This window comes from Zootermopsis nevadensis, unplaced genomic scaffold (assembly GCF_977971745.1).
Source record: "Zootermopsis nevadensis isolate Lab colony 2312 unplaced genomic scaffold, Znev_1.0 Znev_ptg000061l, whole genome shotgun sequence".
In the NCBI taxonomy this organism is placed as follows: Eukaryota; Metazoa; Arthropoda; class Insecta; order Blattodea; family Termopsidae; genus Zootermopsis; species Zootermopsis nevadensis.
Window position 1 is genome coordinate 6,142,301 of NW_028259192.1, and position 72,089 is coordinate 6,214,389.

Here is a 72,089-nt window from a genome sequence, read left to right on the forward strand (position 1 = left end):
CGCTCTGCGTCCAACTGTGCTTCTAACGACAGTGCAGTCTCCGAAAACACTTTTTAGACGTTTATGAATATTACCCACTGATTTTTCCTCAGCTCGAACTCCATGACAGCTCCCTGTAACGCTCTTCAATATCAGACGCCATTTTGAAAACTTGTTACACCCATGCCATCTGGCGAAACTTGTTAGAACTTCATTTTCAAAGGCGAGAAAGATCAAAATTTATGTATACCGAATTTAAGCTCTTTTAGATAATTTTTGGCCAAGATAAAAAATGTGGGGCAAAACATTTTTGAGTGACCCTCGTGGAATCACCTTAAGTTCAGGCGAGGGATATATATATATACATATATATATATATACATATATATATATATATATATAATGATTATCTCCTAAAGAACATTCTCCGAGCATACGATATCCTTCAACTGTATTTAATAATCTCAAACAAGTGTTCTTCGCCATCTCGTCTACTTTCAGAAAGTGTTACCTCACTTTTGCAGAGTCTGCATTACCAGTGCTCTAGATTCAAGAGGCTAAACAACTTTCATTACGCCTTGTGACAGTGGAACAAGATCCTAATACCAGCTCCCATACTTTGTAGTTACTGAAGGGGAGATGATTAAAATTTTAAAGCCTAGTGGTAACTTTAAGTACCAACCAGTAACTCATAATTGTGTACTTATGACTTTGCATCATTCGAAATGTAAACAGGGATTACTTTCCGAAAGAACATTTAGCATTAGATCTTACAACGGTGACGCGCTGTGTTTTCTTCGCGGTACGGTCTGAATTCTTAAATGTTGTTTAGAAAAACTTCTGCTTCAGAAGCGTTCGATTGAAGCAGTGATATTCACCGTGGACGAAAAGTCACAATCAAAATAAAACAAATTTAATTTTCAAGCTTGGATTTGAACTGTTGTCACATATGTGCGTGTACAGTTGTGACAACTTTATAAGCAATACTCGATCGAAATTATAAACATTTATTGTTATCCCCTCTGGAATTTTACCATATTGATTGATTTAACTCCATTACTCTGTTTCCAAGCCCTCATATGTGACAGCGAGTTTCGTCACGTAGAGCCTGACATTAAACTCTCTTTATTCTAACAGTTTGTTGTTATTTTTATTTAAAGTTATTGACAAAAGCTGAGATCGAACCCGGGTCCTCTTGCATACTGAAGTAGTACGGTAATCAGCATAAACGTTCAAGTTCAACCTCGGCACTAATGTTAAATATAATAAATATGTCTGTCAGTACGTTCTAATGCAACCAATCACCTGAAGTAGGAAGTACAGTCAACTTTCGAAACGTCGTATATAACATAGTTTGCATCAGAGAATGGACAGCGATAAAAATACCTATAAGCAAACCTTTGGAGACTCACGGTGTATCATTTTATTTAACACAGTTACGCACACTGCGGACAGGAACGGGAAACCTGATTTTGTTTTGTTTCTACAGCCAAATCAGGCAGCAGCAGTGGCAGAGCTACCAAAGCGCCGCTCATTGTGTTTATTGGGAACTAGTTAATATTGTGTTCTGTTTCCATGTTGTTCAACGAACAATCAGATCTGCAATAGATGACGACGAAAAGCTTGTCAATTTATCTGAGCTTTATGGTACTTGAAACATAAGAACTGCAAAAAATGATGGATAGAAAGAACTTCAGAAGAGGAACGCACAAGTTCGTAATGTTATCGCGTTTGTTGAAGAAACTGCTCAATTTTTAATCGCTTCGTCGCTTATAATGTGACCACCTACGCCACACGACCCACTTCGGTCGCTGTCTACTTCGTCAGTACACGGATCCAGTCAGACCGAAACCCTAGAAAGTGAGATCCCAACGACACAGAATTGTAGCCCGTTGGCACTTGTCCGAACACACTGAAAACGAAAAGGAGAAAAGTGCAATAGGCCTACGCTCCTTTATAGTGTTGGTATGCAAGTGAAAGGGTCGTTTGAATGTGAACTCGGCTGACGGAAGACTTCAGAGAACAAATAAAATAGAACGAAAGTATTGCAAGTTTCATCCGCTTATTCACGTAGCACTTCAGACGTAACGACTTGACTGCCCTGGTTATTTCTGCCAACACCAAAATTTTAATCGATAGTTGTCGATGGTTTACTAAATAGTACTTTCGCTGGTCTCTAGATGTCACCGTCATACAATTTACGGAATCTTTGATACGAACAGATGTCGCGCAAAGCGATCCACTTCATTCTGTTAAAAAGTAAAATTAACTGCAGTGATCGTGACCTGGAAAGATGAGAGTGTTTGAGCATGTTTACGGACGTGAATCGGTTAAGAAAATAAACAGCTTTGCCGGATGTTAGTAGCGAGCTGCAACTATACGTACAGATTCTTCTCACGAAATTTCATATTGGAGAGTTTTACTGAAATCTGTTGACATTTCAATTTTGGTTATGATCAGACAACAATAATGAACAGTTTACATGCGTTTCTGCGCGTGTCTCGATATTTATCGAAGCGAAACCTGTTTTCAACAGAAGACAAAGATCGAACGCAAACACTTTCTGTTCAATGCATTGTTTTCATAAGAAGTGTACAGCGGTTTTAGAGATGACCAAAGGGATTTTATGCTGTGTCATATCGTAAATCGAAAACCGTTTTGCTGTTTAACGCTAAAAAGAGTATAACAATCATCTTCCATGAGTTGCAAATCTATACTCAAAAGGTAAGAGCGAATAAGCTTTCGCTATGCACATTTTCCATAACATTTCTTTTTATAATTCTAGGAATTAACCGCTTTTGGAGTCGACCTTACAGAAGACAATCAAGCGACGAACGAATACCTAATCCCTCTAGTGGCAGAGGCGACATCATACACAGTAGCGCCGCTCATTGTCTTTATTTTGAACTAGTTATTATTGTGTTTTGTTTTTGTCTTGTTCATAGAATAACCGGATCTACAACTGTTGATTAGTGACAACTATATATAGAAAACATCTATTTTAACGATCATATCTCGGAATGTTGCTGACAGTCTATATATACGTTCCAGTATAGATCTCAGAATAAACAGCGAGTATTTTCCTACATATAATTAATACACTAACATTTGTATCGCTTATTTGGTATGTATCTTGGAGGTTAGAACAGTGGTTTTAAATTTTCCCCTTTAAAGAGATAGATCTCCGATGATGTTACACTAAATCATACGTTTGTTAAAGTAGCCGTGTTTTGGGTTTTAGCAGCCAGGCCTATTACTTTTATTTTGTTTAGTATCATTTTTATCATAATTTATATATCGTTATTTTATAGTCATTATTTTTATTTTATTTGTTATTTGTTTTTTGCTGTGTCTGTAATTTACCACTTGGTTGTTAATTCAGCACACTAAAATAACGAATTAAATTATTATTAAATTTAATTGTGTGTGCAATACAATAGCATTCTCTCCTGTAAAAGGTCGCACAGTTAATTAGCACATAACAACGTACTTTGTTTCATTTTATCTCATTTTTTGGTTCACAGTCAATTAATACGCTGGCAGTATCCTACATTTCCAACTATTTTCTCTCGACATTAAAGAAACCAACCAACCAGATAAATAAAACTTAAAAGACTTTATTAAGTAGGATTTGAAGATCTCACGGCGGTGAGCATGACGATGGCCGCTTTCTGAGTTGCAGAAACGTGTATCCCGGTAGAATTTAATAGACGTCTCAGTACTCATCGCTCTGACAAAGGCAACAAGTACTTCTGAAACGTCGGTAAACGTCTACCAGACTACACGCAGCAACAACCCAGAAGCTGCCTTATAGATTGTTTAAAAGGTCCTTTAAGTTCGTACGCAGAAGATTGGTCTACATCGATTAAACTATTTAAACCATAGTGGTATCACATATGTACCACCTGATACAAAATTAAACATCTCTGTATTTTGATCACAGAGTGTATTTATGTTATTCGTATAATTCTCAGAATCAATAGCGATCATTTCTCTATAACATTAAATGTTTGATCTTTGTAAAGGAGACTTCATCTGTTTTATTTTTGTTTAAGGTAGGAACTTTATTTTAAAATTTTCCTTAGAAGATCTACTTGCTTCAAAGGGTTAGAAAAGTAATGCAATGCATTGTTATTAATTCTTTTTATGTGGAATGCTACATTCAAAGACAAAGTTTAAATATATATTCATATTCCTCATTTCTGAGAGGTAAATGTTACAGGTGATAATAATAAATTTAAATGTTTGACAACAGCAGACAAGTCGTTTACAGGAAAGCACTGACAAGACGACACGATAAATTACGAATACAGTACGGTGCAAAAAACATGTATAATAGTTGGACAAAGGAAGATTATAAACAGTCACTGGAAACAGACTGAGGGACTGTTCTTGAATTAATGGTACATATTAAACCTTTAAAGCCTGATGACAGCTATATGTCCCACCTGATTTAACGATCAATGAGTCTTAATTTTTTTATTTATGTTTTACGTATGATTCTCACTGTAAACAGGGATTATTTTTAACCGAATTTTCAAATCGACCTTTTAAATTGTAAGTGTTGTGTTTTCATTGCGGTACGGACTAATTTCTTAAATATTACTTAAACGAGCTTCGACTTTAAATGGTTAAAATAAAGTAATATCTGTTTATGTACGTAGGTATCGATAGAGTAACACGATTCAGAACGAAAAGTGGTAGGTTTTTTAAACGCCTTAATGAAGAACACAGCTTCCAGCTACAGCCGCCTTGAATTAAATGTAAATGAAGTTCTGAAAAGACATCTTTAACACACTGAGAACATATAATAAGATTATTACATAACTTATAATTAAAGTTAATGTTGGTCGTTTTAAGATAAAGTAATGTAATCGTAATTTTAACAATTAATTTTCATGCCATTATTTAAACACCAGTTTCGCATGGAATAAATATCAGACTGAATAAGTTTAGTCATCAGTATTTCTAACACTGCAAATTTATCTTCTAGTCATCAGATAATAGATAGTCTACTTAGAAATTATAAACAGACTTGTATATATTACAGGGCTGTAACGAATCAAGGGTACTAACGCGTTATCATAATGGAACATCAACTTCAAAATGTACGAAAAATGAGAGAGATTCAGAAATACAATAGATAGAATTTGAGTTTCTCACGTTGGCGAGTATGAAGATTACTGTCTTCTGGGTTATGAACCGTGTAGTCTGGTAGAAGTTTACCAGCGTTTCAGGTGCGTGCCTTGATAATTAGAGGCAGAAAATACCTCTGAAACGTCGGTAAACGTATACCATACTACACGGAACACAACCCAGAAGACAGTAATCTTCGAACAGAAGATTTTCTGTTTGTCAAATAGCTACGGAACTTTTTGAAATAACCCAAAGAAAATAAAGACTTTCTGAGGTTATGAAGAGGTAAACTGTGGGAAACAAAGTCGAGATCATTATTTAAATAAAATTATATACAATTAATTTGCCCCTGAGCAGTCACTAAAAATAATTTTGAAATGTTGTGAAGTTGAAATGAGTTGCCAGTTTCGTAACTACGATTTGGCATATTTTTTTTAAAAAAATAAACACACATACAGCATTGAAGAAACATCAGACTGAGGCATTTAGCATTTAGTTCGGTTTCCTATTTTCTCAAGATTTAAGATTCTTTCACCCGTTATTGATATACAGACAAACACAAAGTTGAATAAACATGTTAACTTCATTCCATAAATAACTTACTGCACGGATTTTGATAATTCAAATAAGAATTTTGAGGTTAGCGCTCCAATTCGTCTCCAGAATTTCATACCACAAAAATATGCCTGCGTCCTGACATTCATTGAGACAGTGATACCAACTATGGACGGCGGAGCCTATGGGATACGTAGCTGTGAGCCGACCCTCCCCGCGAAGAAATATAAATAATTGCAAGACAAAATCTGTGGTCTGAAAAATTAAATAATTTTCACTCACAGATTAACCTCAAAAATCTGACTTCTTTGGCTACAAATACGATGCCAGATCTGTAGGCTGCAGACACAATTATGAAAATGAGAATAATTCAAACAACCCTCAACGTTTTGTAATCATGCAAGAAGATTCACAATGTCCACTAATTTCACTTTTACACTGGAGACATCCGGAGATTCGAATGCCGGAGAAGGAAGCATTAGAAAACACTTTATCATAACTAAAGTAGTATTTCTGTTTGTTACAAGATAAAGTTCTTACCGGTCGTGGAGATAAAAGGAAAAGCTGCTATAGCAACCTGAAAGCCAATGTTTTCACTTTGATGATTCGTGAAAGACTGAAGCGTTGATGAAGTTGGCATGCCTTTTTATACACAATACGCTGCACTAAATATCAGGGGAGGGGGCATGGAAAAAGCAGGTTACCCCCAGCAGTTGCCGACAAACAGGTGAGCATATCTGATTCCCTTCCCTCCTCCTTTCATGTTTCTTTTGTTTCCAAGTGGAAAGCGTTCGTATGCGTTCCCTGGTTCTATCCTACTGTCCGTCATTTGCTGGCAAAACTGCCTGCTAGTCTTCAAGATCACTCGCGGGTTGGAGCCACTGTGCATGACGAGCGACAGACAATCTTTACCGTGACGGGATTTTCTTCATTCGCGTGCTGACACACGACTCTACTACAACCAGCAACGTCTTCAAACAACATTTCATTACAAACATCTTCGTGCTGGAGGTCCCCAGGCTCGAATTTCTTCCGAGAGGCCAACTTTAAACGAAGTTCATTTTGATAGTTAACTCGCTTTGTAACCAGAAAATTCCAGGTTTGAATCAATTACGGCTGATGTTTTACGTCGTTTCGTCAGTCCTTACACCCAAATTCTACGTTAGTGTCTTAAAATAGGTCACGACATCTTTCTTCAAAATCATTTTTTATCATTAATTATTATAATCGTCGTATTTTACATTATAAAACTGTGCAAGAGAGAAAACGCCATTATATATACTAAGAAACACGCTAGAGAAAGTCCGGTTGTCCTAAGCGAAGAACATGAGTTATAACGCCCATAAATCTCGACTGCATGGCATGACAGCGGACTGATATATGTCGAGTTGAATAGGCGAGATGTCACGAGGTTAATTAATATCGATTGGAGACGTTCACAAGTAGCGCATGAGCAAAAGACGACTAGATTTTGAACAATGCGGAACTACCAATTGTATATCTGATTAATGAAAACGTAATTCTGGTTGAAAGTTGAACTTTTCTAGGATTCTAAAAAAAAGTTCTGGACACAGATATTAAACAGTCTATACCTAAATTTTAAGGTCACCTTTTCATTTCAATTACAGATGTTTTGGTCTTTAACTTTTGTGTTAGTTAGTTCAGAATATGTGATTTTGTCGTATTAAAAAAATGTACAAAAATAAGAAAATTTATGTACTAAGTTAATGTTGTACTAGAAACTATTTCATACAACAAAAAAACATATTTTAATGTGATTGTAAGGCGATGTGTTAGGCGCTATATATATATATATATATATATATATATATATATATATAAATTTACAAAACGTAATTTCATTTTTATTACTATTTTTATTTTAAAAAATATATATATACTACAAGTGCTGAAAACATTTTGTAACTATCTGTAGGCTAGCTCCTTTCTCTCATACATTCACAGTTACATTTTACTAATCGTATCTTTCCATTTGCATCTATGAAACTACGTTGGTACAATTCATTATGTTTATGCACTAAATCCTCATTTGTACCAAGTAAATCGTTACACAAAAAATTCTATCTCCACTTTTTCATTTCCATACACTTTAATACATACGCGTCCAACATAGGAAACGTCTTCTTTGTTAAATCTTAATCCAATCTAATTTCTAAATTTCTGCCTTCAGCTTATAAGATTAAATCAGACCATCATTTACTGTTATAATCTCTAACAAGGGAAGGGTGTCCGATAGACTGAGCTCAGAACACAGTTTTACCTTCACACACAGAGAAAGTGGTTTCGTTTGACAACACTTCGGCATGGAGCTTGGTCGTAGAGTGTGTATCCCTCAATGACCAAGACGGCTCTGTACAGAAAACGACGAATGAGTACAATATTCGAGGCAAAAGTCATCAAGAATTTGATTCCTGAGGAAATTAAGAGCAGGTTAAATTCTGGTAATGGTTGTTACCATTCAGTTCAGAACCCTTTGTCTTCTCATCTGTTGCCTAAAAATGTAAAGATTAAAATATACAAAAGCATAATTTTGCCTGTAGTTTTGTATGGATGTGAAACTTGGTCTCTGGCACTAAGGGAGGAACGTAGACTGAGGGTGTTTGAGAACAGGGTGCTAAGGAGAATATTTGGACCTCAGAGGAGTGAATTACTAGGAGGCTGGAAAAATTTGTATATGAGAAGCTTCATTAATTATGCTCTTTGCCAGAAGTAATTAGACTGATTACGTTAAGGAGGATGAGATTGGCAGAGCATGTAGCCTGCATGGGAGGAAGAAGAATGCATACACGGGCAAAACAGAAGGAAAGAGACCTATTCGTAGATGGGAGGATAATATTAAAATGGATCTTAGAGATATAGGATGGGGTGGTATGGACTGGATTCATCTGGCTCAGGACAAGGACCAGCGGCGGGCACTTGTGGACACGGTAATAAACCTTCGAGTTCCATTAAATGTTGGGAATTTCTTGAGTGGTTGAGCGGCTAAGGACTCGTCTTCATCGAGTAAGTAACCGAATATTATGTTTTAACATTCTTTATGAGCTGGTAGTATTGTATAACCAGTCAGTGAGGCAGGTTACGTGTTATGTTCTTTCTGCAGACCATTTCCTTATACAGCGCTGAACGTAGTAATGCAAAAAGAAGATTTGCCCTCCATTGCAAACCGAATATTCAAATCGTAAATAATTTTATTGCAACAGGCATGCGAGGGTTTGCACAATCATAAGGCTGGTACATACTTCGCTACTATGACTCAACAAGATGGCTTCACTTAGCGTATAACATGAGTCATGTCCTATCGTGAATTGAAAAGGGATTTAACCATACGATAATTTATCGGGTATTTTCTGTGATCTGAAAATGAAACAATGCACGCTATTGAATAAATATTTACTGTGAGTGCACAAAGGAAGTTACAACATGATATGCTTACATTACCGAACAACCAATGCAAATGAATCGTCATGTCTGTCACATGATAACTCCTCGCCTTCGTGCGCATGCGTCAAGCCACAATGCCTCTTCTCCTGATCACGGGGCCAAACTGATTTCCAGAAAATAAAAATTGCTCTGTCTGGAGTCTGATACGCGGAGACACTGAGGCCACTGTCTTGCTGAATCCGTCGAGGTGCATTTCCTTCGTCCCACGCTCGCTTTGGTTTATCTGTAGCATCAGCGAACAATGGCAGACCTCCATTCGCTCAGTTCATTTTATTACGACAGTTAGAGTTACTTTGCACTTATTCCTTTATATTTACGAAGGTTGTAACCTCGTCGCTAAGTAAAGGTTTCAACAGTTTTACACACGTTACGTGAAACAAACCAGCCGATCTAGTAACACCCTTGACCCCAAAATGTCATAAAAACTTTGCACAGCAATTACATATGTGAGAAGCTTAAATTGCGTGATTTTTTCTACAATAAAGAAACAATTAAAATATTAACATGGCTGTCTTCTGAGGTGTAGCGCCGTGTAGTCTGGTAGAAGTTTACCAACGATTCAGAGGTCCTTAACTGCCTCCATCATCAGGACGATATATACCGGTATGTTTACGAGTAAACTTAACCCAAATTATACATGACAATAACGCTGTTGGAAAGGTATACCTTTATGGGTATCCAAAAATTATAAATCAGGCTGAGTACATGTGTCAGCGTAGCCAAAATGCACGGTCTGGAATGAACGTCACTACAGCGTTCAGGCGAAGTTGGTATAAGCAGGTTTTATTGATGCTGCTAACGAGTAATTTAAGAATAGCCCCTTGGAAATTAAAGCAGGCTTTCCTCAGAAACTCTTCCTAGATTACCCTGTCCCGAAATCCATCATCTGTTAAGTCGGAGGCGCCTTTAACTACGACAAGATATATCTGCCATCAAACAGCTACAGAAATTTTGCAGTTTTGCCAACCTAAAATTAAAAAGTGCGAGCTTGATGCCACTGCTGTAAGTCACTGTCACAAAAGTATTCTGTTTAAGTCCACATGGTTACCACCACAACCCCACTGAAATCATCCGGGCTTAAATGGTAGGAATAATAACACCTCTGTGATTCTCGATGTCGATAAATTACTCAAGAGGCCATTGAGAACACAAATGTTGCAGTCCGACATGTGATCCTGGGGTCTCGGGTTCGATTCCCGGCGGTGCCCGAATTTATAACTTGTGTTGGGCAAGGCCGTGGTCTAGGCAACACGGAGTTTTCCTCCGAGGGCTTCCCCGGTTTCTCCGTGGCATCCCAACAATTACTCCATTCACACACAGAAGAAGGCAATGGCAAACCACTTCTTGATCATCTGCCAAGAACGTATATGAACAGGTCCCAGTCCGAGAAAAGGATGGAAGGATCCTGTTCATATGGATCTGTCGTCAGACAGAACACTAAATAATAATAAGATGGTTAGAACGCTGGCCTTGTAATCCTGGGGTCTCGGGTTCGATTCCCGGCGGTGCCCGAATTTATAACTTGTGTTGGGCAAGGCCGTGGTCTAGGCAACACGGAGTTTTCCTCCGGGGGCTTCCCCGGTTTCTCCGTGGCATCCCAACAATTACTCCATTCACACACAGAAGAAGGCAATGGCAAACCACTTCTGGATCATCTGCCAAGAACGTATATGAACAGGTCCCAGTCCGAGAAAAGGATGGAAGGATCCTGTTCATATGGACCTGTCGTCAGACAGAACACTGAAAATAAAAAAATAAATAAAATTTGCCGGGCGTGAAGCTAACCACCATTTCCTTTCAATGCCAAGATTACGGGCATAACTCCACACCCACGAGTGGTGCTCGGTTAACCACCATGGACGACTTTGCCTTTACCTCATACCAAGATCTGGAGGCGCGCTTACTGTCTGCGGAAATGAGTATTCTTTGATGTTCCTTTTTTAAACCAACGAAATACAGAGGTTGGCCTGTGACTCATATGCATCCTTACTGAAGGAAGAGAGAAAGTTACCACGAGGCTGTCTGGTGGTGATATAGCACAACCTGCTCCATCGTTCGTCCTCCTTCGGAGAGGCCACTGCTTCTGGTCTTCTTGCAACGAAAGTGAAAATACTGCCTTCACAATCACGAATTTACTCCCCTGTTCCATACTAGAGGCGCAAATGAGGTTCTAGGAACACGATGTGGACAGAAAGCTTGTCCGTGGCATCTCAACAATTACTCCATTCACACACAGAAGAAGGCAATGGCAAACCACTTCTGGATCATCTGCCAAGAACGTATATGAACAGGTCCCAGTCCGAGAAAAGGATGGAAGGATCCTGTTCATATGGACCTGTCGTCAGACAGAACACTAAATAAATAAAATAAATACCTCGGGCGATTTGTGGGCAAACTACAGTGGACGCAAAATAACTCCGAGCTTGGGCTACGTCATAGGAAATGAGGAAGGGAAGATTAAAAGGACAAGGGGCGAGCAAGACAATAAGAGATTATCTGGGTTTGGAAAGTGCAACTGAAAACATTTATTATTCTTTCAGTTTTGACACAATCTGTGGCATTTTGATACACTGGCCTTTACACTATATTCTGTAGCCAAAGGAACTGTGAAACACTAGCATTGCAGGTACAGATGCATACCAATTCTACGCCTAAAGGTTTTAATTTCACATCAGATAGTCTACAACCAAGTACTGGGTTATGTTTCAGTTCAGGCAAACTCTCGGTTTACGAAAGATTACGTTCCAAGACATTGTTCGTTATGTGTATCTTGCATTCTGAGCTTTTATGATACGTATCGTATACGTTAGCAGCCATTTTAAAACATTAAAACCATGTACTAAACATTGAATGGTCTATACAATAAGTTTTATTATAATGTATGTATGACTTATGGTTTATCGAATACGATACGTAACGTACAATACTTTTTACTGGCTAGATTAATTTTATTAACCAAGAACAGTTCAGTATAATTATCATATAATAATTTTCTGATAATTATTATTATACATACATTTTTTAAAAGTTTATTTATTTAAATCTTACAATTATGTTCACTATACGTTTGGCATTTCGTTTTATAAGAAACTCTATCTATTGGCGACTTAAATAAATTTTGAATGAATTATTCGTTATAGCAAATGTTCCTAAATCGAACGTTCGTAAATCGAGAGTTGTCTGTATGTGCTATAGCTTAGTGGTCTTCTACTCCCTCCCGCGTGTTTGTAGCGGTCACAAAAACCTGGACAAAAAAACAACAACGAGAAATATCATAAACAGAATAATAACAATAAACATTGAAGGTATAAGGAGAAAGTAGGAAAAAATAAACGCCTGTTCGCGTTCCCGGCTTTGTAATAAGCCGCTAACAATTCTTAGTATCGTCTTCGCAAATGGCTGACGTGTGTGCAGTGAAGCCAACATTGTGACCTGAATACTGATTGACTCGAAAACCGAATGGGCGCGCTTAGTGGCCACCGTCAGTTGAACGAGCCATCTTGTGCTTTTAGGTTATGTTTCGTTCTTCGCCTTTCTTTGTGCTTATTTCTTTTAGAGGTTAAATTTACAACATTAATTGGCAAGCAATTTATTGTTAGAAAGAAAGTTTTATGTTACAAAGAACTGGAAGGGCTGGCATTGTTTAAAAAATACGTATCTGTAGTTAATTTGTCTAAATTTTAACATCGGACTTTATTATAGATATTAAATGAAAAAATCTACAACATATCCCTGAGTACTAAGCAATGTAATATAATTTTTAAGCTGACGTGACAGTGTAGACGGAAACAAAATATTGAATACAAGCCTGTCCAAGACAAAATTGGACAAAACGTACATTGTTTCCTCAATGTTTCAAGAAAGACTATGTCCAGATAACAAACATCATCTTGTTTCTACAACTGCTAAACTGAAAGAACGTAAAATAAAATTCTAAATTCTAACGTGTATTGAACTTAGTAAATATTTTGTATAAAGCATATATAAGATAGAAATATATAATGTACCGGAGAATTCAAATATCTCTAACGTAACTGACACAAAGCTGAACATTATAATTAAATAAAATAACCTAAATTTACCTTATTTACGTGAAAATTGGGCTTGCTTCGGATTCATAAGAGAATTAATTTTTGATTTCAGTTTTTGAAATGTCATTTCGCATCACATCATGTACGAACATAAGAGACATAAACTTTCCAAAAAATAATATTTCTGTTGTATCAAAAAGCAAACTAAAGTAAATTCAATCGCACCAACAACACAAATTAGAAAATATCATATAATCTACAGCAGGTAAATTTTACCACAGGCGTGCACTCAATTCTAAAATTTAACATTTGTTGATTTGGGCTGACTGATACTTAAAAAACAAATTACAACTCAAATTTCGAAACAATTTATAGCTTGCACACGTGTTTTGGTTGAAGCTATAAAGATTAGTGTCCACACTAAGTACAATAATTTTGTTGGAGAACCGACAAGCGAATTCTTCCTCCCCAAACTAGGTGGCACATTTAGAAAAAATGAATAATGTTTATCGGTTGTTACGAGCAGTCAGAAACTCCTTTCAGGTAAAGTTCCACTGTCTTACTAAAACATTGTGAGGGCACAGTCTTAATTTTGATTGAAACCCACAAAATTAAGAAAATACCGTCATACCGAATTTTGAGTCCTGGGGCCTTCGCCCCGATTTTCCTACTCTACGAACGGCCCTAGTTGTAAATTACTTATACGTTACAGCATTGGTTCCCAACCGGTGGGTCGCGAAGCTTTAAATAGAAGAATTATTATATAAAATTAAATACACAAATTAAAAATCAAATAAGTGTGTAAATCATATTATTTTTCGTCACTGAGTGTTTTCGTAATTAGTTTAAGCACAACAGTCAAAGCAAATTTGAATCTTTAAAGCAGAAACTCGTGACACTGGTGGTAGCCGTCGCTTTTACTGGAGTTACAACAGTGGATGTGAAATTACCTCTCCCCACTTCTTGAAGCAAATTAATTTGTATGGATTTCATTTGTTGACATTGTCAGCCACGAACAGCATGTGTATACATCTGTGTAAGCTGGTTTCAGTGTCGCTCGTTGGTGACAACAATTTCTGTTGGACGAAATAATTATTACAAACAGTGTCCCTAAATATGGATAAATTTGCTACAAGAAAATGTGTCAGTAAGAAAATGCTTAAAATATGTGTACGAGGTGCGATCAGAAAGTTTCCAGACTGCGCCTATAAAAAAAACCGTACACTTATCTCAGGTATTAAATTCATCCATCACCCTCGAAGTAGTTCCCCTGGGAGTGAACACAACGATCCCAGCGCCGCTGCCAAGCCTGGAAGCATCCCTGGAAATCTTTCTTTGTCAGCCTGTCAAGCACCATCTGCGATTCTGCCTGAATCTCTTCTATCGTCTCAAATCTCCTTCCCTTTAGCTGAATTTTCATCTTTGGGAAGAGGAAGAAGTCACACGGAGCTAAATCCGGCGAATAAGGAGGGTGCGGGATGACGGCCATGCTGTTTGAGGCCAAAAACTGCCGAACTTTGAGGGCGGTGTGCGCTGGCGCGTTGTCATGATGCGTCGCATGTGGAGTTATTCCTTTAGAATCAGCTGACAGGTCCCATAGCCTATCCCAACAATGTCGCACAAGTCGTTGATGGTACGACGTCAATCTTCGTGAATGGCCTGCCGAATCTTCGTAACATTTTCGGGCGTTGTGCTCGAAGATGGTCGTCCAGAACGCTCGTCATCATCGACAGAGGTTCGGCCATTTTTAAAACGTGAATGCCACACAAAAGTTTGTGCACGACTCATTGCGGACTCCCGAAATGCTTGCTTTAGCATTTCATAGGTTTCCGTAGCCGTTTTGGCGAGTCTTTGGCAAAATTTGATGCACACGCCATTCCGAAATCGCAGGAGGGTCGGTGTAATGCACTACCAAAACGCCCGTAACTAAGAAACAAATGCTAATTCGATGATGCCGGCTGGCACACTGATTCACTATGAATGTAGGCCGCACCCCGTAGCGGCAGAAGCTCGTACTACATCCGGTTCGCCCTCTATTGACACAGTCTTTAAACTTTCTGATCGCACCTCGTACTATTATTACGAATTTGTTGTCTATTCTAATTCTAGCTTGTCGCAAAAAAATACAAATAAAATCTGTTATCGCAAAACTCTGAGAAATTCTGAATTAAATGGGCCACATCCGACCCGTGGTCCACATATTGATTGTCACTGGTACAAAGTTTAGAACAATGATATTATGCTGGTCCATGTCCGTGTTAACTGGATTTGAAATTACAAATGCAGAATGCTTATTCATACTAATACAAATTTATTAATTTTCGGGAGCTAAAATTTGTGTGGGGTGCCAAGTGCCTTTATGGCGACTCTGGTATAATGACACTCTTTTCCGAATTTCCTGTTAATGAACTTGGTTAAAATTTAGATACTTTTAATTAAGCGGTTAAGTAGCGTCGAGTAGGCTACAAAAATTGACACGAGAATTTTTATGGTAAGTGTGTAACAACTTAACCTTCTTTAAAACTCCTCGTGTTCCTATATCCGTAATTAATTGTTCAACTTCGGACTTTCGTACGTTTGATTATTTCGACTCAAATCGATCCAAGGGAATATTCTCTACAAGTCTGATAGAAACTTGTATGTACACATCATATTTATCATGTCTTTTCAGTGCTTATGAATGTCCCACCAGCGTTGCGTAAATCATGTGTTACAGTATTTTTAAACACGTTTATGTGAAACACGTCTGTTCTCAGTGTGTTCCACTCCGACTGTGACTAAAAGTGATTAGTATATATGTTACCGGTAAACTACGGAATCCGCCAATGTATAGAATGCCTAAAATCAGTAGGCAAAGTATGAAATTCCCAGGCATTTTATAAAATGCCTATAACTTTTAGGCAATGTATGAAACTAACAGTTTATTTTATATTTTGGCTAGGTATTCTATAGAATACCTAGGAATTTTATAAAATACCTCAGATTCTTTAGACAAAATATATAACAAAGAAGTTACTATAACACGATTTATATAATTTTATTTTATCTATTATATTTTCAAAAACTTAATATAAAACAATTTTTTAATTCTCAAAACCTTTGTTATATTCAGATTCAGTAACTTGGTGTTTTCGCGACTATCTTGAATAACCTCCATCTTGACAGCTTACCTAATCGACTTTGATTAATTTTAATTTACACAACGAAACAATATTGGCATTAAGATTTATTTCATTATTTGTCTACTGACTTTAGGCATTCTATACATTGCCGGTAACAAATACGACGTTAAATTGCAAAATTTACATCAGGCAAATGAAAAACAACCAGTGGAACCAGGACCGACTCTCAAATGACATCACGCTACGACCTACAGAAAAATAAGTGAAAGTTCCTGGGAATTCCTGTCCGGTTACACACATGCAATTTCCATAATAATTAAGGAAACGTGTGGATGGACACACTGCTTGGTACTTCCCTGGGTTGATCCAAGTGGACTAAATATTGAAGAAAGGAAACATTTCTAACCCTAGACGCATAGCGGCGTCCATATGAACACCCATAAGCAGTTCTATCATCTGTACCTCGCAGCTTACATGCCCTGAAATGCAGTTTCAAGTAATTTCACTTGTATTCGTGACCTTGAAGTGTGAAAACCGGAACTCTGTTGCGTTTTGAGGTCTATCTGGACCCCATTTAACTTTTTCGTCTGAGTTTAAGCAGTTCTATGTACAATATGCAGTTTAGAAATGTAAGATAATTTTGTGATAAATACCGGAATCCAGGGTATGCGGAACATAACAAATAGCTGTCTCTGAACTTAATTATAAAAAGTTTCGAAGAGTCAAGTGTAGAAAAACATGGTTGTCTTGAACCAAATTTGAAGTCCGAAAAAGTGCTAAACATGGCAAGAAATGTATTTCAATTCTGCCTGAAATAAATTATAACTGTGTCCGTCTTAATCACCATTTTCTCCTTCTCGGGTGTCTTCTTTGAACTTTATTTTTTTCATTTTCATACGTAATCACAACTTTTTAGTTAGGGTACAAATAGACACCACATATGAAATTTATGGTTGACCTTGAAATTAAATGGTCGTGAGCGGTAAGATTTATATTTCGGCCGCTCTACCCTAGAACAAAACCCGGTACCCGTTAAATGGGAGGCTGGGTGGAGAGAAAAATCCTTCCCTGCAACAAACCGAACCACAGCCGAACGGTCTTCGCCGCGTGAAAGTGGTACAGGCTTTAAGACTAGGATCACACCCGTTCTTCTTGTTTGGATGGTGGGTTTATTGTTATCTCAAAGACTGTCAACTTTAATTCAATCTCTGAAATTTGAACATGGTATTTCTTATCGGTATGGCTGAAAATTCGTGATGTACAAGGTGCGATCGGAAAGTTTCAAGACAACGCGCCAGCGCACACCGCCCTCAAAGTTCGGCAGTTTTGGGCCTCAAACACCATGGCCGTCATCCCGCACCCTCCTTATTCGCCGTGTGACTTCTTCCTCTTCCCAAAGATGAAAATTCAGCTAAAGGGAAGGAGATTTGAGACGATAGAAGAGATTCAGGCAGAATCGCAGATGGTGCTTGACAGGCTGACAAAGAAAGATTTCCAGGGATGCTTCCAGGCTTGGCAGCGGCGCTGGGATCGTTGTGTTCACTCCCAGGGGAACTACTTTGAGGGTGATGGATGAATTTAATACCTGAGATAAGTGTACGGGTTTTTATACGCGCAGTCTTGAAACTTTCCGATCGCACCTCGTACATACATGAAGTGCGTAAAATAAACACGTAACGGAAATATAAAATCATGCATACAGACAAAACAGTTTACACTTTAAAGGACACTAATGCCAAACGCTAAGTAGCTAAGTATTCAAATACATCAACTCCTGTACAATAAATGTCCAGTGACGTGTTACGTAAGTATGGTTTTGTAATGTACATAGCTTGTATGCTCTGTGAAAAACCATAGTCTTTTGAATTGTATTATATGAATTAATTTGTTTTGACACTGATGATGACCTCTTGAGGTCGAAACGCGTTTCGCATTAGTGTCCTTCAAGTGCAAACAGTTTTGTTTGTATGCATGATTTTATATTCCAATACACTGCACGGTATGCAAGGTTTTAAGCGTAACGGATAGGCCGTGTTAGTCTGTACAACTGCTTATCTGAACGGATTTATATCAAATTTGGTTCTGCGGTCTTCACTAAAACGTTCTTCCGGATTTAATTTTGGTTTATACAGAGTTAATATAACCCCTACTTCATATAAACTTCGAACATGATGGATATATTTCCTCAGTAATGGCTCATATTACAAAGAATTGGAATATGGTACAACGTAAGTTTTAACTTATTTATATTTTTGTTTAATACATTCTTCGGTGCGAAATACGAAGAGATTATTTACGGTTCGGTCTGAAATGCAGAGTTTTCTTTCTATCTAAAATAAAAATCACATCATGTTATGCAAAGCAGCATTAATGTCGTTATAAAATTTCAAATAGAAATGACTTATTAAATTAATCTGTACCGATAAGGCAGGTGAAAAACTTGGTAATTATTCATTTTATAAACGACCTTGCCAACCGATTTCCCAGTCGTATATTACTTGGACAGTGAGGGGCAAGCCTAATTTTCATGCTCTTACCCCACACCCCCTAATCTTTGTAGATAAAACTATGAAGTTACATTTCTAAAATTCAATTTTACGTACGATTCAGAAAATCATTTTAAGAAGATTCTAGGAATAAATTCTGAGAATACTACTACTACTACTATGGCGTAACAGCCCAAAATCGAGCCCTAGCCTCCTCTATCTTCTTCCTCCAATCCTCTCTATCCAACGCTATCCTTCTCCAAGCTGCTGTTCCAAGGAGATTTCTGGAGTCAGTCGTCACTGCATCCAGCCATCTACCTTTAGGTCTTCCCACTGGCCTTCTCCCATATATTATTCCTTCCAATATTTTTTTGGGTATCCTATACTCTTCCATCCTGTAGACATGTCCAGCCCATTCCAACCTTCTCAGTTTAATGTGAGTTACTATATCCTCACTTTTATATAGTCTATATAGCTCATGATTGTAGCGTATCCTCCACTTCGAACCGAAAAAATATTATTATTGCTTCGTCTGAAAGTCCTGTGTATATAATAAACTCTTTGATTTCCAGTTTTACCAATTTTCAAAGTTTCTGCAACGAAATTGTGTGAAAGATTAGTAAGTATTTGCTGCCTCCTGATGATGGAAGCAGCAAGTACTTCTGAAACGTTGGTAAACTAGTGCCCTCATTTTACCTGACTCCAGACTCACGACTCTCGAAGTATATTCAAGTTTCGAACACAAGGCTCTCTCTACATCAAGACGTTACATCGGCAACATCAAAGAGCAACTTTCTTCTCTTTGCTGTATTAATTCCTGTCCTGGAATTCAATTCCATTTCTTTCGTCTCGATTTCACGTTTCTGTAGCGTGTAATGTGAATCTCTGACGCGTGTGATTTCTACTGTGTGGTAATGCCAGGCTTTTATTGAAATTCAAATCGCAGGGAAGACAGACCGAAGATTATTAAATTATTAATTTCTGTTTTACAGTGCCCGTATTTTTTAATAGTGATTTCCGAACCTGAGTTCCGGAAGAGGACATACAATTCCCTGCATTTACTTCTCGCAACATGGACCTGCCGGTTTTGTCCTAAACAAACATTCGAAGTATCATAATAGCTTACTAACAACACGATAATGCTGTTAATTTGTATAAATTATTTTTTAATGCGATGCTTTTTCTCAACTAGCAACGTAGAAACAATATTACATCGGAATCAAAGTACTGGGCTATTAAATTGATTTAAAAAATGCAATCTCCAAAAATAAAAATGCCTGATATGAGATGAAATTTTAGATTTATGAAAACGAATTTTATTTTTTGCTCTGGATATATATATATATATATATATATATATATATATATATATATATATATATATACTGTAGAATGGCGTTACCAATGCCAATATAAAACAAAAGACATGAAAAAGAAAATCTAAATTCAGCTAATCCCAAATTCTGGTAGTGTCAACTCACTTTCCCATTTCCGAAGGCTATAAATCCAATAAATAACAGAGCCTCCTGTGTGAAAACTGAAAGTTAATTAATACAGAGTCAAATTAAGATTCACATTTGAGTATGAAAACCTTTACGTCGTCAGTGACGTCAATTATTAATACATAATTATTATAAATTACGATGATGACTATGGCAACAATGGTAATACAGATTATTATTATTTATTATTATTTAGTGTTCTGTCTGACGAAGGTTCATATGAACAGGATCCTTCCATCCTTTTCTCGGACTGGGACCTGTTCATATACGTTCTTGGCAGATGATCCAGAAGTGGTTTGCCATTGCCTTCTTCTGTGTGTGAATGGAGTAATTGTTGGGATGCCACGGAGAAACCGGGGAAGCCCCCGGAGGAAAACTCCGTGTTGCCTAGACCACGGCCTTGCCCAACACAAGTTATAAATTCGGGCACCGCCGGGAATCGAACCCGAGACCCCAAGATTACAAGGCCAGCGTTCTAACCGCTAGACCACCGTGGCCATCATTTATTTATTTATTAATTAGTGTTCTGTCTGACGACAGGTCCATATGAACAGGATCCTTCCATCCTTTTCTCGGACTGGGACCTGTTCATATACGTTCTTGGCAGATGATCCAGAAGTGGTTTGCCATTGCCTTCTTCTGTGTGTGAATGGAGTAATTGTTGGGATGCCACGGAGAAACCGGGGAAGCCTCCGGAGGAAAACTCCTTGTTGCCTAGACCACGGCCTTGCCCAACACAAGTTATAAATTCGGGCACCGCCGGGAATCGAACCCGGGACCCCAGGATACAGATGCAGCACCAAAAATTTCAGTATTCCTGTCGTCTACTGGGATTATTCCAAAAGAATCTCCATAGCAACATAAAACAGTCTCTCTACCAAAGAACATCAATATTCTACTTAAAAAATCAGTCATAATAAACACTGCTTGGGTATTTTTAAATAATAAAGTTCTATTACAATAAAGTAACCTTATTCTACATAGAACCAGGTCAACATATTTCATAGACAAATATTCTGCATACTAACTCGTGAAATATTGGGCTCTTTATTATAAGGCGTCTACAATTTTCTGAGTCAAACACGCACACCCATTTATAATACATAATAATAAAGATATTTTGGAAATAGAAAAACGTTGTAATGAAGATGTCAGAATAAAACAGCTGAAGAAATGCAGAATTTTTCAAGTCTGACACGCCAAGACACAGCAGTGAGATCAAAAACCAATTAAACCACGACGACGTTTCGGAGATGGGACTCTATCTCCGGAGATAGGAATTAGCTCTTTTCGATTGGGCCCAACAGAACAGGTTTCACCTGAAGACGGAGATAGAGTCCCATCTCCTAAACGTCGTCGTGGTTTAATTGATTTTATTTGGTATTGGACGATGGATAATGTCCAGAAAACAGTTTGCTTCAGTGGAACAGTAAATTTGACTTTCGTTGCAAAGATTCCTTGTGTTTTAAAATATGCATTGCTCACCTGGTACTTATTTCGGGCGGTGTCAGTAGATTAATTCAGATAGTTATCTAGCACTGAATAACGGTACAGCTGCAAGGCCTTCCAGTTTGCATAAGAGAAACAAAACTGGGTCTGATTAAGAGGCCTTGGATCCGTGACTTCAGTAACAACATGAACATCGAACAAGAGGCCTTCTTGTTCATTTGTTTTCAAAACAGTAAATTCACACAACTCTGTTTTATAAAGTGAAAATTTTCAAGGAAAAACTCTCAAGCCACTGACCACGAGTGATGGATGGACTGAACTTTACCTGGTATTCAGGGCTCTTAACACGAACACGTGGAACTAAAACACAAAATCAAATCCTAAAATAACATATCATAAATTTCAGTAGTGGCATTTCAAAACTCGGTGCAACGTTCATATCATAATGAATCAGTCTCCTTTAAAAACACAATGCAACAAAGAAGTTGATGCTAACGTTGAAGAAGAGGTTTAATGTCCTTAACAAATGGTGGGTCACAGGGAAGAACACGAAATTAATCTTTATTATCAACCATCCAATCGAATACCACAGTTTGATATTTTTCCTCCTGAGCTGACAGCGTTTAATTTTAAAAAACGGGCAAGTAATTTAGGCCGTACAGCTGCCAATTAACCAGCCAGCTTCAGAAGTGTTGCTAATAAATACTAATCGACATAAGCTGTTACTTATCACTTCGTTACTATAGTCTTCATGTTTTAAATGGATAAACGCGTAATATAAGCCTTCTTACCTCACCTTGAGGCCACACGTCCCGTTGCTACAAAGGAGGATTCTGAGTTACGACAATAATTACATCTGGTAAATACTAAGTTAAAATACAGTTTTCAAATTCTGGTTAAGATTTGTTTAGTATGTTGACAATGACGAATATCCAGTTCATTAACTTTGTTCTATTTAATATTTAAGGTTTTCACGGCGGTGAATCTGAAGATTTCTGTCTACTAGTTTTGTTTTAAATCATTAATTAGTGGAATATTAAATTCCTTGATTCGTGGAAGGTTAGGAATATCAAATGTAATGGACTTGGCTTTAAATCAACATTTAATCAAAAAGTAAAATTTAAGGATAGGATTTAGGCTCCGGCTGCATTAACTACGCGGCTTTGGTACTTAGCAAAAGAGTGGTTAGTAAAATTCGTATTCGACAGGAAAATCGTCGAAGGAAAACAAACCAAATACAATGTTAATACAATACAATGTCAAAGAATTATGTCTAAAAAAACAATGCGAGAATTACCAAAATGTGACACAGAGACAGGAAGTGAGCACATGCTGTTCTAAAAATGGCGCCGATAGACTTGTTCGACGCAGGGTTGCCACAAACCTTCAATTCGTAAAAAACGCAATATCTGCGAAACGCAATAAAACGAGATATGCCTATATATTGAAGGATTCGGTGTGACCTACTTTTAAGAAATTATTTCGTAATTTGCGTCGAGGAAATGAACAAACCACCGATTTCTTGGTCGATATCTGAACCCGGAAACTTTCGAGTGTTGTATTACAGGGAACACAAGCGACCAGGAAAAGTGGAGATGTGCAATCGAGATCTGAGTCCCAGAACATTCCATATACACGCAGAAAGCAACCATGTTCGTTGGCTAGATAAACCGGAGACATCGAAGCAAAACACGAAGGAAGGTCTCAGCTAATGCACTGATAACGCTCGGTGCGCGTGACACCTAGCACTGGGGCAGCTTTTAAAACCACTAATATATTCACATGTGACAAAATAGTGAAAACCCCTTTCTAAATAACAGATAAACTAAGCATGACGCCAATGGCTAGGTCCCTACAGCATTGTTTCTGTTGATAAGTATTGTTGGTCAGGAAAAGTTTACAGTAGCAGCATCCTGCTTTGGCCAGTTGTAGCGAAAAATCGAACTTGAAATCAATTCCGTGTTACTGTTCAACTATTCAAAAAAATTAATTTATATTTACATAACCTGTACCTTATCAGATTAGTCTATAAAAGAAACTGATTTAGTAGTAAAAACTTTAATTTATTTTTATTTATTTAGTGTTCTGTCTGACGACAGGTCCATATGAACAGGATCCTTCCCTCCTTTTCTCGGACTGAGACCTGTTCATATACGTTCTTGGCAGATGATCCAGAAGTGGTTTGCCATTGCCTTCTTCTGTGTGTGAGTGGAGTAATTGTTGGGATGCCACGGAGAAACCGGGGAAGCCCCCGGAGGAAAACTCCGTGTTGCCTAGAAAACGGCCTTGCCCAACACAAGTTATAAATTCGGGCACCACCGGGAATCGTACCCGGGACCCCAGGATTACAAGGCCAGCTTTCTAACCGCTAGACCACCGTGGCTTATTATTATTTAGTGTTCTGTCTGACGACAGGTCCATATGAACAGGATCCTTCCATCCTTTTCTCGGACTGGGACCTGTTCATATACGTTCTTGGCAGATGATCCAGAAGTGGTTTGCCATTGCCTTCTTCTGTGTGTGAATGGAGTAATTGTTGGGATGCCACGGAGAAACAGGGGAAGCCCCCGGAGGAAAACTCCGTGTTGCCTAGACCACAGCCTTGCCCAACACAAGTTATAAATCTGAGCACCACCGGGAATCGAACCCGAGACGCGGTTTTCTGGGGACAGATCAGTAGCCACGTTATTAACTACCCGCGTTATATGTGAAATATATAAAACATATGTAATCGTAAGGGGAGACATTATCACAGCCGTGGTTTATCCGTGTCCGTGGTGTAACAAGGCGCGGTATATCGAGGTTCCACTGTATTTGTACAAGGCGGTAACGAATTAAAATGGTATTCACGAATAAATTAACAGAAGTGTAAATTCGAAAAATTATTACTGCCATATTTTTCAGAGTCATTCATCGTCTTAGCTGCTAACCGAAACGAAAATTCTTAGCGTGACAAAAATTATACTATATTTTTAATAAACTGCTTTAATATTAAGACTTTTTGTCAGGAGTATGGATTCGTAATGAAAACATGTTCAGTATTTCGACTGCATGCATGTAATCAGAAATGGAGTTGCATAAAATCCAAAAAGTTCGCGACAGGCCCGCAACAAAACTTAAGTAACAAAGCAGTACTGGACATAGATAACTTTATGTTCTGTAAGAAACCGGATATGGTCGCTTAGAAACAAGACGAAGAGACACTGGGAGTCCATTACAGAAAAGAATTGTATCAAACTTTCATCGTGTTGTGTTACCCCATTGTAACTTCAGTTTTGTGCGTGCTTCAAGTAAACTGTGTAAGCGAACTTTTAAAAAAATAATAAACAACACAGTTCTTCCGCCTGACGTAGCATAATTATTGACGTGAAATAATTTCGATCCCAGATTATAAAGATGCTCTTCTGTCTTTATCGAACAAGTCATCAGAGTTGATGGCGAGCAACACAACTCAGTAACAACTGAAGTTCCCTTGAGAACCAACACGAGTAAAATCTACGTCTACCCCTACATATCAAATTCCTGGGATGCCTGAATACTTAAATTTAATTTTACTAAACTATATGGAATGTTGAATTTTTTGGCTTTGTGCATCGTCTGATGTTATAAAATTACACAATGTTTTAAGGACTAGATCTGTCCTCGTCTTCGGGTGTGATAAAGGCGAAGGACACTTATAAAATGCTATGTAATTTTATAAAATTAGACGATGGACAAAGTCCGAAAACCAAAAAATCAAGATTGTATTACACCACCAACAAAACCCTTCAGAATAGAAACGTAAACTATCGTGGTACCAGCATTTACTCCTCCCTATACAGGGTGATTCAAAATTTCCTTTCATAAATTTGAGTTTTTGTTGTGTATTCATAAAGAAGTCACAAATGCGAATAGTCATTGGTCCGAAAACGTCTCTGTTTCGATTTACATCCCTTTAAAATCGATGATTTTTGCAAATTTCTTGGATCATACTTATACGTAAAATTCCCATCCTTGATGTAACCATCTTCCATACACGGTTGTTACGGGAAGACGTATTTTTCGTACCGATTTTTTGGGGACTACTCATCTACACGAAGAAAGCTACTGTAGAAGCTGAATTACTGTTAAGAAAAGAAGTCATGTACTAATGCAAGTCTCTATTTCGTAACCAGAAGCCTTTGACAGTTTAAGAACATTAAAGACGTGAGGGTCGCCTTTTGGACATCACTAAACTGCAAACAGTGCACATTGCCAATCGTATTTACTTTTTTTATTATCGTTCAACATAACCTCAAAATTATGAAATGCAACGCAACATTTAATCACCCTGTATGTACCAGTAACAGTATACATGACGACCGTCTTCTGGCATGAGACTGGTATTTTCCTTGAAAAAAGGTGAAATGTTTACATTCCGATAACTCGACTTTCACAGCCCGATTTTTAAAACGTTCACCAGATTAAGATAAGGTGAGCATTAAAATAGAAGAGTAAGGAACGAATAATCTCCCTTAACTCCAGCGAGTGTCCTTTGTGAAAGGAAGCTGGCCATTAAAGTGTCTAGAGGTTTACCCTTTCTACTAATTTTTCATTAGCTTCGTAGGTGTGTCACATAAAAGCGTAAGACAGACCTCACTTTCACCTTGTGTTCCTCGTTATCACAAACGATACTCTAACAAACAATCATTGTATCCTGTCTGGATGAAATGTCGCTGTAAATTTTAAGTAATGTCTGAGTTTTACGCTCTTAGTTCAATGCGTTGACTGTCACAAATAACCGCTGTTGAAGGGTTCACTTCAAAAAACGTATTTCTGTTTACTTGTATTTTATAACATGGAGGAACTTTGTCAAATGTAACGCAATCATCGGTTCGAGTTCCGAAGGGCAGAAAGGTGTTTGGCCCGTCTACTGGCTTTCTTTCCGTGATCACATGGCGGAATAGGGGGTTACCGACAAAAGTCATAAAGTGTACTTCCTTCTTCGTTGCCACAGTAACGGTTTCGCCATCGCTTTGTTGTTACCTGGACTTGAAAGCGGAGTAAATGTCACTTCCAAAGAATTAAAGAAAAACTAGCCGAAGTTTCGTAGAATGAAATCGTTTTGTATGACAAAACAGGATGTCCCAAAATCCTTGTAGCGTATATTTGTGTTTACTCAAGCGGACATCGGTTACAAAATCATATTGTCACACTGTCAACAAACAAAGTTTCAAGAGTTCGTGGATTTAAAGCAACCCAGCCACGTGCCGTTTTAGTTATAAGTCTATTATTTATTTTAATCCGTCTGATCACAATATTTAAAATTTGTTATAATTAAGATAATAAAATATCATTCATGTTCCGTATCGATTGATCGATTTACATTTCGGAACATTTACACAACATGTTTCCGTTTTTATAAAACCATCATCAGGTGTAAAATATATCTAAGAACTTAAAACTCAATTATGATTTCTGTAGTTTTTGGTGATGTTTCATTACGTTTGTTTTTCCATTTTTGGGCGAAGATGTTGTTTTTCTTAAATGTTATTAGATGTACATATCGGCCTGTAAGTAAATGATTGAAAGGAACACTAAGGAATTTGAAAGAATTTATAAAAGAATTTAGAGAATAAAATGCAAAATATATAAATTATAGTTAGAAAGTATCAGTAAGAAATTTTAAATATTGTGATCAGACGGATTAAAATAAATAATTGTTATAATATTCACAATATGACGCAATTACACTATCTTATAAGTCTATGTTTACCATTTCCAGCACTGCGTGTTACCTAGCAAGGGATGTCTTGCGCCTGCGCAGGACTCCGCCCTAAGTTAGGTTTTTGGTTGTCTAGGTTGTACCTTTGTGTTGCGTCCTGTAATATGTATGCCCTTGAGAGTGTAAGAACTTTAGCTGTGCTACTGTCCTCAGATCTGATTCTCCTCACCTTTTCACCAGAGGACGGAATCAGACTCGATTTCCGAAAAGCTGGTTCTTTTCAGAATACTATACGATTCATAAAATCCAGAAACCCATTATGACTGATTTAATATCCCATTGTCAGAGCCGTTAAAAACTTATTTCTGACTTCTGAATTTACAGCTGTTTTGCAGATGGGATGAATTTTCTGGGGGTTAAGGATTACAATTCGCAGTAAAGATTCTCTGGCGACCGAGTAATCACTACAAAATTTACAGTGAAGGAACAATATTTGGCCCTGACAACCAATGTGTAGAAAATGACATTTTGTACAAATTCGTTTGTCTGTAAGTTCAACGACTTTTCCATTTTATGAGAGCACACACACACACACTGCCCAGTCATACTAAACCAGTGAACCAATTAATAGGTCAATCAGTCATCCGGGTCCAAGCATGGATTCTGGTCTTCGATTTTCAACTTCATGGCCCTGTAAACTGGGGAAAAGTGGAGAAAAGGGCGGAAGTAGGAGATATCCTGAAGAATTAGCAGCGCCTCACAGTACATCTGAATGTCCCTTGAGATAGTATATACAGCCAGTCATATCAAAAGGCTTATCACTTTTGTCCTTAGATGTCCGCCAAGCCGCAAGGCTGTGTTAGTTAACCTTGCCACCGCACACTCACTATGGTGTAAGATGTGACGTCACTTCAGGGGAACCAATCGGATCCAGTCTTGCTTGCGCTTCGGTACTGGAAGTATCTATTATGTGCGGTTGTATATTGGTGTTTATACCAACTCACTTTTAGTCTAAGGGAAGCTACTTATGTTTGGGAACAGTTCCGTGTTCTTTTAGGTTTGTAATAATCGATGCAGAAGGATAAAAACCGATCAAAAACAAAGTCTGCAGCTTGTCTGTGCAAAATATTTCGTATGGGCGTATCGACTTCCAGTGTTACACACACTGAACCGTCACTCAAGCAAAGTTCATATTACGTACAATAGCTGTGAAAGCCGCGAGAGAAAGCGGTTAGGATTTCGGAACATGACAGATGCTGATTGGTTAACTCTCACCACAGGCCTTCTTATCTAAACCCTACAGTAGACTGGTCACTGACTACCACATCTCTTTGCCACTATAAAATAGCGCGCAGAAGAGGCTTAATATTATCTAACAACAGCTACTATGTGCTCCTATCGCAGTTATCAGCAAACTTACGCCGCCCGGAGTGAGTACACGCCCTATCGGTTTTCTAAAGAGTCATGGCTGTACTGTCCACAGATGACGAGAAAATCCCTGCAAAGGAAAGTCGTTTCTGGTGCGGTGCGGAGGGAATGTTACTTATCAGCTGGACCAGAGGGCTGCTATTGGTGGGAAGTGTGATACGTCAGAGTTTAAGGCTACTACACACAGACTGAAAACATCAAGCAGTTAAGAGTAGCGTGTAGTGAGCGCACCTCTAATGTGTTCTGTGGGTGTTGCGATAATATTCTAGATTAAATCGCTGTGCCGCTGTGAGGTAATCTTAAATCTGTACCCATTAGAACACATGAAAGCCTGTCGTCTGTTGTTCGTTCAGTGGTTGTGGAACGAATGCTTTTAGGATGGGTCGTCACTCACCGCGAAATCTTGCGCATGCGCGTATATCGAATTCCTAGCAGGGCTTTTCTCCTGAACTGTGGACTGTACATACCACAGTGGATTACTCTTCCGGGAAATTGTACCCCTCGTAATTAAAACGCTGAAACCACAGTCCTCAGAAGTCACTGCGGTTATAGCTACACTGAGCTAACCACAATTGCGATGAATGATTCTTTTAAAACCGATCGTAATAAGGATCAGACAAGCCAACGTGCGTGAGAGTACATGCTGACGCTACATTCGTATATCGATCGAGATATCGAACTAAGATCAATCGCAAGTCGACGCACACTCCACCTTACTGGCGTCACTCTCGGTTTGTTTCTCAGACAAACGATATTAGTAAAATACCCAAACGGAAATAAATAAAATTTGACAACTAGCTGTCCATGCAGTAAAATATTCTTCTAACTGAATGTCACGCGACCTGTCTTCTGAGATGACCATCACAGTGATGATGCAGACAGAAACCTAACCTCTTAAACCAGAACATCTGCCAGACTACACGACAACTGCCATCTTCATATTCGTCGCTGTGATAACCTCAAATATCACCGACAGTTTAATACAGATAATTGTTCACGAGCAGCAAACAGCATCTGTGTTTATGATCCAAAGCACAAGTCAGAATTTCGTGTTTCATGTGAACACTGTACATTTTATTTTGTTTTGTGTTCAGTTTTTAATTATTTCTTGCTGTATACTGTAATGAACTTAAGGGTTAAAAAAAATGGCGGATAATTTCAGATAAGCGCCTATTACCTTCTTAATAAGGACTCTGCTCCTTGGGGTTAAGGTTTTCTGTTCCTATTTTTTTAAAAGAATGTACCCTTTCTCCTTCAAATAATCTTACCACCATCCTCACTTTAACGTGGTACATCATGTCGCGAGTTTAATTTCCCGACTCTCTCAAACACATCTGAAAATAACTTTTTTTTAAAAAAAAAAAGAAGCTCAAAGTCTCTGATTCTTCCTTCAGAGGACAAATGGCTGGAAGTCCCAAGAACGCTTGGAGCTGCAGTCCGATGGTGAATTTTTCATAATATAACCATTTCAAACTGTTTGGGTCTTTAACCGAGAATTTTTAATTTACTAATTACCAAGCAACTTACTGAGTGAATAACACATCTGTATCGAACTGTAGAACGCAGAGGCTGTCTAATATCAGTGTGCAATGACCCAGAACTATCCAGCGGACTGGGGCAAAACTGAAAGAAATAAAAACTAAGAATTTTTGTAAATACGTCACAGCGATAAAATATTATGTGTCTGTCATGGATAAAACTCCAATATCAAAATCGATAATAATCTAGTCAGGGTGGTACAACTGTTGCCCCTTGTATGGAGTAAATTCAACTACCAACATTTATATAAATCAGCGTAATCAGTCAAATTGGTCTGATGGCAGTTAAGTAGATTTCTAATTCACTAAAAGTGAGTGTTCTCGACTCTGTTGTCACCCGGGAAGACGGACTAAGTAATCAGAACGTTTGATCCCGACATTTTCGACTGTCAAGAAATGTATATTTGTGGTTTATTTAACGACGCTCTCATCTGCTCAGACTTCATACCGTCAAATGACAGTGACTAATGAATACGGATTTAGAAACGAAACGGAAGGAACAGTTCGCGGTCTAATTTGAATTACTATCCCGGCATTTGCGTGGACAGACTGAGGAAAACTACGAAAAGCCACAGTCAGAATAGCCGGACTTCGGGCCGCTATTTGAACCCAGGACCTCCCGAAAAATATGCAAGAGTGTCATGAAAATAATCCAGACTTATAGCTGATTATGTTTAAAATCTTAACTACGGATGATTATTCACGTTAAATAAACTTAACCTCTACTTAGTAACTAACTTAGGCGAGCTTAACCTACATTTCATGCTGTCCGCAGTTCGACTACGGCGGTGTTAACGTTTAACGGAGTGTGACAAGCGCTTATCAATGCGCATCCTTAATAATGAGGAAACTGCCGTTCCTTTGCTGAGGCCCAAGATCGCCTTGACGACTTCCTTACACATTTAAATCCACGGCCCTGAACCAGCGTTAAGAAACAACCCAGGAAGGCTACGTACCTCGTCCTCCATCCGCTCACACATATCCGAACATCAATCTAAAACTGCTCTTCACCATGAAGTTTAATTCGTCTTATTACGATTCGCATTCATCCTTTCAATTGTTTATTAGTATGACGCGGCACTTTTCATAGTGTAAAGTTCTTAATTAAGACCAAAGATAAAAGTTGCTCACAGCGATAGGAACTCACAAATACTGACAGACAAAACGCGTTTTCAGATATCAGGTTAACTATTACTCAGGTTAATATCTTCTCTTCTTATTCTATGGCTCTCCGGTCCGTATTCGGTCCATTGCCTCTTCAATTCGGTCCTCTGTTAGGTCCGTCTGTCCGAGGCTTTGATTGAGGTTTCAAAACATCTTCCTTATTATGGTGCAAGGTTGTTAGCCCTGCGACCAACCCCCAACCTGGAGGACCAGTGTACCTGTCTTAGTCTGACCTCTCCCCCTCGACCAATCTGGCTAGGAAGGCCATACCAGTAGCTCTTGGGGTCACTGAGGTACTCAAGCCCCACCACCACGACAAGGTACAGGTACATTAAGTGGGGTCTCAGGTTAATATATAAATTATAAAAGTTGTACGCTGGCCACACACAACACATCGGCGGTCCGCAGGTTGCGAAACCCTGAATTAAATATCTATTACCATCTTGTTAAACTTCCTGTCTATTTGTGTACTTTCAATTCAGATGTGCAGTTCTATTAAATGAAACTAATCTTAGAAGATACATGGTGGGGGAGTTCCTTAAAATTATGGTCATTTTCCTCGGAAAATATATTCGGTCCTTTTAAAGTAAACTCAACGTCTCCAGTTATTTGCGACAGTTAAAAAGTAAAGTAATTCTTGCCAAAATATTGGCAGTCATAGTTCTCAAACAACAAATACATGGTCATGATTCGGTATCCGTTTACTCGTTTGTTACATTATGGTCCAGCTCGTATAACTGAGGTTGGCGTTAAAAGCCTCTAAGAGACGCGAACTACGTGTCAGAAATCAGATCGTGTTTGCATATTTGTATGTACGAGGTGCGATCGGAAAGTTTCTAGACTGCGCCTATAAAAACCCGTACACTTATCTCAGGTATTAAATTCATCCATCACCCTCGAAATAGTTCCCCTGGGAGTGAACACAACGATCCCAGCGCCGCTGCCAAGCCTGGAAGCATCCCTGGAAATCTTTCTTTGTCAGCCTGTCAAGCACCATCTGCGATTCTGCCTGAATCTCTTCTATCGTCTCAAATCTCCTTCCCTTTAGCTGAATTTTCATCTTTGGGAAGAGGAAGAAGTCACACGGAGCTTAGAAAGGAAGTTGGGGTCGGTTCTTGCAAGATCTTTGAGCTCCTGACAAACGAGAAGTCGATTCTGCTTCTGGTCCTCAGACAGGATGCGTCGCATGTGGAGTTCTTCCTTTAGAATCAGCTGACAGGTCCCATAGCCTATCCCAACAATGTCGCACAAGTCGTTGATGGTACGACGTCGATCTTCGTGAATGGCCTGCCGAATCTTCGTAACATTTTCGGGCGTTGTGCTCGAAGATGGTCGTCCAGAACGCTCGTCATCATTGACATTTTTAAAACGTGAATGCCACACAAAAGTTTGTGCACGACCCATTGCGGAATCCCCAAATGCCTGCTTTAGCATTTCATAGGTTTCCGTAGCCGTTTCGGCGAGTCTTTGGCAAAATTTGATGCACACGCCATTCCGAAATCGCAGGAGAGTCGGTGTAATGCACTACCCAAACGCCCGTAACTAAGAAACAAATGCTAATTCGATGATGCCGGCTGGCACACTGATTCACTATGAATGTAGGCCGCACCCCCTAAAGTCAGAAGCTCGTACTACATCCGGTTCGCCCGCTATTGACACAGTCTGGAAACTTTCCGATCGCACCTCGTAGGCTATTAGATTCTATATATCATCATCATCATCAGTCAAGGAGTTAGTCATATTGACCTGTACCGGCCACGTAGTCTAGAAGTCTCTTCTGCGGTTATCCAGGATTTTTTCGTCCACATGGTATGTAGTTTTTTAATAATTTCATGGGGTAGTGATGTGCATTTCACAACCTATCCTACCCAACTGCCATCCTCAACTTCCCGTGGTGATCCCTGATTCTACTTGACTGTTTCTGTTGAGTGTTATCTATCAAACCTGCTTCTTGCAGATCTACGTCAAGTTACTAATATATTCTGAACAGAAGTGGATTTTTTCTGAACGAATATCTCATTATAGGATGTTTATATGTTTAAAAACAAAACTTGTACTAACAGAACCTAAATTTTATATTTCGGTTTGCTGCATAATTGATCCATCATGCAGGATTAGGTATTAGAATGTCTTACACAGTAGACTTCGGCACAAATGATCATGCTGTTATGACATGGACGCTAGAACGAAGCTAGCGACATTCTAGAACGCAGCGGTCAGAAAGAGAAGCTACGCTACACAGCAAATGACCATCGCTTCTCATTCTGACAACAAAAACAAAACGCAGTGCGGCCCAGAATGACGTGTTCCCTGAAGCGTCGGAAGCGACCTGATTTCTGTTCCTGATACACTAGCCCTAGTACAGTAAATCATTAACATAATTATATAAGTTTTTCAACTTGTATTAAGTAGCCTGAGTAATTAATTCAGAGCCACCGCTGACACGCAACTGTTTACCCGGCAAGAAACCTAACCTAAAACAAAGACTTCGTGGCTCGTCAGAAATTGTGCAGGGAGATGTGGGTTCTTTTAAACTTTCACAGACTGCTGTCGTGATACTAGCGTGATGTGACGATTGATAGACATATATATGATACTAACAATGGATCTAGCACAGTTTAGACGATCCGCTTAATACGACGCTCCATTCAAAACACAACCTTAACTACATCAGTAAATATAAAGGTTTGTGACACCAGTGTAACAAAAGAAACGAGGTGGTTTGTATTTTAATTCGCAAGGAAATTTAGTTTTGAGTCGGTGTACTGTTGACTTATTCTGTACTTTTCTGTAAAAATTGGCAGCAGACGATTTAGATGCGAAATGATGTCAGAGAATGGACATGCCTCTTCGTGAACACATGATGTTCGCACCTGCAACTGACGTAGCACCAAGGGTGACCTTGACTCTTGTGTCGCGGAGGGGGGGGGGGTTGGAGACCTGCTTAAAATTTACGTGACTGTTTTGGGGTTGCGTTTATGGCACGAAACTTCATCAGATGAGGTCATTGTGGTTTTGTGGTGTGTGAGAATACCGAAACAAGAAGACAACGAAAATGAAATGCTGAGTGCATCCGCACTTAAACAAAAGCTGTGAACTTGGCAGCTTTGTTGTAGCCAGAGAACTAAACCAGGACAGTGAAATATTTAAATAATTCCACAGGATGACACATGAAAGCTTTGAATTGGTAATAAATCTTGTGGGAGACGTCGAGGGGGGGTGAAACCCACTAACTTGAGAAATGCATATCCTCGAGGAATGATTTTTAGGCCTAATTGGGCTATTTATAATGTTTAAAACTTCGCGATGTTCATTCTTGTAAAATTAAAGTGCAAATAAATGTACCGAAATTTCACCAGGTACTCATATTGCGTACAATGTCGAAATACTAAAATTCTGACCAGAATTCGGTTTTGGTCTCTTTCGGCGTCTGAAGTTCTATTCTGTACATTGTATTGATTTGCGCATTAAGCAGATCGTAACGCCATCACATCGACAGAAATGAACGGCGACTGTCTGCCAGTGCCTTAAGTGGTTTATATACATTTCGCTTTCACAAAACGAGTCATTAGTAACCGAGTTACTGAGGTACCAGATAAAATACGACAAGAACCGAGTGGGAAGAAAATTCATTACGAAAATCAAGGTCATATTATTTCATAATTTACATTGCAGATTTACGTCTGATTTGTTGTTCAACGTACTGACTGCTGAGTTGACTTTTAACCTACAAATCCACCAGCGCAGCTGCGCTGATAGGCTGATCTCGGCCGTCAAAATTATGGAGCAGTAGACCGACATGTGAAGATCATATGTGGGTCAAACGATAGTTGCAACGGTGTTGCCGGAGTAACTTTCACTGGGCATTATCACACCTGAAGAATCTCTTCCGGCACAGACTGCACGCCACTCCAGAGATTTCACGTCCACTCTTCGACTTCAAGAAATATATCACTTCATAAACCATCCCCTCGCCGCGCTGTGTTCGTAAAAGCAGGGTTATTTAAACAGGTCCTGACGCCGACTCTTATGACCGTGACTGACTTCTGTGATGCCGTGTAGTGTAATCTCGTAGAAATTGGCAGACGTTTCAGAGTGAAATATAAACGTCTGAAACGTCCGTAAATTTGTACGAGACCGCATGGCGTAACAACCCAGAAGACAGCCTTAATATTTATAATACACTTCTACCGTACTGCGTATAAAACAGTACCTTTTACTGAACGAACGTTACAAATTATTCCCGGGGCCATTTCACGTAACTCGATCTGTAACGGAAACTGTGCATAATCGTTATTATTTTCAGGAAGAGTTTGTCAAGTCCTTACCAGACGTGAAAGAAGGTCGACATACATTAGAAGCAACGCGTAGGTCTAATAAACTGTGCGTGGTTAACGCTGTTATACTGGTAATACCATAAGAGCATTGATAACCACCTAATTACCTTATTGCAACATGAGGTTGACTGTGGACGCAGAGTCTAATGCTATTCTGTTGAAAAGCAGTTCCAGCTCTTCATATTATTCTGAAATATCAACACGTCAGCTGTGCGAAAAATTTGTCTTTAACTTTCAGTTTGACAGAGATTTAGTAAGGGCGTGAAATTTGGTATGGATCACAAACATATTTCGAAACAATTTATAACATACTGATCATGAAATAACAATTTCAAATATGGCAAGCTGTGCGAAACGTCAATTAGGCCCACTGAAAAAATGCAAACAAATAATCTACAGGCCTAACAAACTGATACCAAAAATTAATTTTAATTTTCAGAATAATATTCTCTCGCACATTTACAGTTGCAACAATAATATAACGTGGCCCGATTAGAATTCAGTCTTTTACCATATCCACACAATCCCAGAGTTACACCTCGTGATCTCCATTACATTTCGTAGATGCATTATAAACATCTGTTAAACAAATAATAACACATCTCAAAATCTGTAGGCCTCGAAATATGTAAGTAAAAGTAAGCAAAGATTTCCCCGATACATGCCGTAATGCCGCCTGGATGTACAAACAGCTACTACTCGTTCTTGACCTCCTCACTAGATGGGGTTGAGTTAGCGCGACGCAGTAGATCGAGGACATAAGTCCGAGTGGGCTATGGAGCCGGTTTCGAAAATCGTTTGTTGATACCGGGGATCAAACTTCTTGGTCAACTACTTTACTGACTGAGCTACCGGCACACTCGAAGCAGACTTCAACGAGTTCAAGTCGGAACTCAAGTGTTATCGGTGATGACAACGAACAAAGTGTGGGCAAGGGGTACCAACTGGTAGTTTTAAAAACATTTAAATTTTTAATATTAGAAAAGCAGAACAAGGTCCACCGATGATTCTGAGTAAGAGATAGAAAAGTATAATGATAGTAATAAACTGTGTAGGTGTGAACTCCGTGATTTCTATCAGAGTAGAAAGTTAATAAATTCTACTTTAGAAAGAAGTACCAACGCTGAACTCGATACTAGCAGCCGCAAGCAATAATTCTACCTCATATAAAAAGAGCATTTGTATTAATCTGGAGAATCATTTTGCTAATGAAAAGTGGGTTACAAAGCAATTCACATAAAAAGTGACACGTTCCCCAATGGCATCAGAAATTTGCGGAATGAACGGATGATCGAGGCAGCTGTTTATTTAGGACAAATCTTAAAGAACAAACCTTTTTAACTCTTTACGTGGAACTTCGCATGATTGGGCCAAAGTGTTCTAGTCCCGATGCGTCCCAATTAACCGGAATCCACTGCATTGAAGTTTGTGTTTCTACTAAGGACAACAGCGCAAAAAGAAATGGAAATATAAGCCAATTACAAAGATCAGACGTTCTTTCCTAGCAGAATTTCCCATCCTGAGACCACATTAAACAGCAGCAAGTAGACTGAACACGAACAACGATTTGAGTCGGATACAAAATTCGTGTTTTTATGTCAAAATACTGTCAATGACAAAACGGACGTTAACCGTTACGAAATATCTGTTCCGGAAAAAGTTATTCCAAACCTATCTCTACAACGCGTAACCGTCCACATCCCACGGCACATAAGAATTATAATGGCTGTCCATTTTGATATAACCGGGGGCGTATCTCAGATGGTAGAGCGCTCGCTTAGCATGCGAGAGGTACCGTGATAGCTCAGTCAGTATAGTGACTAGCTACGGGCTGGACGGCCGGGGTTCGATCCCCGACTGGGGCAGAGGATTTTTCCTCTAGCCTCTGCGTCCAGACCGGCTCTGGGGCCCACCCAGCCTCCTCTACAATGGGTACCGGGGTCCTTTCCCGGGGGTAAAGCCGGCCGGGGCGTGATGCTGACCACCCACCCCCATCTAGTGCCGAGGTCAAGGAAGAGAGGAGCTATACCTCCACTCACCCCAAACGCCTACATGGCGTATAGTGGGACAAACTTTACTTTACGTTACTTCCATTTTGATATGTTATTCTTCCCTGTTCATCCAAGTCTTCGAAGAGGTCTCTTCCCTTCATACCTTCAGACAGGAATCTGTTGGCGGTAGAAAACGAAGACGACCTTCAGAGAGCCAATACGAAACTAAATACAGTGGATTCCGGTTAATTGGGACGCATCGGGACTAGAACACTTTGTCCCAATTATGCGAAGTTCCATGTAAAGAGTTAAAAAGGTTTTTTCTTTAAGATTTGTCCCAAATAAACGGCTGCCCGGATTAAAAGATTGGCCCATTTAACCGGAATCTACTGTAATTTCATGAAAGAACAAAATATAAGAATTTCGAGCAGAATAAATAAACACGACGGACGTAAAAATGGGTGAAAGTTGAAATAGACGACAGATGTGTACTTTGGCTGTAAAATATTGGAACGATAACATAAATACGGCCTAGAAGAAAGCAGAGCAACACATAAAAATTAATGAGTGTACTAAAACGAACCTAAGGAAAATAATTAGGATGGAAGTAAAAAAATCACCTCACCCCAAAAATGATTTCCCACGTTTCAGTTTTATGTTGTTTTTTTACGTAAATACGTCTATATTTTAGGGTCAGTGTCATTCGGCAAAAAGTGGAACGAAAAAGTGAAAGGAAAAGTGTAACAATGGTTTATCAACAAATAAACAACAATGGTTACCTAGGAAACTTCATCTGTTTATCAACAAATGACAATAATGGTTACCTAAGGAACATCTATTTACTCGGTATTGTTGTTACCTAGGAAACATTTCATAACATTACCTTACCTTACATTACATTACATTACCTTACATTACATTTCATTACATTACATTACTTTACATTCATCTACCACAGACCCATTTTAAGCGTAACTAATTCAAGTTAAATAAGCAATGTCTTAATCAAACTTATCTCAATTGTAAAGCATGTATAAAGCAAATATTTCGAATAAAACCAATAAATTAACTTCCTTTCCGTATAGACGTATTTACGTCAAATTCTCCAGAACCGTGGTTCCACTGACAACTCTTTTGATCCCTGAAAGTGTCATACACACATTTCATTTCAATTAAAACTCCACAACTTGATCGACTTTTCATAAATCGGTCTGAATCTCCCCAACCAAATAGTTTACATTCCTCAACCTATAGGTCCCTTCAATTACCTTGAGCCTCCATCACAATCGCAATAATTAGATGAGTGATCATCATTCTATCTTATCCCGTGTTTACTAAATCATAAATTACCTTTCCACGATCTAATGCAGTTTCACCAATTAGATAAACGTGTGGCTTCTCTTACGCAAAGAGCCGTCCACTGCTTCTATCACTGAGTTCTTTAGCTTCCTCTACTGTTTTTTGTTCATGTTTTCATCACTTACCTCTTTCAGGCTTTGATTGAGAAGCACACTGGTAGAGCCGGTAGGACCATGAAAGCACAAATGGCTGCAGCGTTTGTTGACTTTCCAATACACCTTATGGCAAAAGTCAATCTTATATCGACATCACAGCACTTTTGTTTTGTTTTAGCCTCTAGGTTATGTTACGATTAATTAAGCCCACTAACACTTTCACTTATACACACATCTATATCATTACCGAGTCAGGCATAGATCGTGTGGTGTACAGACCGAGTCAGAGATACTGTGAGGCACAGACCGGTTCTAGCAGGGCCCGGGAGAAGCACAGAACGTGTCAAAAAGAGTTGGGTGAGGCACAGACCGATATCAGCAGAGACTGGTTGAGGCAGAGGCAACATCTGGCAGATGGCAGGTGTTGAAGTGATCATGTCGGGTATTGACAGGTTAAAATAGGTATCGAGTAGGGAAAACTGAAAAATTTGAACTTTTAAAATTTTTCGAAAAATCGAAAAATGCTGCAAATTGTATGAAAAGCGAAAATAACTAAATATTTTCGAGAAAAATTTTGAAGTCGGAATTTTTCAGGTTTTTTTAGTTTTGTGCGCCTGTTGGACATTTTCCTGCATTTTTCGAAAATTTTAAAATTTTTGTCGAAGTTTTGATAATTTTGAAAAAATTTAGAAATTTTAAAGTTGGAATTTTTCACTTTTTTTAGTTTTGTGCACCTTTTGGACATTTTCACGCATTTTTCGAAAATTTTGAAAAATTTAAAAATGGTTACAAATGGCATGAAAAGCGAAAATAAATTTTTTTGAAATTTGTTGGATGCCCCTGACTTCCAAGATGACTTTTACCTCAATCTTGTTGACTGGTCTTCAGAGAATGTGTTAAGCGTGGGATTAGGAACTTGCGTATATCTTTTTTCTGCAAGCACAAATCAGTCTGGAGGGCTGTGTGATTTATCTGGTGATGGCACCTCTGTAACTTCAGTTGTATGGAATGAACACGTATTGGCCAGACTATTTTTACTCAAGTCGTTGAAAAGTATTTCTGTTAAATTTGAATTTGCTTGTAAGATTTGAGGTTTTCACAGCTTTGAGTATGAAGATTTCTGTCTTCTGGGTTGTTGCACTGTGTAGTATTTATCGCCCTGATGACAGAGGCAGTACGACCTCAGAAATGTTGGTAAACATCGACCATACTACACGGCGCAACAACCCAGAAGACAGAAATCTTGAATTTGGTTATTGCTGTGTTTGTTTGTTAATCTTAAAGTATTTGTTGTGCATACGTACATTATTAATTGTATAAGAAAATTATAATGCAGTGCGTAAAGTTGATGCAGCCTATGGTCACCCGTCACTAGAATACTACGTGACGTAATGGTTGGTTTACAATTGACACATTTGTTTATTGGAGAGCAGGTCCTGTTATTAGGTGGCCAATATTTCACGAGCTTTGCATAGCCTCTTCCCCTTTAACACTCTACTACTGTGCTTTTTCGTACCATATTATTGGAGGTTATGTTCAGCTGTAGCTAACATATGACTTGTAGAATTTGCCTTAGAAGTTAGAGTGAAAGGTCTCTTTCTTATAGAGCAACACTGGATCAGGAAGGGCTGTTATTTGTCTGACTTGACTTTTTATTGCTTGTCATAAAGTAACTTTCCTCAGGCTTGTCTCATGCCCCGTAAGTCTGTGAACAGCTGTTCTGAATTCTGAAAGTTGCCAAAGTCCCCATTTTGACTTTTCCCAATTTTGGCCTCTTGTTGTTGCTGCAATTCTGCTTCTGCTTGTCTTCCTTGTGCCCATCTCAAATCAGTGTCAAATGCTAACCCCATTTCTGTGGGTGCTTTCTGCTTTTCATTTTATGTTTTGTGTCCATGACAAAGGAAACACATTGTTATATCTGAAGTTCACTGTTGTGTGCATTAACAGAAATCTGAAGAATTTGGATTTCTTGTTACAAACTTCTGGAGGAAGGTGGAGAAGAATTGTGTCCTCCGCCTGCCAAGTGAGGGAGACCAAGCCCAAAATTTTAGTGGTTTGTCTTATAGAGAAAAGGGTAAGGGTTGTTGTTTTCAGTGGTCTGGCTAGTAGTGTGCCACCAGTCCACTAAAATTGGAGGAATACGTGAAGTTTTCTCGTCTCCTTTCCATACAAGCTTTACTGTTTGCTTGGATGTGGCTTTATCAATTAAGCAGTTTGACTGCTACACCATTTGATCATGTTTTCATGCACTAGAGGAGCAGAATGTTTCATCACTGGACCAGAGGTTCCAGTCTTCGCATTCATGCTTGCTTCAGAGCGAAGAAAAAAAGAGAATTTGCCCTTTGAGCACAGAACGACTGTAACTCAGTTGAGGTGTGTTCTGTGCAGGTACTTCTCCTTTCATACAAGATTCTTGTAATGATGGCAAATTAGTCCCTTTGTTTTAAGAATATTATTTTTGGCATCCTTATACTTTTTGGTACTAAACAGCGAGTTTGTGGGAAGTAGATAAAAATGTTATTCAGGATATTTTTAGAAGAAACTGTTGTTAAGAAGAAAATGAAAATAATAGAATATGGGAAACTCAGCCCATCTTCACCCAGCCTTAAGAATGTATATAAGAACAAGAAAAGAAATGCACAGTAAGAATTTGTATGTTTTGCTTTATTACTTTTGTAATAATCTGGAAAAACTGCCTAGCTGGCCATGCTTGCTGCTTCAAGAAAGTCAAAATATTTCTATTTGAGGGGCCTCTCCTAACCTCATAACTTCACAAAAAAATGAAAAATACAATCGAGACATGCTTAGATGATTGAAAGGGTTGGCTGTTGCCATTTAGAGGTTACTGTCAATCTGAATCACTCCTTGATAGAGGTAACTATATAGAATCTTTGCAACTGCTCGAAGATTATGATCCTCTTGTGAGTGACCAGTTAGAGGCAGCCACTGTTTTCAAGGGCACATCTTCGGTCTTTCAGAATGATTTTATTAAAGCCATCAATGAAGTGATCCTAGATGGCATTTTATGACAGATATAAGAACCACTTAATAATGGATGAAACTTCTTAATAAATTTATCACAGATGTTAGGCTGCGAATGTTGACAAGTTTCACTGAAATTCTTAGATCTGTTCATTTCTACCACTTTTTCACAGTACATTTCCTCTTTTGCAACACGTTACACCAATTCCAGAACATGTTCTTACACACACATCAGTTATGAATAAGATGACATTTGTTCAGAAACTCAAAGCAGAAATCACGTGATACGGATGCTGTGTATACAATTACGTCTCCACGGAGTACCCTGACAATGAAACGACGTATTACACACGATAGGAAAAACACCAAAACATACATTAATGATTCTTGAGATCACTCTGTTTAGTGCACATACACACACAGAAACATGGACACTATCCATGTTACATGCTCTAATGTCTCTTCTGATGACTCCACTGACTGATCTGTCACACACATCACAGGATATCGATGTAAGAAAAGATGCTTCTTCAGACAACTCTTCCAAGCGAAAGATTTATTACACACATCACAGGAAATGGGATGTCCCCCACCATGCTTAAGTTCATGATCATTCTAAGGACTCTGCTGAAGAAAAGAATTATGATAAACTTAACATAAAGAAGAAGAATGAGTTTGAAAGCAACACGATAGGTTTTTCTACCAAACACCATTACCTGACCCAAATTTAGTGGAACGTGTGCAAGAATTTGAAGTCCACATAGCAGTTTACAACAGTTAATTCACTGAGGTATATAAAGTAATCTGGAGTCCCTGAACTCAAACTTCAGCCCCCAATTTAACATCATACTCAAACATTAAATGCCAAGTCACTCAAGTCATCTTGGTTCTTACTCTGTACCAGGTTGGATCTGAATTACATAGTAAACACATTTTTTTACACAGTGGGATAGCTACATGTAAATTTGCTGGTTCAATCACTTGATGGCTACTTATAGCAAGAAATTAAATATTTTGGAGCCCTTGAATTCAACCCATGATCTTCAATCGCATAATGTGTTCTAACTTTGAATGGTAGGTCACTGTATTAAAACGTATGCACCCAAACTTGGCAAATATATTACTCTAGATGCAGTGGGATAGGAAGATGTCAATTTGCTAGTTCATTTAGTTCCTTGATACTTGTAACAGAAAGTTGGGTTTCTTGTCAGGCCTGAACTTTGACACATATCAAATGGACTTCTGAATGACAGCATGGTACTTATGAGGTTCAAAAAAAAATTTCTCTAATGCTCGGAATAGAAGAAAAGTCACTTATGCCAACTATCCCTGGATTGTCATCCCATATCATAACATACATACTCTAGTTCTTTCTATCCAGCCAGAATTGTTATTAGAAAACCTATAGCAAAATGATTGGGCTTCCTGCAACATGCAAGCAAAAAGTTAACCAATCAGAGTCAAAATATCAAGAAGTGGGGATATATGCAGTCATGATTTGCTAATGTGAATGTAAATTCCAAAAATTAACCTAAATAAATAAACCAGATTTTTAGAAATATTTTGACCGACAACATGAACCTTTCTCTATTTGTTACTAAGAATTCTAGCATATTTTCATGCCTTAATAAGTAACAGAAAACAAATAAAATTTACTGTTCAGACGAAGTGATGTACAATCTACAGTAATAATGACTGTTCCAATAAACCACTTTCCAAACTTTATAGTTGAACTACCAAGATGACCACTCCTTACAAATTTTAATTTTTATAAAAACATATTTCTACCAACAGAATTAGCCAGGTTTGGATTCCATATTTTGGAGAAATATAAATAGTACTTTCCAAATAGGTGTTAATATTATTTAACATTTCCACATTCAGTGAATTTTAACACACTGCAGTCTTTATCTTCATAAGACAGTGCCACTCTGTAGATAAACATGTATCTTTCTTCCACACCTCTTCTCAGTTTTCCCATGTTCTTCTGTGACATCTCTTGTAATTTGTTGCACCCATTTTTATGTCTCCCCGTTGGGTGCTTGTCTTTTAATTTCATGTTCAAAACATTTAGTAAAACTATCAAACAGTGCACAATATTCCATGTAACTATCACTGTCACTGTCAGAAATTACAGTGCCACCAATAAATCTAAAATCCCAGAAATAATGTAAACTGCGAGTGGAGATTTCATTCCACTTCACTTTTGGGAAGTCTCTTCTTATTCCACAAAGCCCCTCTCTCCCCTAATGACACACGCTGCAGTTACACAATTATCAAACTTAACGACAAGATGAATGACACAAAAAACAACAAAGTAGTTCAGAGTATGGATTTAAATTTTATTCTTTCAGTGATATCACTTATGATGAGAAGAAGGAAAATGGGAATACATAATACATCCATCCAAAATAAGATCTACTGAGAGTACAATCTGGTAATTCAGCATACCCTAATAAAACTGTCTCTTCCTTACTTCAGAAGGATGGGGTAGAGCCTGAGTGTACTGCGAAAACAAACACAGTGCTTTGATTCCATCTGTAGAATAATTAGCAGGATCTACAAATGTCTGAAGATTGTCTGTGATACCATTCATAACCTAGATACAATTTCAAAATTTATTCATCAGAAGGGACTTTTTTCATTTGGATGGACTGACACACATGAGGACAATTGACACTTTAATGGACATACCTCCTGTTTATCCTTTATAACTGGAAATGTTATTGTCACATGGTGTTTTTCAATTTCCATATCTGAGACATCCTCAGCTTTTACACTGATGACCTGATTTCCATCCTGACAAGTCTCACTGTCTGAATGAGGTTCATCTTTCACCGAATCCATACAGTTACACATACACAATTATTATGTTGCAGAAATGTTGTTTTTATAAAACAGTTACCATAAGACAGAAGTACATGCATGCATGTATGGATATATTTGTACATACACTCAAACAGATAAGAACCATAAATAATTTGGTTAAAAGGAGGCTTACCTTCCATTCATCCTTTATTATGGAAAAGTCGATGGTGTGTAAACCTCATCACTTTCTACCTTGATTTTTATCAATATTCTGCAGTAAACTTATGAGTTAAACATAATTCTTTGAGATTATATGCATTAAATGCAGGTATAAACCGGATGAGAATCTACAATAGAATATTCTGAAATAGAATATGGGGTACCCTCAAACTAATACGAAGTATATTCAGGATAAAATTGTATCTCACATATCTTTTTCATATAAAAATTTCCAGAATATAAGAAACTGCTGTAATGTTTTGTGCAGCAAGAAAATTCATTAACCTTGTGTTGATGAAACAAGAAATTTACTGGAGTCTTACTGTCATAGCCTCTTACACAAATATCTCACATTCAATCCCCATAGACATATACACACTTTCTTTCATTTATAAAGGCTAATTCCACACTGTTCACTGTGTATTGGTCATGCTCATGGTAGAGTAGAGTAAAGTAGAGTAGAGTAAAGTAGAGTAGAGTAGAGTAGAGTTTATTTACGTTCCATAGATCCTTCTTAGGACTCAACCAAAGGATGTAGAACATGTCATTTCATACAATATACATACACTTCAGAACTTTCAACACAAGTACAAGAACGTATTTCACATATCAATGTACATAAATTTCAGATTCTGCAATACAAGTATGAAAAATAATTTTACAAATTAATATACATAAACCTCAGAATTTTAAATATAAATACAAAACTTGCTTTACATATATGTAGATTATGGATATAAAGCTTAAACATTTTCAGCAGAGATGAAGTCATCTACAGAATAGGAGTGAGTAAAGAGGTAATCTTTCCATGCAGGCTTGAATACCTTTATATCATAATTTAGGCTTTTAATTGTTGGTGGAAGATTATTAAACAACTTGATACCTGTATAGTACACTCCTTTCTGATATTTAGTAAAGTTAGCATTTGGCACATATAGATCATGTTTACGTCTTGTATTTAAATTATGTACATCTGTATTTCCTTTAAATTTATCCATGTTTTCCACCACAAATGATAGCAAGCAGAGTATAAATTCACTTGCAAGTGGAAGTATATTAAATTTATGAAATAATTTTCTACAAGATACCCTGCTTTTGACACCAGCCATTATTCTAATTATTTTCTTTTGTATGTAAAAAACTTTATTACTGTCTGTTGAATTTCCCCAAAAGATTAATCCATATGACAATACAGAGTGAAAGTATGCAAAGTAAACTAGCTTTAAAGTATCTATTGTCATGAGTGGTACGACTGTTCTCATGGCAAAGCATGCAGAGCTTAATTTGGGAATAATATACTCAATGTGTTTCTTCCAATTTAAGGTACTGTCGACTTGTAAGCCAAGGAATTTGTTTGTTTCAACTTCCACAATTAATTTTTCTTCAAAACCTATATTTAATCTAGGATATGTCTTGTGCTTAGTAACAAATTTTATGAAGTTTGTTTTTTCAAAATTTAGTGCCAGTTTGTTAGCTCTAAACCATTTGTTTATGTTGGCAAAGACATCATTCATGATATTTTCAAGATAGATCAATTCTTGGTGTGCAATAATGATACTTGTATCATCAGCAAAAAGAATGGGTTTGGATATAGAGTTCACAGTTGCCGGCAAGTCATTTATATATATGAGGAAAAGTATGGGCCCAAGAACTGAACCTTGTGGCACTCCGTGATTTACGATACCCCATTCTGAATAGGTATTATGATTGGTATGGGGGCTATCAATTTCTACTTTCTGCCTTCTATTATTTAGGTAGGATTTAAACCATTGTCCTGCTATACCTCGAATCCCATAAAATTTCAGTTTCATTAGTAATATTTCATGGTTTACACAATCAAATGCCTTGGCTAGGTCACAAGATATTCCACCCACATGCATTTTATTGTTAAGGGCACATACAATTTCATTTGTGAAACTAAATAGAGCCTTTTCTGTTGAGAGATTTTTCCTAAATCCAAATTGCTCCTCGACAAGGATGTCACAACATAATGAACACAAGATGAGAATCATTTTCAACCACATTATAACATAAAGACTTGAGATCTTTTTATAACTATTAGTTATGTTTGTTTCTATACACACAAATACTCACCCCCTTCAGAGATGGAAATATTTCTGCAGCTCTGTGCAATATAATTTTTGGCACTCTTCTTGCAAGAAACTCCAGAATGTTTTTAAGGTGTGAAAATTGTTCATCCCACATCATGATTGGTGAATTGTATAGGAAAGTAGCTTGAAAGAATCCTACTGATATTGCTCCATACTTCTGAATAAACGCGGCCAATGTTACGAGCCTCCATTTCCAGTCAGCGATAATGTTTCTGCATTCTAGCGCATAGATAACTGGTTATCGCAGTTGGAGTTGAATGTTTCATGTTAACCAACATTTCGGCAAACAAAGCAGTTGCCTTTTCGAGGTTGACCATGTGGTACATAGTTTACAAGAGTAGTTTTTGTTTAGGAGGTGGTATCTTTTCGACTGTTACACATTGTGATGTTTATAAAACACAAAGGAATTGTAGCTGAATGATCCGAAGTGTTCTTCATTGTGCGAAAACAGTTGGTATTAAAATTAGAACAACTTTTTTGTTTTTAACGCTGTGACGTTAAACCCCGCCTCGATTGTTATGCACTTTATATTTGTATGAGAAATAGTATTGTGTTTTATACTGTTATTCATGTAGTTACATAACCTATGCAATTGATACAGGATGTATCTTCAATAGTAGAAATTCTGTTGATATTGAACCTCACCACCAAAAAAGCCCACTAATGACTGGATGCTATTCCTTGGTCAGTACATTCCAATTCAGAACTTCACAAACATTCATTTTGATGTTATGCTCCCGTTATAAACAGTAATCATTTTCAATAAAAGTGTTGTGTGAATTAATTTCTTGTCGTGATTTAATCACTTATAATGAACAGTATGTTCTGCCTTTCATTGTGTCTAAGAACAACTGGAACAGCCCATGGAACACATTGTCAGTTATCTGAGCTCAAATGCTGATAACATCACAGTGTTACATAATGGAACCCTTCCTCCTGTCACCTGCTAGTATATCTTCTATTCTTGTCTTTCTGTGTTTCTTTCTTTTATGTCATTTTGTTGGTTGATTGTTTCTTTTTCTGCATGCTTCTTTCTTTTTTCCTGTTATGCTCTTGGTCCCCAAAGGGAGGTTGAGGATTTGTATAAAATTTCTCAGTCTGACCCAGTGTTGATGCTCTGTTTCAGGTACGGTCAAGTCATAATGTATGCTACATCCATATGGTGGGCAGGAACTGGCCTACTATGAGTATGAGGTGCTTGTTGCCAAGTAATGGCCTCACCACAAAATAGTTGTGGGTTCCTTTGCCACTTCTGTGTAACCACAGTGATGTTTCCATATTGTTTCCGGAAAGGAGTTCTCCCTAAATAGCAGCCTATGGAATAAGATACTCTTCTGAATATTTGTAGAACATCGAACAAAAATTCATGAAAGTGTGAATGACGCGGTTGTCTCTGCAGTAGAAGTTGTCAGAGAAACCCGTATCCTTGATTCCTCAATATGACATTAATTATGGGCCTTTATTGCATCACTGAAGCTTGTTGTTAATCAAAATAATGCCAAATTAAAATTAATTGGATTGAATCTTGTTAATAACATAAGCAGCTAATTTTAGATATATATTGTGTATTTTATTATATGTATTGAAAATAGATTGAAATAAAGCCCTTATCTCTCGTGTTGTATTTTATACGAACACTAATTAAAATGTTTTGCTTTTGTTATATTTATATATTTTCTTCATGCAAATATTAATGGTGTAGTGTATTTCTTGAAAAGTTTGTTTCCCAACTGGTCAAAATACGTATTCACTGAAGGTGACTGTGATCTGAGAATTTTCACCATGCATTCTTGTAGAAATTGGTGTTTCGAAGGTCCTTATGGCCTCTTGTCATCAGGAAGATGCAATGCCAGTCAGTTTCTATGAGACTACATGGTGCATCATCCACTTAAAATGACAATAACCCTTTAAGTGGACAGGAGGAAGTGTGTGTAAAGTGATGGCACAGCTGAACATTGATCATTCAGAGATAGGCAGATATGCTCAGTACGTGTAGTCACGTAGTCGATTCCAGAACTGTTACCACCACCCTCATAGAAGACCGCAAGGTTTCAACTATAGTGTGTCAAAATGAGAGAATAAATCAACCATCCTGCTCGTAATGTTTGGGGCCCCGACCCCGCCCCAATCTGTGATTGCCAAACTAAATTTCTAATGCAACCTCCAATTTCCTCGAAGGCGCTTTACAAAACCGAATATTCATTATGGTGTAAAAAACTGACTTAGCGCACATGTTCGAAATTTTGCCTTCAACACCTCTGCACATTCGAAGGCGCAAAGTTCAAACGAGTAGCCCCGAGAATAATCCGTCGCACTCTCTGACAAATGCAACAGCAACGTTTACACGATTCAATCGGTTCTACAACAAATACACGGGAGAATGATGCGAAATGTAAACACTACAACATACGAAACATTCACTTAAAATTACAATAACACTTTAAGGTTGCATTAGAAATTTAGGTTGGCAACCACAGATTGGGGCGGAGTCGGGGCCCAAAACATTACGAGCAGGATGGTTGATTTATTCTCTCATTTTGACACACTATAGTTGAAACCTTGCGGTCATCTGTGAGGGTGGTGGTAACAGAGTTCTGGAATCGATCACGTGACTACACGTACTGAGCATATCTGCCTATCTCTAAATGATGAATGTTCAGCTGTGCCATCACTTTACACACACTTCCGCCTGTCCACTTAAAGTGTTATTGTCATTTTATGTGAATGTTTCGTATGTTGTAGTGTTTACATTTCGCATCATTCTCCCGTGTATTTGTTGTAGAACCGATTAAATCGTGTAAACGTTGCTGTTGCATTTGTCAGAGATTTCGACGGATTATGCTCGGGGCTACTCGTTTGAACTTTGCGCCTTCGAATGTGCAGAGGTGTTGTAGGCAAAATTTCGAACATGTGCGCTAAGTCAGTTTTTTACACCATAATGAATAGTCGCTTATGTAATGCGCCTTCGAGGAAATTGGAGGTTGCATTAGAAACATTCATTTAAAATGACAATAACACTTTAAGTGGACAGGCGGAAATGTGTGTAAAGTGATGGCACAGCTGAACATTGATCATTTAGATATAGGCAGATATGCTCAGTACGTGTAGTCACGTGATCGATTCCAGAACTCTGTTACCACCACCCTCACAGACGACCGCAAGGTTTCAACTGTAGTGTGTCAAAATGAGAGAATAAATCAAACATCCTGCTCGTAATGATTGGGGCCCCGACCCCGCCCCAATCTGTGGTTGCCAACTTTAACTTCTAATGCAACCTCCAATTACCTCGAAGGCGCTTTACAAAACCGATTATTCACTATGGTGTAAAAAACTGACTTAGCGCACATGTTCGAAATTTTGCCTACAACACCTCTGCACATTCGAAGGCGCAAAGTTCAAACGAGTAGCCCCGAGCATAATCCGTCGAAATCTCTGACAAATGCAACAGCAACGTTTACACGATTCAATCGGTTCTACAACAAATACACGGGAGAATGATGCGAAATGTAAACACTACAACATACGAAACATTCACTTAAAATGACAATAACACTTTAAGTGGACAGGCGGAAGTGTGTGTAAAGTGATGGCACAGCTGAACATTGATCATTCAGAGATAGGCAGATATGCTCAGTACGTGTAGTCACGTGGTGGATTCCAGAACTCTGTACCACCACCCTCACAGACGACCGCAAGTTTTCAACTGTAGTGTGTCAAAATGAGAGAATAAATCAAACATCCTGCTCGTAATGATTGGGGCCCCGACCCCGCCCCAATCTCTGGTTGCAAACCTAAATTTCTAATGCAACCTCCAATTTCCTCGAAGGCGCATTACATAAGCGAGTATTCATTATGGTGTAAAAAACTGACTTAGCGCACGTGTTCGAAATTTTGCCTAAAACACCTCTGCACATTCGAAGGCGCAAAGTTCAAACGAGTAGCCTCGAGAATAATCCGTCGCACTCTCTGACAAATGCAACAGCAACGTTTACACGATTCAATCGGTTCTACAACAAATACACGGGAGAATGATGCGAAATGTAAACACTACAACATACGAAACATTCACTTAAAATGACAATAACACTTTAAGTGGACAGGCGGAAGTGTGTGTAAAGTGATGGCACAGCTGAACATTGATCATTCAGAGATAGGCAGATATGCTCAGTACGTGTAGTCACGTGATCGATTCCAGAACTCTGTTACCACCACCCTCACAGGCGACCGCAAGTTTTCAACTATAGTGTGTCAAAATGAGAGAATAAATCAAACATCCTGCTCGTAATGATTGGGGCCCCGACCCCGCCCCAATCTGTGGTTGCCAACCTAAATTTCTAATGCAACCTCCAATTTCCTCGAAGGCGCATTACATAAGGGAATATTCATTATGGTGTAAAAAAGTTGTCAGTGGAACCACCGTTCCGGAGAATTTGATGTAAATACGTCTATACGGAAAGGAAGTTTATATATTGGCTTTAATCTAAATATTTCCTTTATACATGCTTTACAATTGAGTAAAGGTTGATTAAGACATTGCTTATTTAACTTGAATTAGTAAGGCTTCAGGTGGGTCTGTGATAGATGAATGTAATGTAAAGTAATGTAAGGTAAGGTAAGGTAATGTAATGTAATGTAAGGTAAGGTAATGTAATGTAATGTAATGTAGTCTTATGACGTATCTGTGCACGTATATACACCAAGGTAATGTAATGTAATGTAATGAAATGTAAGGTAAGGTAATGTAATGTAAGGTAATGTAAGGTAAGGTAAGGTAAGGTAAGGTAAGGTAATGTAATGTAATTTAAGGTAAGGTAAGGTAATGTAAGGTAACTATGTAGGTAACCATTGTTGTTTATTTGTTGATAAACAGATGATGTTTCCAAGGTAACATAACAATGAAGTTACATTTTTTCGTTTCCCAGGTAACATAACAATGACGTTTGACGTTTCCTAGGTAACATAACAATGAAGTTACAAATTTTCGTTACATTTTTTCGTTACACTTTTTCGTTATACATTTTCGTTACACTTTTTCGTTACACTTTTTCGTTATACATTTTCGTTACACTGTTTCGTTACACATTTTCGTTACACTTTTTCGTTACACTTTTGCCGAATGACACTGACCCTAAAATATAGACGTATTTACGTCAAAACTGACTTAGCGCACATGTTCGAAATTTTGCCTACAACACCTCTGCACATTCGAAAGCGCAAAGTTCAAACGAGTAGCCTCGAGAATAATCCGTCGCACTCTCTGACAAATGCAACAGCAACGTTTACACGATTCAATCGGTTCTACAACAAATACACGGGAGAATGATGCGAAATGTAAACACTACAACATACGAAACATTCACTTAAAATTACAATAACACTTTAAGTGGACAGGCGGAAGTGTGTGTAAAGTGATGGCACAGCTGAACATTGATCATTCAGAGATAGGCAGATATGCTCAGTACGTGTAGTCACGTGATCGATTCCAGAACTCTGTTACCACCACCCTCACAGACGACCGCAAGTTTTCAACTATAGTGTGTCAAAATGAGAGAATAAATCAAACATCCTGCTCGTAATGATTGGGGCCCCGACCCCGCCCCAATCTGTGGTTGCCAACCTAAATTTCTAATGCAACCTCCAATTTCCTCGAAGGCGCATTACATAAGCGAATATTCATTATGGTGTAAAAAACTGACTTAGCGCACATGTTCGAAATTTTGCCTACAACACCTCTGCACATTCGAAGGCGCAAAGTTCAAACGAGTAGCCTCGAGAATAATCCGTCGCACTCTCTGACAAATGCAACAGCAACGTTAACACGATTCAATCGGTTCTACAACAAATACACGGGAGAATGATGCGAAATGTAAACACTACAACATACGAAACATTCACTTAAAATGACAATAACACTTTAAGTGGACAGGCGGAAGTGTGTGTAAAGTGATGGCACAGCTGAACATTGATCATTCAGAGATAGGCAGATATGCTCAGTACGTGTAGTCACGTGATCGATTCCAGAACTCTGTTACCACCACCCTCACAGACGACCGCAAGTTTTCAACTATAGTGTGTCAAAATGAGAGAATAAATCAAACATCCTGCTCGTAATGATTGGGGCCCCGACCCCGCCCCAATCTGTGGTTGCCAACCTAAATTTCTAATGCAACCTCCAATTTCCTCGAAGGCGCATTACATAAGCGAATATTCATTATGGTGTAAAAAACTGACTTAGCACACATGTTCGAAATTTTGCCTACAACACCTCTGCACATTCGAAGGCGCAAAGTTCAAACGAGTAGCCCCGAGCATAATCCGTTGAAATCTCTGACAAATGCATCAGCAACGTTTACACGATTCAATAGGTTCTACAACAAATACACGGGAGAATGATGCGAAATGTAAACACTACAACATAAGAAACATTCACTTAAAATGACAATAACACTTTAAGTGGACAGGCGGAAGTGTGTGTAAAGTGATGGCACAGCTGAACATTGATCATTCAGAGATAGGCAGATATGCTCAGTACGTGTAGTCACGTGATCGATTCCAGAACTCTGTTACCACCACCCTCACAGACGACCGCAAGTTTTCAACTATAGTGTGTCAAAATGAGAGAATAAATCAAACATCCTGCTCGTAATGATTGGGGCCCCGACCCCGCCCCAATCTGTGGTTGCCAACCTAAATTTCTAATGCAACCTCCAATTTCCTCGAAGGCGCATTACATAAGCGAATATTCATTATGGTGTAAAAAACTGACTTAGCGCACATGTTCGAAATTTTGCCTACAACACCTCTGCACATTCGAAGGCGCAAAGTTCAAACGAGTAGCCTCGAGAATAATCCGTCGCACTCTCTGACAAATGCAACAGCAACGTTTACACGATTCAATCGGTTCTACAACAAATACACGGGAGAATGATGCGAAATGTAAACACTACAACATACGAAACATTCACTTAAAATGACAATAACACTTTAAGTGGACAGGCGGAAGTGTGTGTAAAGTGATGGCACAGCTGAACATTGATCATTCAGAGATAGGGAGATCTGGTCAGTACGTGTAGTCACGTGGTCGATTCCGGAAGTCTGTGAATGTCCCCGTTGCCTAGCCGCACGGGTAAGTTTTTCAGGGCTCCTGGAACTACCGCGATTTCCAAGTTGACAGGAGAAAACTTGCATATAAACCAACACAAACGAGGGATTAACGGAAGAACTAGATGTCAGTGGAAAGGTCAGTTTTATTTATTTAAACTCGGAACTGCCTCGATGGCACTCAATTCACGCTAAGGAATAAGAAGGAAAAGAGTCGAACCTCTTCAGCAAAATTCGTCCAAATATTTACACCCGTAACGTCCAGGACTCACGCACGTGGCTGGAGGACTAAGTCTTGACGCTCTGCTTACAACAATACATAATGCAACGAGACCTCTTCATTAGGGATTCAGTGTTCTAAGCTTTAAGGAAGTTAAAATCAATTCAGGGTTACTAGAAATATCAGACTGGAAAATCTGATACTGGCAGAAAATGACAAATTTGCTTTGAATATATTCTAATTAATTATTCCGTCAGTGAGGGATTATTTCATACGACCGAGACGTGCTCTAGATGTGACGTGATTAATGTCTCTAGAGGACACATTATATGCAAAAAACGAGGAAGCTTTAATGTCATAAGTGCCTGAGAATTCACGTAATATAGTGGGATCGCACATGACTTTAAGAATGCAACTTAATACCCATAATAACACCTAGACGTTTATAGATTCAGTACACAAAATTGGCTAAGACCGAAATAAGCAGAGTGAAGCTGTTCCTCTTATCAAACAGATGGTTGAACGTCTGTCTGTTCACATACTAACAACAAAAACAACAACAATAATAACAACACCAATAAAACATTTATACGTCAGGCACTTCTCCACAACACAGAAGATCTGATACAATACTTTTATTTTCCGTCGTTTACACAAGCTTATTGTTAAAATCATATAAAATTTCACATAAAATTGTTACATTTTAAAATTGACGACATGTTTCGATATACAATCTTATCATCGTCAGGTCTATCAAAATTAAAATTAAAATCTGGTGTATCTGTTGCTCTGCTTATATTGTTTTTGTATAAGCAGAGCAACAGATACACCAGATTTTAATTTTAATTTTGATAGACCTGACGATGATAAGATTGTATATCGAAACATGTCGTCAATTTTAAAATGTAACAATTTTATGTGAAATTTTATATGATTTTAACAATAAGCTTGTGTAAACGACGGAAAATAAAAGTATTGTATTGAAACACAAGCATGATGCAATTAAGATATAAACAGAAGATCTGATACCACAAATTACTGGACCACTCCCATTGTAAGGCACGGAATAAAATCTTAAGTAACTCATTTTGAGACATCCATCCGTCCACATCCTTTCCGATTCATTATTCACATCACCCACTCATTCGACGATATATAGTCTGAGGTACCGAGAATGATAATATCCATCATCATCATCATCATCAGTCCGTCTTTCAATGTTGAAAGTTGGTGACCCATCATTAGAAACGTTCCACAATCTGTAATAACTGATATTAGACGTGTATACCCACATCCTTTTTACGTTACAATCACGATCAACGACAAGAATCTAAGGATTTAAACTTGTTGCGCAAATATACAACTGAAGAATTTATTTTCCTTAATGTAAATAGAACTAATTCATAAATTTGAAGAAAAATCGCAGATCATTAATTCACAATTATATGACTAATATTAGAACATAATGACTGGGGCCCACCCCGCCGCAATCTGTGGTTGCCAACCAAAATTTGTAACGCAACCTCCATTGAATTCGTCGAAACATCATGAAATAGAATAATCATCAGGCTGTCAACAACTGACAACCTAAATATCGTTCAACTGTCCTCATACAGCATTTCAGCCCTTTCGACGGCGCAATAATCAGGCGAGCGTTAACTGTTGCACTCTCCGACAAACGCAACAACGCTTTTTACACGATTTTATCATTCATCACTCACTCAAAACATAAGAAATCAGATTCAATAATATCTCAGCTTAGAAACCTCATACGTTATCATATGAATACCTGTAAAGAGATCTTATTCAACTCCCAAGTATGGAAATATAAGAGAAGTTCCTCCCTAAAATTCTGACGATTTCCTCCCACAAATTCTTAGGGCCCACGCAATCTAGCACATGCAAGAAATTTCTGATAATTGTCAACCTGAAATAAGCACAGAAAACACTTATATATTTACTGTCCCATTTCCAAGAATTCAGCTCTCTTTTACGTCAGAAACGTAGATGCCTTAAATATAGCCGTCGCATTCCATACCGGTATTCTAACATCACCTCGAATGTTTTTCATCACCTAGATCCTTCAGGCTGCAGGAGAAATTCCTCCAGATCTTAAACCATCGCCCTCTAGCAATTTCTGTTTTCAGATAACAATCAAAAAATTTCTCAGAAATTCGATCACTTGGAAGTCATTAAATGTGCTCACAGCATTTCTGTTCAAATTTTCTTCTTCCCTTTTCCTAAACGGAAAATATTTACTTCTTGTCTCAATTATTCATTTTTTCATGCGTTCATCGATAGACTGAAGATGGTCAGAAATCTCGTTAAAGGATCACCAATTTTTAGCTGCCGTTTTGTTTTTCAGTCCGAGTCCAGTTCTCGCTGTGGAGGAAACACAAATGTCATTGGACTTGGAAACGCCCTGCCGTCTCCATCTCTTACACGAAGAGGAAGACGTGCTGTAAAAATATCATCGAAATCCTTACATTACATTCCGACACGAAAACCTCTTATCGCTACAAGCGCTACAACATTCGACGTCGAATTTAATATCAAACATCCTCTACCGGAGGCATCAGGATTACGTAAGCTCGATTTGTCGCAGTTTGGATTCCGTGACCGGTCCTCTATACCAAAAGAACTATACTATTGCCACTTTTGTCATCAATTCTCACACTGGCTTTCTAAGAAGAACCCACAACGTTTTGATTTCGTGGATGGGCCACACATCCAAACTTAGAACTTTTTCAGTATTTTATCATCTAAGGCATCTACTCCAGACATATTAATTTACAAAATATAAAGGATTCAGTTTCAGGAATGATTTTTAAACAAATTGTCTTCTATTACAACCCAAAGACTCTGTCAATTCTGGTCTACAGACTCAAAATCCATTGCTTAATTATTTGTTTCATGATACCCTCGCTCTTTTGGATGCAACCATCGATTTCCGGCCAACAATTTACGTAAATAAATCTACTGACGACAAACTTTCACTACAGAATCAATTCATTTGTGCCACGTCACACCGCATTAGGACAACTGAGCTTATATAAAGTTTTGGTGATATAGAAATTTATACAGAACATTTCGCACAAATATAAAATCACCCTACAAAGTAGGATAAAAATATACAAAAATTGTAACCATTTAAAACAGATGAAATTATTCTTTCTTCGGTTGTAAAAATCATTAGAACGCGAATATTAGCCCCTGGATCTTCAGCGTTCTTCTCTGCTTAAGAAGTTTTCTCTCGAAGATTTTACTCAGCTTGACTAAATTTTAAATAGGAAACAACGGAAAATTCCCTACTGTTTATGAGCGTACAGAAACACGCCACTTCTCATTTTTTTCTCTTCCCTCTATCTCTGATCTCTCTCGTGTATTTATTTTATCAATAACAACACAGTTCTGAAGATTTCTGTCTTCTGGGTTATTGCGCTGTGTAGTCTGGTCGATGTTAACCAACGTTTCAGAGGTCATACTGCCTCCGTCATCAGGGCGATGAATATGCCAATAGGGTGTGAGGAGTTGGATTTTATAGGCAGGGAAGTGAAAGGTGTAGCCTGCCCCGAGCCAATGGGAGCAGGTATGGGAGTGGACCAATGGTGAGTGTAGTTGTATGGATAAAGGCCTTTATCCATACAACTACACTCACCTTTCTCTCTCTACTTTCTCTCCCTCTCCCACCCTCGCCCACGTGCTACCATTGGTCCACTCCCATACCTGCTCCCATTGGCTCGGGGCAGGCTACACCTTTCACTTCCCTGCCTATAAAATCCAACTCCTCACACCCTATTGGCATATTCATCGCCCTGATGACGGAGGCAGTATGACCTCTGAAACGTTGGTTAACATCGACCAGACTACACAGCGCAATAACCCAGAAGACAGAAATCTTCATATTCACCGCTGTGAGAACCTCAAGTCTTACAACACAGTTCTGAATTCGGAACAAAAATGTCTTCCTCCCCTGCATTCATTCGCGACTCCAGATGTAACAATTTCTAGCTTCGTTCCGCAGCTATTCTACTCATCAAACTCCCCCAAAAAGAAGTGTAAGTTAAAGGAACAAAAATGCTCTAATCGACACTGGAAATAAAACAGACAAGTGAAGGAGCTGGAAAATTACAGCCAACTAAATAATTATCTGTGGCAAGATGCCTGAAGGACCAATGTCTACTTCTGGGTGAAAATAAGTTTTTCACAGAAATAAACAGACTTTCCAATACGTGCAGAAATGCGTATATATTACACTCCGGAAAACAAACGACAAAAATCAGTCAAGTGAAATTAAATTTAGTTTCAAGATGGCCAGACGTATCAACAGTGTACGGAAACACCCATCTCGATTGCATTAAAAAAAATTGATAAGCAGTGTCGGACAGTGCCGCAGTTATTTTCGTGAAAACGTCAATCGTGTATAGTATATTGAAATTTGGAATTTTGTGCTCTACGCATTCGTGCCCGATTTTTGTAATTCTGGTTGTACTTTGCCCTCATATATCGCGACATTTTAAGAAAATCGGGACATTTTCAAACTTTTTCAAATTCACAACCTCGTATCTTTTTGAGTTTTTGAGATACACACTTGGAGGCCAGGATGAGTTGTAACATATACACTCCTCTTCAAAACAACGCTTGGTTCACTCGGATCGGATAATTAGTCTCTGAGATATGATCCCGTTTATGGACACGTGTCGAATCCGGAAAGTCGAAAATTGTGGGTTCAATTTGCGCGTGCACAGTTCGCGACGTCCGGCCGCCACGAATGTCGGACCGGTACTGGCACAAACTTTCATCCTTCCTCTTTAAAACGAGACTAAGGTGGCGGCGCTATGTCTATTTTTAGCCGAGTTATTGAAGTTTGAAATTACTTCGACAGAAACTGTCGCTCATTTGGGCGCGATTGCCTCCCCACACCCGGCATCGATTTTAAAGACGTTTTCACGTCAAAAATATAATATCATTTACAATAAACTTGAGGTGCTATTGTCTCTCAATGTCGTAACTTTAGACGTTTGCCCCTTCCAGCACCGAGCCACAGACGCAAGGAAAATTATAATAAGACAGGACCAACTGAATCAATAAGTCAATTGAATAAAAATTTTCTTGGATATTATCCATCGTCTAGTAAATATAAAACGTAAAACGACGTTTCGGAGATGGGACTCTATCTCCGTCTTCAGGTGCCTAGTCCGGTGATAGGGATTAGCTCTATGTAGTGGGCCCAACTGTGTAGGAACCTGAAGACGGAGATAAAGTCCCATCTCCGAAACGTCGTTTTTACGTTTTATATTTACTAGACGATGGATAATATTCAAGGAAATTTTTATTCAATTGACTCTTTACCATCGTCAAGAAGTTTTAGATTTGATATGAATCAATAATTCAAAATTCACTTCGGGGCATTGTTTCAGTCGGCTCCTGTCGGATAAGACGCAGCTGCCCCAACAAATAACAACAATACACACAAATCTGAGCACTCCTGTAACAAGAAACAAGTTCACAAAAAGTATAGCACATTTCGGGGTAACCGCGTCTTATCTACTACAGCCTGACTCTTGCGGCTCCATGCCAACCACAGAGGAGTCCTTTAATCGACTTTAACTATCGAATATGGTATATGACTAAAGCGGTAACATATCATACCAACTACCCAACAGGTTGGTAACTCGTATTTCAGTTAAAAGTTAGTTTACTTCTGTTTCTTAAATATGTTACAATAAAAATTGGGTAGTTGAGCAACAATTACTTCTTGCGACACCCAGCAAAGGGTTAACATCGGAAGAATTTCTTAAGGAAAATAGTTCTCTTAACCAGTCGATGAAGCACGCACATGAAGAAAATAAATTTAAAGACTTGACAGTGGAACGACGGTTCCGGAGAATTTGACGTAAATACGTCTCTGTAATGGAATGAAGTTCTTACTAGACTCGCTAACAAGATATACACCTCCGGTGAGTGGCCCAAGGACTTTCTGGAAGTAACAATGATTCCATTACAGAAGAAAAAGAATTCCAAGAAGTGCGGCGATTACAGGACCATCAGCCTAATCTCACATGCGGCGAAGATAATGACGAGAATACTGACTAAAAGACTAGAAAAGAAGATAGAGGAAGTGATGGGAGACGACCAATTTGGATTCAGGAGAGGAAGAGGAACCAGAGATGCCATCGGAGTTATGAGAATCCTTTCAGAGAGAGTTCTCGATGTCAAGGAAGAAGTATGTGCCTGCTTCATCGATTGGAAGAAGGCTTTCGATCGAGTAAAATGGAAGAAATTAATGAGGATCCTACAGAGAATTGGAATTGATTGGAGAGACAGAAGACTAATCAAAAACCTGTACATGCAGCAAAAAGTCAAAGTGAGACAGGACTCAGGAGACACCAACAGCGTTGAGATAGGTAGAGGTGTAAGACAGGGATGCTGCTTATCACCAATTCTTTTTAACCTGTACGGGGAATGGCTTGCCAAGGAAGCTCTGGAGGGAACAGGAGACTTCAAAATTGGAGGAAGAGTGATAACGACTGTAAAATATGCAGACGACTTAGTAGTATTGGCGAAGGAAGAGAACATGATGGACAAGTTAGTGGAAACAGGTAGAGAGTATGGAATGGAAATCAACATTGAAAAATCAAAGGTAATGAGGATAGCACAGAGATCAGAACCATTGAACGTTGTAATTGGAAACCAACAGATGGAGAATGTGGAGCACTTCAAGTACTTGGGAAGCATAGTCACGACGGACGCCCTATGCACCAAGGAAGTAAAAGCAAGGATAGCCATGGAAAGGCAGCTTTCGTCAAGAAGAGGATACTTCTCACTAGCAAGTTGGGCTTGGAGATGAAGGAGAAACTAGTGAAGTGTTACGTATGGAGTGTCGCGCTGTATGGAGCAGAGACTTGGACACTCAGGAAGAAGGAACAGAAATACCTGGAGAGTTTCGAAATGTGGTGTTGGAGAAGAATAGAGAAGATCAGGTGGACGGATCGAGTGACCAACGAAGAAGTATTGAGGAGAGTCAACGAGCAAAGAAACATTCTGCAGGCGATTACACGAAGGAAAGCTAACTGGCTGGGACATATTATGAGAAGGAATGGATTACTGAGTGATATCATCGAAGGCCAGGTTGAAGGAAAGAGAGGACTGGGAAGAAGACTGATACAGCTAACCGACGACCTTAAACAAGGAAAGAAGATGAAGTTCCAGGAATTAAAGCGAGAAGCCGAGAATAGGGACAACTGGAGAGCTCTGTTTGGGCAGAGCAATGGACCTGTCGTAAGACAGAACACTTAATAATAATAATAAGAAGAAGAAAACGCGTTTAAAATTAATTATTGACTATTTACAGAGGATGGAATATTACCAAGTAAGAACGTAGAGTAATAGTATTTGTGATTTCTTTTCATCTACCAACAATGTGATAAATATTATTGGAATTTATAACCACCACCTGCAACAATGCTGACTGATGACGCAATAATGCTGGTATTCTCAGTTCCCATTGTTGTTGTCAACAACGTAAATAGGTCTGCAGTAAACAGTTGGCTTCTGAGAGTGATGGGCGTAAGATCTGTGCTGTTAAAGAAATTAATTTAATAATTATTGTGAGGTGTCGTCTCTGAACTTCTCATCAAGTGTTACAGGTTAGTGTGTTCAGAATGTTTTGAGGTAGGGCATTTGCATCGTCAGAACTATCTTTCGAAACCACTTTAACGCTGTACATGCAGCGCGGACGGGGTAAATTTGCCGCCTGTTCGGTTTTACGTGGATCGGAAACGTTTTTTGTAAATGTCGTTTTGCGAAATTATTTTCTTACGTGTATTCAAGCTGGGAATTTTGGAAAAAGCCCATTTGGTCTTAAGAAGAAGGGTTTTGATCGTAGGAATCCTCATTTCGTAACATCGCGCAGTCGCCAACCAACAATGGGGAACATTGTGTTTATGTATAATGACGTCATCTAGACGCAGGTGTTCGTTTCTCTATAGAGTCCTTGTCGTTCTTTCTCGATAATTTCGCGTTTTTCGTCTGTTGATATTTAATACTTTGTTTTTCAGCGCGTTTTTTACGTGTGTTGTTAATATGGTCTCGTTTTTCAATGTAAGTCTTCTTTCGATTTTCCTTATTTGTTAAATAGGTCTGATGTTTAAGTTTTTACGTCGCTGTTCAGAGGCCAAATGTTCTTGGTCAGTCAACTTTCTACGATATATTATTCGATGAAGACGTATTGTTTCTGTTAAAATACTATGAGAAATAACGGAAGGGAATTTTTGAAGGCAATATACCAACACAACAAAGAGAGTAAAGAAATGACGTAACATATTTTATTCTATGATTTTTTCGAATAATAAGAGTGTTACACTTTTACATTTATCGATAATTTTTTTAGATTTTGTAATGCGATTATCGTCGAAGATAATCCATTCATCGTTATAACGTCGCCACGCCTTGAAATGTCCGTCGTTTCCAGTACCGTTAATGTCCACAAATTCTACCGCACTTTGCAATTTCCAATGTTTTCCATACATTAATTGGTTGTTTTGTCTCATTCTCATTATTTCAAATGTGCGTAGTCCATTTAGAGTCAATCTATTTATTTCCAAAATCATGTACTTTTGACGGTCACCAACAACAATTTCTGTCGTTCCACGTATGTAGTGTTGTTGACATTCCGTACACGTTCCGTTCACATCTGTTTTGGTTTGATACTCCAATAAGTCTTTGAAGTTTATCACGTTCGTTTGTGGTAAGTTCATGAACAATATTTGGTTTTTATAACGTTCCTCAAGTTGATGACCATTTCTACATGTTTTTGTATTCACCGTCTCATACTCAAACATGTTTTGCATATCAATTGGTAACTCCTCGAATATGTTGTAAATTGTTTCGGACACACTTTGAAAATCTCTTCTTAAATGTTCTTTAAGGTTTTGTCATATTGAAATGACATTATGTAAGTTTTGAGGATGACTGTATGCGTTTGCAATCTCGTAGATCAGTTGTGCACCATTGTTGTCGCCCTCGTAGTCATTTAATATCATTTCTTTCAGACTTTCAACGAACGCAGTAGCTGAATGCAACATGTTTATTGAGGAAATCAAGAAGCAGTCTGATCCATTGGCATTCAAGAGTTTGAAATGTTCGATAGTTGGTACAATTTCACGTGTAATCGTCGTTTCATTCTGCTTCACTCTCCGTATAGGCTGTTCATCCTCTGTAACACTTATTGTTCTTATGTTCCCTTCAACGTTTACACGTTTAACTGCATGTTCAACTGCTTCACTTTTAATTTCGTCAAGATTAATTTCAATTTTTCGCTTTCCTTCTTTTTGTTTAATGTCTTGTGTTCTCCTGCAACTCATACTCTGTTCGTTCAATATTTCTCTGTAGACAACGTTTTTAATGAGATTATTTTTTCGTCCCTTTTTTAGATAGACAAATACACAATTATCGCTTGGTGCACGTGAAAATGCGACGTAGATTTGTCCATGTGCGAAAGCATCCTGTTCCAAATAAATGCCAATTCTTTTGAACGTTTGGCCCTGAGCTTTGTTGATAGTGATTACGAAGGCAGGCGTTACGGGGAATTGGCGTCTCCACATAGTAAATGGGTATTCACTGTCACAATATAGTTTTATACGTGGAATAAAAACAATTTCCCCGCAATGATCTCCCGTTATGACCATACATTGAAGGAGGTTGTTGGTCATCTGCTGTACTAATAAACGTGTTCCGTTAACTAATCCTTCGCAAACGCTTAAGTTACGTACCAACATGACAATAGCGTTCTTACGTAGACGCAAATTATGTGGGGGCCGTGATCGTGGTCGCAAAGTGTTTAAGTATTCGGGTGTCACCATTTCACTGAACTTTTCTTTGTCCGAGTCTTCGACACCATCAATGCTCGAGTAGATTCGCTCAGTCTTTTCGTCGAGTAAGTCAACAACTCTCTCATTTATTTCGTCGATGTCACAATTTCTTGCAGCAAGGATTGCGGTAGTTTTGAGCATTTCGATGTCATTGTTTCTTATGATATCTCCGCAAATCTTTTCGACTAAATCGTCCGTACAAACCATGTTTTCAGGCACTTCTACCATGTCGTCGTGGTCGTTGAGGCGTCCTTCGCCGAGGTCGAGTAAGAATTTAGTCCATTTTATAGCTTGGGGTGTGGCGCGCATGTTTTCAGACAATGACGTGACCTTAAAGTGTTTCCACAAAGTCGAATATTTTATTGTTGAATACAGTGTTGACGTTTTGTTTGAATTGCGTAAGACAGGTAAAATCTGTCTAAAGTCTCCACCGAGCAACATAACTTTACCTCCAAAGGGTAAGTTACAACGTGTGAAGTCTCGCAAAGTTCTATCCAGTACATCCATACAATACCGTGGTGCCATTGGTGCTTCGTCCCAAATAAATACGTCTGTATCTATCAATTCTTTTCCTCTGTTATCCGTTATCGAAATGTTGGTGTTAGAGTCAGGCAAAACAGGAACGGGCAGCCCGGCTACTCTGTGGACAGTGTTTCCTTTAGGCAACAAACTTGCTGTAATACCTGTATAAGCCATCGTAGTGACTTTCTTTTGTCGTCCTACTAACAAATGGTACAATGTTTTATATGTGTAAGTTTTACCGCATCCTCCTGGACCATCAATGTAGAAGTACGGGTTTTTGACAGTTGGTTTTCCGTCTATACGATTAAGTATTATGTCCACGATTTCCTTTTGTTTCTTGTTCAATGATTTGTACATTTCTCCACCAATTCCAATGTGTTCATCAACAGTTAATTCTTTGTTACTTACTGTCTGTAATTTTTTAATTCTAATATTAATGAATTGTTAATTATTGAAGGGAAAAGTTTGAAGGACTTTCCAACACTGCCTCAGGAAATTAAAAAATTACAGACAGTAAGTAACAAAGAATTAACTGTTGATGAACACATTGGAATTGGTGGAGAAATGTACAAATCATTGAACAAGAAACAAAAGGAAATCGTGGACATAATACTTAATCATATAGACGGAAAACCAACTGTCAAAAACCCGTACTTCTACATTGATGGTCCAGGAGGATGCGGTAAAACTTACACATATAAAACATTGTACCATTTGTTAGTAGGACGACAAAAGAAAGTCACTACGATGGCTTATACAGGTATTACAGCAAGTTTGTTGCCTAAAGGAAACACTGTCCACAGAGTAGCCGGGCTGCCCGTTCCTGTTTTGCCTGACTCTAACACCAACATTTCGATAACGGATAACAGAGGAAAAGAATTGATAGATACAGACGTATTTATTTGGGACGAAGCACCAATGGCACCACGGTATTGTATGGATGTACTGGATAGAACTTTGCGAGACTTCACACGTTGTAACTTACCCTTTGGAGGTAAAGTTATGTTGCTCGGTGGAGACTTTAGACAGATTTTACCTGTCTTACGCAATTCAAACAAAACGTCAACACTGTATTCAACAATAAAATATTCGACTTTGTGGAAACACTTTAAGGTCACGTCATTGTCTGAAAACATGCGCGCCACACCCCAAGCTATAAAATGGACTAAATTCTTACTCGACCTCGGCGAAGGACGCCTCAACGACCACGACGACATGGTAGAAGTGCCTGAAAACATGGTTTGTACGGACGATTTAGTCGAAAAGATTTGCGGAGATATCATAAGAAACAATGACATCGAAATGCTCAAAACTACCGCAATCCTTGCTGCAAGAAATTGTGACGTCGACGAAATAAATGAGAGAGTTGTTGACTTACTCGACGAAAAGACTGAGCGAATCTACTCGAGCATTGATGGTGTCGAAGACTCGGACAAAGAAAAGTTCAGTGAAATGGTGACACCCGAATACTTAAACACTTTGCGACCACGATCACGGCCCCCACATAATTTGCGTCTACGTAAGAACGCTATTGTCATGTTGGTACGTAACTTAAGCGTTTGCGAAGGATTAGTTAACGGAACACGTTTATTAGTACAGCAGATGACCAACAACCTCCTTCAATGTATGGTCATAACGGGAGATCATTGCGGGGAAATTGTTTTCATTCCACGTATAAAACTATATTGTGACAGTGAATACCCATTTACTATGTGGAGACGCCAATTCCCCGTAACGCCTGCCTTCGTAATCACTATCAACAAAGCTCAGGGCCAAACGTTCAAAAGAATTGGCATTTATTTGGAACAGGATGCTTTCGCACATGGACAAATCTACGTCGCATTTTCACGTGCACCAAGCGATAATTGTGTATTTGTCTATCTAAAAAAGGGACGAAAAAATAATCTCATTAAAAACGTTGTCTACAGAGAAATATTGAACGAACAGAGTATGAGTTGCAGGAGAACACAAGACATTAAACAAAAAGAAGGAAAGCGAAAAATTGAAATTAATCTTGACGAAATTAAAAGTGAAGCAGTTGAACATGCAGTTAAACGTGTAAACGTTGAAGGGAATATAAGAACAATAAGTGTTACAGAGGATGAACAGCCTATACGGAGAGTGAAGCAGAATGAAACGACGATTACACGTGAAATTGTACCAACTATCGAACATTTCAAACTCTTGAATGCCAATGGATCAGACTGTTTCTTGATTTCCTCAATAAACATGTTGCATTCAGCTACTGCGTTCGTTGAAAGTCTGAAAGAAATGATATTAAATGACTACGAGGGCGACAACAATGGTGCACAACTGATCTACGAGATTGCAAACGCATACAGTCATCCTCAAAACTTACATAATGTCATTTCAATATGACAAAACCTTAAAGAACATTTAAGAAGAGATTTTCAAAGTGTGTCCGAAACAATTTACAACATATTCGAGGAGTTACCAATTGATATGCGAAACATGTTTGAGTATGAGACGGTGAATACAAAAACATGTAGAAATGGTCATCAACTTGAGGAACGTTATAAAAACCAAATATTGTTCATTAACTTACCACAAACGAACGTGATAAACTTCAAAGACTTATTGGAGTATCAAACCAAAACAGATGTGAACGGAACGTGTACGGAATGTCAACAACACTACATACGTGGAACGACAGAAATTGTTGTTGGTGACCGTCAAAAGTACATGATTTTGGAAATAAATAGATTGACTCTAAATGGACTACGCACATTTGAAATAATGAGAATGAGACAAAACAACCAATTAATGTATGGAAAACATTGGAAATTGCAAAGTGCGGTAGAATTTGTGGACATTAACGGTACTGGAAACGACGGACATTTCAAGGCGTGGCGACGTTATAACGATGAATGGATTATCTTCGACGATAATCGCATTACAAAATCTAAAAAAATTATCGATAAATGTAAAAGTGTAACACTCTTATTATTCGAAAAAATCATAGAATAAAATATGTTACGTCATTTCTTTACTCTCTTTGTTGTGTTGGTATATTGCCTTCAAAAATTCCCTTCCGTTATTTCTCATAGTATTTTAACAGAAACAATACGTCTTCATCGAATAATATATCGTAGAAAGTTGACTGACCAAGAACATTTGGCCTCTGAACAGCGACGTAAAAACTTAAACATCAGACCTATTTAACAAATAAGGAAAATCGAAAGAAGACTTACATTGAAAAACGAGACCATATTAACAACACACGTAAAAAACGCGCTGAAAAACAAAGTATTAAATATCAACAGACGAAAAACGCGAAATTATCGAGAAAGAACGACAAGGACTCTATAGAGAAACGAACACCTGCGCCTAGATGACGTCATCATACATAAACACAATGTTCCCCATTGTTGGTTGGCGACTGCGCGATGTTACGAAATGAGGATTCCTACGATCAAAACCCTTCTTCTTAAGACCAAATGGGCTTTTTCCAAAATTCCCAGCTTGAATACACGTAAGAAAATAATTTCGCAAAACGACATTTACAAAAAACGTTTCCGATCCACGTAAAACCGGACAGGCGGCAAATTTACCCCGTCCGCGCTGCATGTACAGCGTTAAAGTGGTTTCGAAAGATAGTTCTGACGATGCAAATGCCCTACCTCAAAACATTCTGAACACACTAACCTGTAACACTTGATGAGAAGTTCAGAGACGACACCTCACAATAATTATTAAATTAATTTCTTTAACAGCACAGATCTTACGCCCATCACTCTCAGAAGCCAACTGTTTACTGCAGACCTATTTACGTTGTTGACAACAACAATGGGAACTGAGAATACCAGCATTATTGCGTCATCAGTCAGCATTGTTGCAGGTGGTGGTTATAAATTCCAATAATATTTATCACATTGTTGGTAGATGAAAAGAAATCACAAATACTATTACTCTACGTTCTTACTTGGTAATATTCCATCCTCTGTAAATAGTCAATAATTAATTTTAAACGCGTTTTCTTCTTCTTATTATTATTATTAAGTGTTCTGTCTTACGACAGGTCCATTGCTCTGCCCAAACAGAGCTCTCCAGTTGTCCCTATTCTCGGCTTCTCGCTTTAATTCCTGGAACGTCATCTTCTTTCCTTGTTTAAGGTCGTCGGTTAGCTGTATCAATCTTCTTCCCAGTCCTCTCTTTCCTTCAACCTGGCCTTCGATGATATCACTCAGTAATCCATTCCTTCTCATAATATGTCCCAGCCAGTTAGCTTTCCTTCGTGTAATCGCCTGCAGAATGTTTCTTTGCTCGTTGACTCTCCTCAATACTTCTTCGTTGGTCACTCGATCCGTCCACCTGATCTTCTCTATTCTTCTCCAACACCACATTTCGAAACTCTCCAGGTATTTCTGTTCCTTCTTCCTGAGTGTCCAAGTCTCTACTCCATACAGCGCGACACTCCATACGTAACACTTCACTAGTTTCTCCTTCATCTCCAAGCCCAACTTGCTAGTGAGAAGTATCCTCTTCTTGACGAAAGCTGCCTTTCCATGGCTATCCTTGCTTTTACTTCCTTGGTGCATAGGGCGTCCGTCGTGACTATGCTTCCCAAGTACTTGAAGTGCTCCACATTCTCCATCTGTTGGTTTCCAATTACAACGTTCAATGGTTCTGATCTCTGTGCTATCCTCATTACCTTTGATTTTTCAATGTTGATTTCCATTCCATACTCTCTACCTGTTTCCACTAACTTGTCCATCATGTTCTCTTCCTTCGCCAATACTACTAAGTCGTCTGCATACTTTACAGTCGTTATCACTCTTCCTCCAATTTTGAAGTCTCCTGTTCCCTCCAGAGCTTCCTTGGCAAGCCATTCCCCGTACAGGTTAAAAAGAATTGGTGATAAGCAGCATCCCTGTCTTACACCTCTACCTATCTCAACGCTGTTGGTGTCTCCTGAGTCCTGTCTCACTTTGACTTTTTGCTGCATGTACAGGTTTTTGATTAGTCTTCTGTCTCTCCAATCAATTCCAATTCTCTGTAGGATCCTCATTAATTTCTTCCATTTTACTCGATCGAAAGCCTTCTTCCAATCGATGAAGCAGGCACATACTTCTTCCTTGACATCGAGAACTCTCTCTGAAAGGATTCTCATAACTCCGATGGCATCTCTGGTTCCTCTTCCTCTCCTGAATCCAAATTGGTCGTCTCCCATCACTTCCTCTATCTTCTTTTCTAGTCTTTTAGTCAGTATTCTCGTCATTATCTTCGCCGCATGTGAGATTAGGCTGATGGTCCTGTAATCGCCGCACTTCTTGGAATTCTTTTTCTTCTGTAATGGAATCATTGTTACTTCCAGAAAGTCCTTGGGCCACTCACCGGAGGTGTATATCTTGTTAGCGAGTCTAGTAAGAACTTCATTCCATTACAGAGACGTATTTACGTCAGATTCTCCGGAACCGTCGTTCCACTGTCAAGTCTTTAAATTTATTTTCTTCATGTGCGTGCTTCATCGACTGGTTAAGAGAACTATTTTCCTTAAGAAATTCTTCCGATGTTAACCCTTTGCTGGGTGTCGCAAGAAGTAATTGTTGCTCAACTACCCAATTTTTATTGTAACATATTTAAGAAACAGAAGTAAACTAACTTTTAACTGAAATACGAGTTACCAACCTGTTGGGTAGCTGGTATGATATGTTACCGCTTTAGTCATATACCATATTCGATAGTTAAAGTCGATTAAAGGACTCCTCTGTGGTTGGCATGGAGCCGCAAGAGTCAGGCTGTAGTAGATAAGACGCGGTTACCCCGAAATGTGCTATACTTTTTGTGAACTTGTTTCTTGTTCTGTAGGATCCTCATTGTTTTCTTCCATTTTACTCGATCGAAAGCCTTCTTCCAATCGATGAAGCAGGCACATGAAGAAAATAAATTTAAAGACTTGACAATGTAACGACGGTTCCGGAGAATTTGACGTAAATACGTCTCTGTAATTAAATTATATTTACTTGTCTGTAATGTAATGAAATGTAATGCTATCTTCAATGTCATCCATCTTGTTACGAATGCGGATTGTTGACGGCAGTAATGAAACACAACAATGCCGAGTAAACAGACAACAATGCATGCAAGCTGACCATTGTTGTCGGTCCATATTTATAAATTGTTGATATTTCCCGGGTAACCATCTTACACATTTTCCTTCCACTTTTTCGTAACACTTTTGCGGAATGACCCTTCTGTATAGACGTATTTACGTCAAAAATTGACAGTGGAACGAAGGTTCCGGAGAATTTGACGTAAACTAGAGCAGAACGCTCCTTTCGGAGCGCCTCGGGGGGGTCGGTCAATTTTTTAAAACGCAACCAACCTTGTGTAAGAAACTAAACTACCCCCCATCGAATTGGGGTTAAAACACTTGACCAACCCCTCTTCGGGGGCGTTGGTCAAGTGTTTGAAACGCCAACAGTTCTTGTTCAGTCAACTTTTCACGTCCAGCCCCACCCCTGCAAATCTTCGTCTTAAAATCGATCATAATGTCAGTTTTCGTAATCGTCATATATCGAATGAGTATCAGTTTACCTTGTTGGAGTTGGTACTTCAAATACTTGATAACGTCTTCATTTCTTAAATAGTCTTATGTCGCTGTTCGGAGGCGATGTGCTGCTTCTGGAGCTGTAATAATGCGACTGGCTTGGTAGTTGTTTATTTATTACGATATTTCTTTACTCGGCATTGTTGTGTTGTTATACCAACACAATAATGCCGAGTAAACAAATATCTGTTCACATTGTTGGTGACGTCATTTTTTGAAGACAACGACTAACTTCAAAAATCCCCTTCCGTTATTTCTCATAGTATTTTAACAGACAATACGTCTTTATCGAATAATATATCGTAGAAAGTTGACTGACCAAGAACATTTGGCCTCTGAACAGCGACGTAAAAACTTAAACATCAG

The 72,089-nt window shown here is 38.5% G+C and overlaps 1 protein-coding gene and 2 long non-coding RNA genes across 4 annotated transcripts in view; 1 reads left to right on the forward strand and 2 right to left on the reverse strand.

The window, feature by feature from the left end:
* The window catches only part of LOC110841072 (uncharacterized), a 19,649-nt gene extending 13,289 nt beyond the window's left edge, over positions 1 to 6,360 (reverse strand). Inside the window, exon 1 of the mRNA XM_022086376.2 lies at positions 6,211 to 6,360. The gene's annotated coding sequence lies outside the window, so the exon portion shown is untranslated. The remainder of the gene's footprint in view (positions 1 to 6,210) is intronic.
* Positions 6,361 to 11,544: 5,184 nt separating this feature from the next.
* On the reverse strand, positions 11,545 to 40,432 carry LOC147871157 (uncharacterized). Its single transcript, XR_015532717.1, has 3 exons — positions 39,348 to 40,432; positions 14,114 to 14,239; positions 11,545 to 12,376 (listed from the first exon to the last, which is right to left on the reverse strand). It is a non-coding gene; the product is annotated as an uncharacterized LOC147871157 (long non-coding RNA).
* Positions 40,433 to 47,650: 7,218 nt separating this feature from the next.
* Positions 47,651 to 49,054, forward strand: LOC147871158 (uncharacterized). 2 transcript variants are annotated; one of them, XR_015532715.1, is made up of 2 exons: positions 47,651 to 47,891; positions 48,564 to 49,054. It is a non-coding gene; the product is annotated as an uncharacterized LOC147871158 (long non-coding RNA). The 2 variants fall into 2 exon arrangements; XR_015532716.1 differs by having other exon boundaries at positions 47,651 to 47,887.
* Positions 49,055 to 72,089: the final 23,035 nt, after the last annotated feature.